General features: G+C 43.3%; 1 protein-coding gene across 4 annotated transcripts; it reads right to left on the reverse strand.

Annotated features, from left to right (window-relative positions):
* Positions 1 to 3252: 3252 nt before the first annotated feature.
* LOC148015500 (2-Cys peroxiredoxin BAS1, chloroplastic-like) lies at positions 3253 to 39872 on the reverse strand. 4 transcript variants are annotated; one of them, XM_087665534.1, is made up of 7 exons: positions 39526 to 39872; positions 38489 to 38563; positions 20598 to 20679; positions 20360 to 20439; positions 19990 to 20115; positions 3993 to 4106; positions 3253 to 3831 (listed from the first exon to the last, which is right to left on the reverse strand). In XM_087665534.1, the coding sequence occupies exons 1-7, from the start codon at positions 39856 to 39858 to the stop codon at positions 3679 to 3681; spliced, it is 963 nt and encodes a 320-aa protein (XP_087521660.1). In that variant the 5' UTR covers positions 39859 to 39872; the 3' UTR covers positions 3253 to 3678. The 4 variants fall into 4 exon arrangements, with proteins under 4 accessions (XP_087521660.1, XP_087521663.1, XP_087521664.1 ...); XM_087665535.1 differs by having other exon boundaries at positions 3259 to 3799; positions 39526 to 39866; XM_087665537.1 differs by lacking the exon at positions 38489 to 38563 and having other exon boundaries at positions 39526 to 39871.
* Between the last annotated feature and the right edge of the window lie 32217 nt (positions 39873 to 72089).

Genomic DNA, 72089 nt, shown 5'->3' on the forward strand with positions numbered 1-72089 from the left:
GACGGCGGCGACAAAGAGAGGCATTATGAATCCCATACTGCCGAGCCACCCGCTGCACATTAGAGAGCAGGCGTGCAAACGAAGCCAAGCCCTCAGAGGCAAAGTCCAATAAGAACCTCTCAATCAATTGCTGCATATAACCCTGAAAAATTGGATGCTTCAAATAAGAGGAGTTGAAGCATAAAGGGAGCTTATCCAGCAACTGCATAAAAGGTGCAATAGATTGTGCCCGCATCTCAAGCTGGAGGGGGAAATGATCCGACAACGCATATTGCTGCAAGACCTTCATCTCCAGCATCTCGGGAAGAAAATCATCCCCCTGCATGATATAGATTCTGTCCAACCGCGACCAAGTGGTTGCATATTGTGCGGAATGAAAAGTAAAACCTGAAACAGAAGGGTGAAGCCACGACCAAAGATCTTGCTTAAGGACGTGCAAAGCAAAGGAGTTCCACACCCGACTTTCCGGCGTATCCATTACCGAATGCCCTGAGGTGGACTGAGAAGAGTCAAGACACATATTGAAATCTCCCATCAAAAACCCCCTGCGGCCAAGTGACATGGAGCCCTGCAAAGTCGACCATAGATCCCGTCGGGATGCGGGATCATTCGGAGCATAGAGTCCCAACAACCATAAAATTTCTCCTTCAAATAAGACTTCGATTACCAGAAAGCGGCCCTGCACATCATTTTTAACAAGAACAGGCTGGTATTTCTCATGGACAATCATCAGCACACCCGAATAGTGCTTAGCATGTGTCCCTGCATAAAACAGACAGAATCCATGACAATCCACAACTTTTCCTGCCTCACCGTGACTTTTGTGCTCCACTGCACACAATACATCCCACTGGTTCTCATGCAAGACAGACCACATGGTATGTTGCTTATGGCGAGAGCAAATGCCTCGCACATTCCACGTGGCAATCTTCATATATTTTCAAAAAAGGAAGTCAGGAACGAGGCGCCTGTTGCCTCGATTGCACCTTTTCCGCGAGAGCATCCAGGACACCCTCATCCAAAAAATCGGCCAATACTGCAAACGAATTCGGGCGACCTGCTTTAGAGGTAGAAGGGAAATCCACTGCCTTGGGAGTAGGGCGGGGATAACGCCTATCCCAAGGTGTAATCACATTACCTTTTGCATCAAACGCTAGCTTAGCAGGTGGGCCCTTGGGGCCCTCTGAATAGAGTTTCCTTGAAGCCGGATTACGGGGGGCGGACGGGGCCATAGTACGCGCAGCCTGCTGTGAGGTGACCATGTCTTTCCTGCGCGTGTACGTGCGCACGGAATCCGGGGAAGCATTAGGCCCAGGATCTGCCAGGCCTGCGTCCAACTTTTTACCTTTTTTTTGTCGTGCCTCAATCCAGTCAGTGCTAGGGGAACCCAAACCCCGGACCTGTTGTTGGCCTTTATCTATGGCAGTAGGTGGCTGAAGGGTCTCCTGCGTCGGGGCATCAAGCACCATGTCATCCTTAGGCTGCACAACCTGCGCCTCCTCAGAAGACGGTCGCCGGTCCGGGCATTCGGCCATAAAATGCCCTAATTTACCACATGAAAAGCAGTGGCCGGCAAAATTGCCCCATTTCAGGCGAAAATGCAAAGGATGCATGCCAGAACAATTGAGGCGAAGCCACGCAGGCCTTTTCCTGGCCGTATCCCATAACATGCATAAACGGTTTCGGTTCATAGCCCTGAGGCTTGGGGGAACCAGCACTGTGCCCACAACCGCCATCGCGTCCTTCAACAATGGCCAATATACCGCTGGACAATTTTCCACTTCCACCCACACCGGGCATTCTCGTTGATGCAAACGCTGGAAGTCAGCCATAGGGCGCCATGGTACCACATGGACCAAGCGGCGATCAAAGAATAGTGGCAACCTGGACAGGAGCTCAGCTCGATGCGATTCCGATTTCAACAGCACCTCATAAAAGCCGCGAGGTCCAAGGAAGATCTCCTCAACACACTCCCCTTGCAATAAATGGTGCATCCACTGGCAAATATGTGAGAGCACTGGGATCCTGCCGGTGAAAAAAAGTATAACTGCACGGTCATAAAACACCGAGAAGGACCGCAAGACTGATTTTGGATCCACCGTGGCTTCCAGCACATCATCCGCAGCTGCAGCAGAGAAAGTTTCATTATTATGCTGGACATAATCGCCAAGCAGAGTATTGGCAAAGTCCAGCAAATGTTCCCAGTCAATTTCCTGCGAATCCACAGGTTCAGAGGCAACCTGCGCATAGGAACGGTCCTGAGGACCCATTGGCTCATCTGAAGTATGCTTGGAGCGTTTGCCTGCAGGCGGCAGTTCAGAACCCGGAGACGGCTCCTCCGTGCATGGCACCATGTCCTCCGGCTCCTCTGTATCGGAATCAGGGCCAAGGGCTGCCACCGTCTGGTCGAGAAAATCCATATCCAGGCCAGCCATACTGCTGGCTTCTCGCTTTCGCGCGCTCCCGTACTCTCTCTCTTTCTCTCTCTATGCAAGTCCCGCAGACCTGCAAAATCAGGGAACCACCCGGCTGCAGCAACAGGACAGTGAGACTTCAACGCGGCTGCAACAGGCTTCCACGCTGACGCAGAGCAGCCGACCACAAACAGAGGGCTCTGCACCGGGCAAACGTCGATAGGGCAGGCGAGGCGTGAAAGGGTCAGGCACAGGCCAGGCGTCGAGGAGACAGCGTGGAAGGGGGCAGAGGGACAGGCACAGGCCAGGCGTCGAGGGGCAGCTTGGAAGGGCGCTGCTCGCTGGCGCAGCACCAGCGACCAGCGGCGGATCTGACGCAGATCAGGGCGACGGCAGGGGTCTCTGCCGTTCGAAGCAATCGGGGAGAAGGAGCCTCGTGTCCAGCCCCTTTACGTCGTGGCGGGATAGGCGAGCTGCGACCTGGAATGCGACAGAAGGCTTCTTCTTGTATCGCGCGATGAGGCCTTGCTGCTCCGTCGGACGATGGCTGTGGCGACGAGTCCTCTCTCTCTCTCTCTCTCGCTCTCTCTCGCGCTCTGGAGGTCTCGACTCCTTGAGCTCCCAAGTCTGGCATTGGCAAGACCTCTCTCTCTCTCTCTCTCTCTCTCTCTCTCTCTCTCTCTCTCATACACACACACACTTGAGAAAAAAAAGTCATGAACCATATTACGATATAGATTTGTCCACCAATGAGAACATGACTACAAGGGATTTGAATGCAAGCACACATAATAGCATGCATATGAATAAGTCAACTTGCAAAAGAAAAGGACACAAGCACAATAGAATATGTGGGCACCTTAATATCACTTCCACACTCTCAATGGTTTACATTCCATGCACTCCTCAACGTATAGTAGAATCAAACATATCTATAAGTCTAGTTTGTAGTGTTGAAATGCATTTTACGATTATAATGGAAGTAACCATTTGCTGTCAATCAACTTGGATGCCCCCCACGCATTGTGTGTGTGTGTGTGTGTGAACTTCGTATTGCAAACTTAATGCATATCACTGTCGAGACTTGCGTTTTGTTCCAAATACAACAAACATTAGCATTTGTCATCCAACCACCTCAAATGGCTGGTTCTGTTTCAATGTTCGTCTGCATGCACTATCCTGCAGTCTACCTTAGAGGTGACATTACAAAAACTTGTAGTTGAATCTCTACACAGGACCAGAAAAAACAGATGGGGTCCAGACTCTAGTCATACTGCTGCAAAGTAGTCTTTGCTGAGCTTGGGGTTGGAGGTGACTGATTTCTCTCCCGGCTTCCATCCAGCTGGGCAGACTTGGTCAGGATGTGCCTGCACATGCTGTATAGCCTACACATCCAAAGGGGCTCATTTGGGTGATTCTGGTGCTTGCAAACACATTTCACTTGAAAACATTAGACAGTGGAACCTACTACTGGAGGCCTAATTTGTTTACAGACAATCATCTAAACATCTCCAGTGTTATGCATCTTTTTTCACTGTTTCAGTAACCTTAAGGAACTTAAGTTTCTGATGTGCATACCTGCAAGACCCTCAGCGTCTCATCCACACTCCTTCCAAATGCTAAGTTGTTAACTGTTGCATATTGTATTATTCCAGCCTTGTCAATGATGAACAAGCCCCTCAAAGCAATACCCTGATAATAACCAGTTACAAAATTCATACTCTTTTCAAAGTCACTGATGCCCTCACCCTACTTTGAGCATTCATCTGGCATTTGTTATCAGGAAAGGCTGGGTTCAGAAAAAAGATCCCTCTCCTGACCGTATAAACATAGAAGCTTCATTGGGTCTCTTCTGAGCTTACGCATATGCATTCTGTTTATTTACTTGGTCGATTTCCTAAACAAAGTTATAGACAGTCTCGGCATTATTGTAGGCAAGATATGCTCCTGTTTAGATTGCCAGATACATAGATGTTGATGGAGAAGAGTTAATTTTACTTCAAGAACGTATATAATTGAATATGATTCTGAATTGCAAGTCATCTTAATTTTTGGTCCAACGAGAAGAAAGACAATTTTTAACTAAAGCTGAATATAAAGATGTACTTTACACTTTATCGCCAAAGTCAATTTTTTACGATAATCAAAGTATTGTAGATTTAGCAAAAAATCTTGTAATTTACTCAAATAGTAAATATGTTCATAATTGGAATTGTAGTGGTCATCGCCTGCTGCTCTAGGCCTCTTTAGTCAGGTCACCAACCCTTGTAGGGTGCTCGGCTGGTTGGAAATGATCTGGAATGCCTGGTACAACAATGGTAGCTACTCCCTCCTCTCTCTCAACATCCACCGAGCTGGAATGAGCTCTCTCCAGCCTCCAACAGCCTTCTCCCCACTTGCATAGAAAAATTTTGCCTGGTGGCAGGCTTCCTAATCCATTTCAGCAATTTTCAACCACTTTTAATTTTCAGAGATAATTAATTCAGCCCTTTGTCCTTGCCTATAAAATTGATTGTGCCCATCCACAATTCAATTGGCTAGAAATTTGATTGTGCCCATCCAAAATTCAATTGGCTAGGCCATTTTGACCCTTACGTGTCTTGTACATTATTTGACCCTTGGACTAGCATTAATCAATTAATTAATGCCTTGTTCCTAGTTTCACCACTGACACATTTGGTCAAATAATTGTCCTAGGTCCAGGTTAACACTAGGTACCTATCAAGTACAACTTATTAGAACTTTCCCCTTTAGCAGCCACTAACTTCTCAGGGTTGTATACAACCTCTCTCTTCCCTTCATCTTTTTCAGCCTTGCCTTTTCGAAACGCAGCAATACATAATCGCCATTTGCAAACTACAAAGCACGTCTATGGCGATCAGCTGCCCGCTTTTGCTTGTCCTGTGATCTCTGAAGTGCATACTTTATCTTTGCATAGGCTGCATCCAAGCTTTCCACAAAGCGATCAACCTCAAAGATCTTATCCTTAGTATGCAAAATAGGTGGAACCTTCTTGCCACCCTCAACCACCTCAAATGGAGCCTTGCCAGTGGAACTGTGCACCGTATTATTATATGCAAACTCAACCAATGGCAAATACTGCTCCCAATGTGTCTTGTGGTCTGAAACATAGCACCTCAAAAGATCCAACACTGTGGAATTTGCTTCCTCAAACTGACAATCTGTCTGCGGATGGAAGGATGATGAGAATTTCAGTGTGGTACCCATATTTTCAAACAACCCCTTCCAGAATAGACTGGTTATCCGAGGGTCTCGATAACTAATGATCGACTCAAGCATACCATGATACTTGAAAATGTATTGCATAAATAATCGTGCCATATGATCAGCCTTTATCTTCTTCCTCACCGAAATGAAATGGGCTTGTTTGCTAAACCTGCAAATAATAGTCCATATTCCATCATTCCCTGTAGGTGTCCTAGGAAGCTCAAAGATAAAATCCATAGCAATGCTCTGCCAAGGCCTATCTGGAATAGGCAAGGGCTGCAACAAGCCCGACATCTTTTGCCTATCATGCTCTACCTTTTGACATATGATGTATGCCATAAAACTGCTCTACATCATGCCTCAAAGCTGGCCAATAAAAGAAATGCTCCACTGCCTTGACTGTGGCATCAATACCTCTGTGTCCTACATACGGAGAAACATGACTTTCAATGATCACTCTAGGCCTTAATTGCTTTGTGACACACAGTCGTCCATGCATCAACAAAAATCTATCTCTTAGCATAAAATGCTCATGCCTTTGGCCATTGCAAAGCTGATCATAAAACATTAGCAAAGTCTGAATCAGCAGCATATTGCTCTTCCATGGCATCCAACTCAGTGTGATAAACCATAATGATGGCTTAAATTTGTGGCTTACGTGACAGTGCATCAGCCACAACATTCTTTTTACCATCAATGTGTACAATCTGAAAATGAAACATAGAGAGAAAATTTGCCTATCTCATATGCTTTTCTGACAACTTTGTTTGCGTCAGAAAGTACCTCAAAGTCCGATGGTCTCTCTGCACTGTAAAATCATCCCCCAACAAATAATGTTTCCACGTAGACAGTGCATGAATTACAGCCAAGAGCTCTTTCTCATAAACCTGTAAATTCCTCTCTACACCGTGGAGAATTCGGCTCTCATAAGCCACTCCGCCATCTTGCATAAGAACAGCCCCAATGCTGTTACCACATGCATCACACTGAACCACAAATGACTTCCTTAGATCAGGCAACACAAGCACAGGATCTGAAGTCATCTTTTCCTTCAACTTTTCAAATGCTGAAATTTCCACTGCTGTCCATCTAAATGACACATCTTTCTTTTGCAAAGCATGCAATGGAGATGCAATTTCAGCAAACCTGCGTATATACTTCCTATAGTAAGAACATAAATCCAAGAAGCTGCGGATCTCATGAACATTCTTCAAAGTTGGCCATGAAAGTATTGCTTCAACCTTAGCAAGGTCCATACGAATACCATCAACCGATACAATATGTCCCAAGAAGTGGATTTCATGCAAAAAAAATTCACTCTTCTTGTCATTGATAACCAGTCTATGCTTACGTAACTCATTGAAAACAATGTCCAAGTGCTCTCTATGCTCCGTCTCATTCTTTGAATAGACAATCACGTCATCAAAGAAAGTACCCACAAATGCTCTATGTGGTCGAAAAATGCGATCCATCATCCGATTAAAAGTGGCAGGAGCATTTGTAAGTCCAAAAGGCATGACAAGAAATTCATATAACCCAAAAGATGTCCTGAAAGCTGTCTTAGGCACATCCTCCGGTCTAATGCGTATCTGATGATACCCACTTTTCAAATCTATATGGCTGAATATTGCTGCCCCCTGCAATCTATCCATAACATCATCGATCCGAGGGATTGGAAAGCGGTTCTTTATCGTGATCTTGTTCAGAGCACGACAATCAATACACACACGCTATGAACCATCCTTTTTCTGCACCAAAAGCACTGGAGAACACAAAGGAGATGAGATGGGCTGAATCAGCCCTTTTTCTAACAGCTCATTTACCTAACTCATAATCTTCTCCTGTTGGGCTGCACTGACTCTATAGGGTGGCTTATTAGGAGGGCTACTTCCAGGGATAAGGTCTATGCCATGATCTTCGGGTTTTTCAGGTGGTAGCTGCCCTGGAAGTGACTGAGAGATCAGAATATATTTTCAAAAATGACATGCGATCCTTCTCTAATTTAGACATATTCCCAACATTCTCACTATCATCCTTATCCTTAGCAAAAACTAAATACGCTGAAAGATGATTTTTTATTACTTTAGAAATAGCAGCTGCAAATACAACAAGGACAGATTCCTCTTTCAACTTTACATCAAGTGTGAGTGACTTTCCTTTATAATTAATAGTGATTTCTTTTGCATATGAATCAATCACTGCATGCATACAGTGGTACCATGGCATACCAAGAAACACATCACAACCCTCAAGTGGAGCAACGTAAAACTCTTCGCTGTCCACATATCCTTGTATGTGCAACCGAAGCTTTCCAATGAGTGGTGTGCCAGGTTCTGCATGACCCTTACATGCCAGTTTAACTTCCCCCATGGCTCCCATCTCATCGTCTTTGATGCCTAGACGGGCTGCAATGTCAGTAGAGATGAAGTTGGCTCGTGCACCATTATCAAAGAAAATCAATGCATGCTGATCCCTAATTTTGCCCCATGCTCTGCACAACTCAGTAGCATCATCATTGGGTTGATCACTAACGACATCGAGCACCAATCCCACTGATGTTTTGGGCCTTTTACCCTTAGGATCTCCCTAATTTTCTGATTTTGCAGCTTGCTGCCTATTGGGACAGTTCTTTGCAATATGACCCTCCTGTTCACAAATAAAGCATTTATTTGCACCTATCAATTTCCTACGTTGTGCCAATGTTTTCGAGCCCTTTCTTTGCTGTTTTGGCCTTGTTTCAGGCTGGTTTTCAGATATGCCCCTTTTCTCAGCCTTAAACAACTTTTTATTCGGCTTCTTCCCGCTCTCTTGGAAGCCCGAATCCTTTCCATGCAGCAAAGCATCGGCTATAGCAGCAGTCTCTATGAGCTGAGACATGCTAGACACAGTGGATTTTATGCAAAAATCCCTGATTCCTTTGGACAGCCCACATACATATTTTTCCACTTGCTCATGAAGGGGTACGGCACAATAAGAAGTGACGGGCAGCAATGCATTCCAAAACTTCTTATTGTATTGCTCTAAATTTTTGCATTCCTTAGCATCAAGCTTGTTCCAAGCTATCATGATGTCCACCTCAAAGGTACTAGTCAACCAATTCGATGCAAACATTTGCTTGAATTGTACCCATGTTGACGGTGCTCTACCTTGCATCAAGAGTGTGGACCAACACTGCAATGCATTCCCCTTTAAGAAAGTGACTGCCTTTCGAATCTTAGAGGATTCGATGAAGTTTCCCCCTGAATAGGCTGCATTAAACTGCTGAATGAAGGTCAAAGCTTTCAGCCTATCTTGTGCACCACTGAAGGACTCAAACTTCACTGCTTTTCCACCCTCATCATAGTCTTTTGCTTCCCCTTTGGGAGTCAAGTTGTCATACACTGGCTACTGCAAAAAGGGTGCATTTGCTGTATTTACATCATGACGAAGCCCAAATGTAGCATTTGGATGACCAGCAATCATTCCTTGAGCCCCATAAGCATTCGGGATTGCAGATGCATTGCCAAACATTCCACTTTGTGCCCCAAGCATCAAGCCAATGCTACCATACATAGGGTTTTGCACATTTCCAGCCATACCCGAAAACAATGGGCCTTGCACACCATGCATTGGTTGCTGCATACCATAGGGATTTGTGCCATGCATTCCCGTATGCGGCCCTTCGCCAACCATTGCATGAAAAATCGTGCTACCACTAAAGTATCCTGGCTGCCCCATCATGGCATGCATGCCCGGCTGTCCAAAATCCATTGGATTGGCACTTCCATAATGGCCTTGCATTTGCATTCCTTGCCCCATAGGTACCAACTGTTTAGCTTCATTGGCCTCTTTAGGAGCTTCAAGTGAAGGATTTGGCACTACCTTCGGTGCATCTTGCTGTCCCGAAGGTGTAGAAGTTGACTTCTTCTTCTTGCTCTTGCTGTCCTTCTTCGGAGCATTCAAAAATCGGGTGAACTGAGGATCCTTTGCCAATTCAGCAAAGAGATTTGCTGCTGTACTCATCCGATTCTTGAACTGGTCATCAAATTCCTCCTTACTTTGCTGGTCATCTACCTCATGACGGCTTGAAGCCCCTGTATCTTGCCCAGCAACAACATTTTCAGCTTGTTGTCCATCATGAGAGCCTTGTCAGGCATTGCATTTCCTTCATTCCCATGAGAATGTCCATACTGAGAGGCATCATCACTCCTTGATTCCATCTCACTGTATGAAGACATGTTGCTGTAATTTCTCAGCTGAGCACAAAAATCAACACTAGCACAAAGCTTTGGCTTACAATCAAGTGCCTTGGGCCCACCAAATCAAGAGATTTGATGTATCCCGGCAATGGAACCATGAAACCAGCCTTCCTTCTTGGAATGGGTGGTGATAACCTGATTTAAGAGTTAATTACAGCAATAAATAAATGCACATAAACTGAAATACACACTTTACCATAACATTCTTGGACAGTAGACACCCTGTTGGCCCCAAAATTGGCGCCCCTTGCAGTATTTCTTTAGCTTTCATTCAATTGGAAGGAGTACAACTTGAGATTCTTCAATCTCCTCCTACTAACCAATTGCTCTTGCTGTCATAAATGTCCAGCAAGCCTTTTGGGTCATTTGCCCGTTGTTTCACCCAGAACTTCTTCTCCAATTTGACCCTTGGCTGGCCAAATATTGCCCCAAAACAATTTGGGATGGGTTGGCTCCTGAAATCCCTTGATAATCTTCAATTATCAGATTTCAGTCCCTTGAACCTTCAATCTCTGGCACGGATCCCAAGGTGGCTGCTGAACCCTAATTTCTACTGTGAATTAGGGTTTACTGCAGAAATTACAGATCAGCCCACCAAAAATGGCTGAGATCTCCTCTGAATGGCTGAGAATTCCTCGGAATGGCTGAGCATAGGCTGAAGGATATGAGAGAATGCTGTAGAGAGAGAAAATTTTGAGATTTGTCACGAAGAACTGATCAAAATCAGTTGTTGCCCTGCTGTACCAGCCCTAAACGGATACACCAACAAAATAGGAGTATCAGAGACTGTGATCTTCAGGAGAAGTTCACCAGCAGCAATTGTCAGCTTCCCAAGGTCAAGAATATGCAATCTCCATCACCAAAATGGTCTCCAATGGCTGGGAATTGGCCCCAAAAGCTGGCAGCAACAGTCCAACACCTCTTTCCAACAGCTCCAAAATGAAAAAACGAGATTTCCCTCTCCCTTCAGCCTTATTTAGTCTTTCCCCCACTTGCATGGGAAAGTTTTGCCAAGTGGCAACTTTCTTAATCCATTTTCAGCAATTTCCAGCCATTTAATTAATTTTCAGAATTAATTAATTCTGAAAATTAATTCAACCCTTAGTCCATCCCCAGAAAATTGACCTTGCCCATCGAAAAATTAATTGGCTAGGCCATTTGCAACCCAAAGTGGTCCCATGCATTAATTGACCCTTGGACAAGCATTAATCCATTAATTAATGCCTAGTCCCTAGTGTCACCACTGACACTTAATGGCCAACTAATGGTCCTAGGGGCAACCTGACACCAAAATTCACCTAGAATCTAACAAGTGTAACTTGTTACAACTTTTGCCTCTGACACCCATCTTTTTCACAGGGTCCTTTGGTCTTCAACTGTGAGAAAGGAGCTTGCACCTCACATGTGCAACACGTATGCATCTTTTAATTGCACATTTGATTAATCCTTTAATCAAATGTCAATTAAACATAAGCAAAGCATCAAATTTTCACGTCCTCGTGACATCTGCCCTGCTCAAACAGCCATGGAAGTTATCACCTACAGCTTAAGATCACCAGAAAAACTGACGCCCCTTCTATATACTATCATCTACACGAGAAGGATCTTGGGCTGCTGTCACTTGCTCGTCAAGGGCTTCAAATTGTCATCACATGCTGTAGGACTGATCCCTGGTGGCTACAAATCACATCAATAGCATCTCCTTACTCTCTAACGCTCCTCTCTCACAATGGCCGGAATAGATTTCCACCACCGCCTAAAAACGTTTCTCCCACTTGCACGGGCAAGTTTTGCCATGTAGCAGCCTTCTAATCCCATTTTTCAACATTTTTAACTTTTTTAATTAATTTTTAACTTTTAAAAAGTAATTTAATAATTACTCAAGTGCTCAAAAATTTAATTTCACCAACCAATAATTACATTGGCTAGGCCAATTTGTCTTCCAAGTATCCTTGAGCAGTTAATGACCCTTACACTAGTATTAATTATTAATTAATGCCTAGTCTCTAATGTCACCACTGACATTCGTGACCAATAAATTGATCAAGACCCAAAACTAGCACCAAGTACCACCTAGTACTTGTTAGGCATAACTTATTACAACTTCTACCTTTGACACCCACTACATCCTCAGGGTCCTTGGCTTGTTACCATGAAATAACTGCCATGTGCATCACATATACTAAACAACCTTGCACATTTGGTTAATATCTTAATCAAATATTATTGGCAAGATTAGAGCATGTCAAAATTTCACGTCCCCGTGATATATGTCCTTCCAAGTGACTAGAATATGACTTTACGAGACAATGACCGGTCGCACGTCCTAGCCTTCAAAAATTTCACAAAGCTTCTCTACATGTGGCACAATAAACAAATTAGGAACTCTTGAAAAGCCACCAGATTGGACAAAAACTACCTTAATCATGTGATGTTCACATGGTGATGTTATCTTATGTCACATCCTCTAATCACACACCTCAGCTTTATATGTTGAAGCTAGGAATAGAAAGGCCAAAGCTTGTGGGTCCTGTACTCTTTAGGTTCAATAGAAAATGTATAATTTTATCATAGCCATATTTGGGCTTCCACTTAAATATGGATTAAGATGCATCACAAAACATATAAATCCTAGGTGTAAATGTGATTTTCCCTTTGATTCCATCATAAATGCATGTATAAATCAGCTCAAATTATGTGTGCATGAAGAGTATAACTGACGCTTACAATGAATTATTAGACTATAGCCTGCATTCCTTGCCTGAAAATGCCCCAAATTTGGCACATTTCAACCTGCATTCCATTGCCGAAAATACCCCAAATTTTCGGGCATTTTCAGCTTTCAACGCCCAAATTTGGGGCAATGACCGATTTCAAATGCCCCAAATTGGGGGGCTCTTTCAGATCCCGGGATTCAAATGCCCCAAATTTGGAGACATTGCAGCCAAATTTGGGCTCCAATCCTTGTTGAGAAAGCCCCAAATTTTAGGGCAACAACTGATCCAAAATCCCTGCTGAAATGTGGGGCATTAGGGATCTGAAATTGCCCTAAAATTTAGGGGTGATTCAACAGTTGTTGAGAAAGCACCGGCATTGAGTAGCACTTCCCCTTCAATTTACTTCAGCCCAAGAAAAGCTTCAATGTGAAGGTTCCATGGCAGTTCAGCCCTCTTCTTCCCGATGTATGAATCTTGCTCCCGCTTCTTTCCTGATTGCTCCCTCCACTTAAGGCTTGTTCCGGAGCTTCAAGACCATTGTCCGAGCCTCACAAAGTGCTCAGTGGCAATAATTACCACCAGTGCGACCAGCAGGACCAGCAGTAACATCAGCATGATTTGTGCCTCTTCCTGGACTAGTCTTCCTTGCTTCTCCTCTAGGCATTGGCAGCTCTATCTTGGCTCTTGTGACACTTGGCATTAAGTAAACGTTGTTTGCCTTCCTCCCTGACATTGGTACTCAATTTGGAGTATTGGTTTGAGCTTGAATGCTTCATCCATCACTGTCTCAAGAGGGCAGCATGCTGTCATACGACAGAGACAGCCATTACTTCACTATTTGAGCTTCACTGATGCTCATACTGTCAAAGTGAAGCAATGCGGAAGCGAATGACCAAGACAAAGAGTGAACAAAGAGAGAAGAGAGAAAGAGAAAGAGACAGTGAAACGCAGAAAATCTGCAATGAAGAATGCTGTATAAGGATGCAGAATTATACACCGCGTGCAGAGAGAATATCTCCGTATGTCTCCACCTCAAAGATCTCCATCTCCATCAGCCCCGAGGGCAATCTCCATGGTCTGCAGCCTGAAATCTGTGAGAGACAACTGACAAAGGCGGCTGGAAATAAAGCCTATAAATAGGCTGAAAATAATGCACCAAATAATGCAGGTCGGCTGCAATTAATTCAGCCGACTAGACAGTCCGACTGCCCAACTTCCACGTGGCACACATCCTGCCCCTGTCGCCTACTGCACAAGCTACTCTTGCTCCCCCTGCCAGTCCAAGAAATGTCCAGCTCTTACACATACACCTATGCATTGATGTTGGGATGCTTTGTACATGTCTTGAGATGCTTCTTGGATAGATTTGAGCTTTCTTTGCTCAGTTTGAAGCAAGGTTCTTTGCTGAATATACAGTGGACAGCAAGTATTTTACTTGAAAGCTTTATACATTGAAGACTTATATGCTTCTTGGGTCAGACAAATGCTAAAATTCATACTTGGCACTGATGTATGGGGTTGGACATGTCTATGGTGACCTTTGAGGCTCCGTTTTGAGCCACATCAGATGCTTTTAGCATCCTTGACTTTTTATGCTTCCATTACTATTACAAGCTTGAAGAGTACCTATTGGGCTTTATGTCCCCCGATATATGCTACTTGGATCTTGGATGTATGGATGCCTTCCACATGATGTTTTGAGATTTGTTTTTTGTTCCAGTGGGAGCTACACTTAACACTTCGATGTTACATTGAGCATTTGATTACGCAGCTAAGCTTAAGCATCTTACAGTGAGGCCGTGGGACTTGGTGACATGTACATGCTCTTGTCATGCTTTATGTACACAATTGATGCTTAATGGGCTGATCTAACATTACTTTTGGGCCGGCACCTATCTCCGCCACAATGTGGTCAGTGATATATACATCTTGGTTAGTTATGTATTGAGCTTCGGTTACATTGCTCAATCCGTTGTGCCTTTAGTTGATCTTTTCTATTACCCATGAGACCCACTCTATGCATGATGGTTATGCCTATGGGATGTATCTCAATCTGACACACTGATTCCTTGACAGTTCTCAATGCTAGTTGCATATTCACTCACTGCTAGTTGGACCTATTCCCTGGCAATTGCAATTTGTCTTATATCAGTGATTGCCCATCTTTGCCATTGATTTCTTATTATTATACTTCATTTTCAGCTTGCTGTAATTGCAATTTATTGCACTGTTTATGCGAGCAGTCACCTTCATTTGACAATTCTTTGCATTGAGTTTGTGAGTAGTTCATTACTTGGTCAATACCCCTTGTTTTCAGCTTGATCTGGCAATGGTTTTAGGGCTGTTTGCAGTAATTACAGCAGCTGCTTTGACAGTTTGTGCACTTGTTTGCCTTCATTATGGCTGGTGGCTCGAGTGATAGTGCTATCTTTAATATTGATAAGTTGGATAGCACCAACTACAGCTATTGAAAGGCCCAAATCTGGCAAGTTTTAGTGCAGAAAATGCAAGTTAGGCCCTTGAAACATAAGGGTATCAAGCCTGAACTTATTGATGCAAAGGATTGGGCTGAATTAGATGAGCTATGTAAGTCCACAATCATATTATCCCTCTCTAAGCAGATGTTCTATAATGTTGTCTCTCATGGGCACGCCAAATGGGAATTATGGGAAGATTCGCAATGTCTATGACAAGCAAAGCCCCACTTCTTAAATGTATTGGCTAAAGCAACTCATGGAACTTCGCACGAAGGAGGGCACTTCTATGTCAACTCACTTAAATGAGTTTCATTCTATTATCAATCATCTGTCTTCGCAGGGGATTGAATTCAACGGCACTCTTCTCCCATTGTTCTTCTTAGTTACAATGCCTGAATCATGGGATACCTTTCGTATTGCTATGTGTGTCAACATACCTACTGATGGGTTACAGTTGCAGAGGCAATAATGGTAGGAGCGGTAATGACCGACGTGGGAGAGAGACTCAACAAGCTCGCTCTCGGTCACGTGAACAACCTCACAATAAGTCCAGTTGCCGTAAGTTCTCATTGACTTGTCATTATTGTGGAAAAACAGGGCATGTTAGGCTACACTACCATAAGATACGCGAGGACAAGCACAAAGAAAAGAGCAAGAGTAAAGCACATGACAACAATGGTAATTGCAGCATTGTCCCTAACAAGTCATGAGTTAAGATTGAAGAGATTAATGTTGTGCAAACAAATTCTCATAATGATTTCATAATTGCAACTTTTTCTCTTGATACTTCATAGTTGACTGATGCTTTATCAAGGTATACTAAATGTTGGTTGATAGATTCAAGGGCTTCCTTTCATATGACCCCTCATAGATAGTAGTTTCACTTCTATCGCAGTATAATTGGATTTGTCTGTTTGGGTAATGACCTGGCATTGCAAATAGTTGGTATTGGTGATGCTCAACTGCAGTTTGGTTCAGGTTGCATGTTTACTATTCATGATGTACGTCATGTATTAGCTCTCATGAAGAGCCTTATCTCTGCTGACACTTTGGATGATGCAGGTCATGTAGTTTCTTTTGGTGATTCCTCATGGAAGATTACCTATGGGAATCTTATCATTGCACGTGGTGCTAAGTCCAATACTCTCTATCCCTTACTTGTATTTGGGTCAGTTGACCATATTTTGGCAGTGAATGCAGTTCCACATGTATCTCTGTGGCATAATCGCCTTGGGCATATGTCCTTAAAAGAAATGAAAATGCTTACCCGTTTGTAGTATATTCCGCTCCTTGACTATAAATGCTTTGAGTCTTGTGATCATTGTTTATATGGCAGACAAACACGCAATATGCATAAAAAGTCTAGTATAACACACACGGGTGAGCCTTTGGCTCTTGTTCATTCAAATGTATGTGGTCCCATGCCCTGCAAATCGTTAGGTGGTGCGAAGTATTTCATTACCTTCATTAATGACTATAGGCATGAGGTATTGGCATATCCTATTAAGCAAAAATCAGAAGTCTTGGCTACATTTCAGCGTTGGCTTGCTTTGTTGAGAACCAGTATGGGTATAGACTGAAATATCGAAGGTCAAATAATGGGGGTGAGTATGTCTCTAAAGCCTTTGAGCAATTTTGTGATAAGAGGGATATTAAGCATCACTTGAATGCCCCGTACACCCCACTCCAAAATGGTATGGCTAAGCGCATAAATAGGACAATTCAAGAGCGAGTTCATAGTATACTTAGCCAGGCACGTTTACCATGGCATTTTTGGATTGAGGCAATTACTACTGCCGTCACTTAATAAATCTGTCCCCATATACTGCTCTTGACTGCTGTCAGATTGTTGAGGTGGTCTGGAAAACCTCTCTCATATGCTCATTTGCGTATCTTGGATTGTGCGGCTTTCTACCATGTACCCAAGGAAAAGTGCAATAAGTTGGATCCTAAGTCTAAGAAATACATCTTTCTTGGTTATGGGGATACAAGTGAGATGGGCTATCACCTATGGGATCCATAGGCTCAGAAGGTTATCCACAACCACCATGTTGTTTTCCATGAGAAGAAAATGCATAAGAAACCTGAGCATGTCACTGAGGTACGCAAGGTGATATTTCAAAAGGAACCTCCTGCTACTGTACAGCCAGCTAGACAAACCACAATAGTAGTTGATGCCCTAGTGGCCCAGGTCCCTAATGCTCCACAGGATGTACAAGCCCCACAACCAGTTTTGAGGTAGTCTACTAGAGATAGACGCCAGCCTAAGCCCTCTATGGATTATGTTATGGTGACAGATACTGGTGAGCCTCTTGCTTATGATGAGGCCATGCGCAAAGGTGATACTCACTTTTGGGAGAGAGCCATGCAGTCAGAGTATAACTCATTGCAAAAAAATCATACGTGGAATTTGGTTCCTTTGCCTAGTGGCAAGCGTGCTTTGCTATACAAGTGGGTGTACAAGTTGAAAAGTACCCCTGGATATCCTAAGCCAAGATACAAGGCCAGATTGGTTGCTGAGGGATTCGAGCAAGAACATGATGTGGACTTTAATTAAGTATTTTCTCTTGTTGTAAAGATGACTACCCTACGCTTGGTACTAGCTTTGGTTGCTCAACTTAACTTGGATCTTTATTAGATGGATGTCAATACAACTTTTCTTCATGGGGACTGCATTATGAGATTTACATAGAGCAGCCTAAGGGCTTTGCAAACCCTGGCAAGGAACACCTAGTGTGCAGATTGCAAAAGAGTCTCTATGGCCTTAAGCAGACACCTAGGAAATGGTATCGCAAGTTTGATGCATTTATGCATTCAAAGGGATATTTCCACATTGATATAGATTCGTGTTTATACACGAAGAAGGCTCATGATGGCAACCTTATGATTTTGATCCTCTATGTGGATGATATGTTGATTGTTGAGAGTGCTCATGATGAGTTGGATGCCTTGAAAAGTCAGCTCAAGAAGAGCTTTAAAATAAAGAACATGGGACAAGCCTCACATATTTTTGGAATGTGTATTACGCGTAATCGCTTTAAGGAACTCCTCTACTAGTCATAAAAGAAGTACATCCAGAAGGTTCTTCAACGGTTTCATCTGCAGGATGTAAAGCCTATTGGTTGTCCTTTACCTTCTCACCTGAAGATTAGTCAAGCCGATTGTCCACAATGTGATGAGCAGAAGGCCGAAATGGCCAAGATCCCTTATGCATCCATAGTGGGCAATTTGATGTATGCCATGATAACCACTCGTCCTGACATAGCATTTGCAGTGGAGGTTGTAACATGCTATATGGCTATCCCTGGCCGATAGGATTGAGATGCCGTCAAGGGTATCATAAGGTATATGAAGGGCACAACAGCTATATGTATCTGTTATGATGGCTAGGATATAGGGGTCGTGGGATACACTGGCTCTAATTATGCAAGACATGCAAACAATAAGAAGTCCACCTTTGGCTATGTCTTCACCTTTGTTGGAGGTGCTATTTCTTGGATGTCCACGATCCTATCTTCTACAGAGGCAAAGTATATGGCAGCCACTAAAGCTTGCAAAGAGACTCTCTAGTTAAGTCGTCTGGTGGCAAACCTTGGCATTATTGATGTGATCCATACACTACATTTGGATTCTATGAGTGCTATTCAATTGCCAAGAACCCAGTCTTCCATGTAAAGACGAATCACATTGAGGTGCGTTACCACTTTATTCAAGAGGTCGTTGAGGACAAGTCCATTGAGCTTGTCAAGATCTCAATTGACCAAAATACTGCACATCAGCTCACTAAAAGTCTCTCAACAGAGCATTTTGCTTTCCTTAGGAAGTTGATGGGCATTGGATGAGATAACATCTTTTCTCATCTTGTTGTACTTATGTACATTTGTACTTTGTCACTTTCTTCTTGTTATCTCCTCACTAGGGGCACATTCGCCTTTAAGCGAGAGGTTGTTGAAAGTAAAGGCGCATGTCCCTAGTCGCCCATGTATTAGTTACCCTAATAGTACTCGCATACCCGCACACATGTACACTGCAGGTGGTGGACACCCATCACTGTCACTTCATTATTTATTCTTTTAGTGGCATTTGAATAAAGGGAAGGCTAGTCATACATTGTGACTATTAGAGTTTCCACATCTTGTGTGTCTCTCTCTCTTGCTCTTGCTCCTTCTACCATAGCTCTTGCTTCCGCTCTATGCTTCCACTTCAAGGCTCACTCCCTTCACCTTGGGGAAGGTTCTCAATACAAATACCTTCTACAACAAATGAGTGATTTGCCTTTCTTGCGCTCCACCTTAATTATAGGGATAGAGGCTTCATAATATCAAAGGGACTAGAGATAGGATGGAGTTGCTAACCCAAACACATATACGAGCTAGCATCATTGCTTGGTATATTTGGACCGCCAAATGTAGTCATGCCATAAATTTATTAGACATATCTACTACACAATCTCTAGGATTTCGATAGGGATTGTTCATTTTATTCGTAAGAGACCAGAGAGGCTAGATGACGATTTAGAGACTATCAGGAGAAGAAGATGTACTTCTGATTGGTTATTCATTTGAGGCCTCGTAATAGACTTCTCTTTGTTTTTTTCCTTTTTTTTTTAAAGTCCCTTGCATGGCTATTTTTGTACTTTGCCTTCGAACACACTGTTCTAAGGGGATTTATTAATAGAATCGTTATTTCTCTAAAAAGTGGAGTAATAATAATACATGTTTCATTAGCTAAGCTGCTTGTGAACCCAAGTCCTCTATCTAGGTGTTTCCTAGTAGTCATTTACTAAGGGAAGAATAACTTTGGATGGATTTGATCATTCTTATAGATTTGTATTTATTCTAAATATAGTTATTCTGATTGCACACAATCAAGAACCATGCTTTGATGAACAAGGTGGACTCAATCGCAGACTTACTTGATCACGAAGCAACACATTGTATGTCTTTGATATACTTTTGGTCAAGTCCGACGCTAGAGGGTAGCGAAGATCACCAAGACCTCCAGACTTTCTATCTATTTGCAGCCATGCAAGGTGTGAAAACTGCAAGAATCAACAATGTAAGAAGCCATCCTTTTGCTTGAGCTCCCGCCCAAAAAAAAGAATAAAAGATGCTTTGTTCTTTAATGCTTCAATTAACTCTTTTCTTTAATTGAGAATCATAATATACAGACACACAGACGTGTACTTATACATATCAGTTACTTTATTTATTTATTATCAAACGTGCAAATCATTCGGCCTCATTAGGTTCTTATGCGGAGTAATTGTTCTCAGTCTATCTTACTATACTATCAGTTGATATGCCGATGATTTTTGTATCCAACTTTTCGAACTCAGAATAACGATCGCTAAAGGCTGTTATTTCTGAATACATATACTTGCAAAGTAAGTTTAGAGGTCCTGCTAGCCATATTGTGTTCATACAAAAAGTGGCAACAATTCAATTTAATGAACTTAACAAACTTCAAGTAACATAAATGTAACAAAACATTTGATAGCCAACAGAGGAAGTATTGACAAACCTGTTGGACAAACAAATGTGAAGTCCAAGGGGTAGAAAAAGAGAATGACATAACTTTTTCCTTTGTGATCTGATAGCTTGACCTGTAATTCATAGGTCTCAGTAATCAATATTTCTACTTTGGAAGTATTTCATGAAATGAAATGACTTGAGAACATGGCCTTTCTTATACAACCAAGAATAACCTCATATAGGATTGATTAGAAAGAACTAAAATGGTCAAAATAGTCTGTCTTCCACCTGCATACATCAATTTCAAGAAGTTGCTACATGTGATGAGTGCAATAAGACCTTCAACTTCAAACAATCAAGGGACACATAAAACCATGTGATGAAAGACCCCAAACATGTCCAAAAACTATTAGATAGATAATAAGTCCAATCAAATATTTCCAAACAGGATATTCAATTAGTCATATTCTCAAGTTACATACATAGATGCAATTTTCTTGGGCTGGCAATAATGGTAGTAATACTCATGCATCACAATGGTTTGGCTTGTTGTTGACCCATATCCAAAAAGTTGGTTGCTATGCCAATATTATTGTTGTCACCTTGCACTATTGATGAGTGACCTACAAATAATGCATGTCCTTTGCTACTTATCAATTTGGGATCAATACACATTAAGGTTGTGACCAAGCATCCCTAAGGAAAACTTGATTCAAAGGATTTCTACTTTCAAAAATATTGTGAAAACTAATAATTTGAAAGGCAAAATGTCTAGGCACTTCTCTCTAAGGCACTGTGATAGGATGTGGGATTGGAAACCACCTAGCTAGGCTTGGAGATTAGTATCTATAGGACTTTAGCCATTGTTAAAGAGAAGTTGAAGCAGCCACTTCTCTTCAACCAACTACTTAGGAGAGCGAGACCACACCATTGGTGAGAGGATCCAGTCATCTTCGGGCAAGTTCTCTTCACAAATAGCTTCTATAGTGGGGAGTGATTTGCCTTTCTTAAGCGACCGACTCATGCACAGAGAGAAAGACTTTGTGGCATCAGAGTTGCTAGAGATATGATGCAAGGGCATCAAGGAGGTGGTAGCCCTAAGTGGACAATTGACATGGATACATCTTAGACATGGATTGGGCTTTTCACCAAAGAAGACATCCTTCTTGCAGTGTAGCTACCGGTGTTTACTTTCTCAATACAAGAGGATGACAAACTCAAGAGGGAGGATGTGGATCAATTGGAGTTCACAAGATGCTCACGGAGGACATCGCAGTCCCAGCTGTCCCTTGCTGTCATCTACAGTCTGGTACCTGTTTCCAGCCTTCCACCCGCAATTTGTAGCTGTTTACAACAGAGCGACTGTTGTTGATTTGAAACCAGCCTTCCTTCTCGGATAGGGTGGTTTAACCTGATTAAGCACTTAATTACAGCAATTAGCAAATGAACATAAACTGAAATGCTCACTTTACCTTCATAAACTTGGATAGTGGACCCTATTGGCCCCAAAACTGGCGCCCCTTTCGGTATTTCTTTAATTTCAATTGCTGATGGATAAATTACAAGCCGAGATTTCACAATCTCCTTGGCTGATTCAAAAGCCCCTTGTTGTTCCAATAATCAGCAAAGCATTCGGGCAAATTGCCCCTTGATTTTCACCCAGGACTTGCTCTAATGGAACCCCAACTGGTCAAATGCTGCCCCAAATTCACAATAGATGGACTGGCATCTGAAATCCTCACAATTCCACGAATTTCCGGTGCTGATTTCAATGTACAATGACTTTGGCTGATGGCACGGGTCCCAAGGTGGCTGCTAAACCCTAATTACTGCTGTAATTTAGGGTTTACAGCAGTAAACTCTCTGCTGTCCACCAAATTTGGCTGTACTCTGCTACCCATGGCTGAGAATTGCTAAGAATACTTGAGCATGGACTGGAGGAGATGAGAGAATGCTGTAGAAAGAGAGAAAATCAGCTGAAATGTATCTTCTGATTCGTAGCTCTGATGACAAATCTGATGGCACCAACAGCTCCAAAAGGGGGGTAAAACACCACCTCAGCTGCCGAGCCCTCCTCTCCTACCACCGCCTCTCTTGAGGCAGAAGAGAAAACCTGCTGCCCCCTGTCCTGTCGCGGCGTGCATTCAGTCGTCATCGCCTCTCAGAGCCAAATCTGATCACCTCCTCTCCCTCCACCAAGCTTCGAATGGCTGCCATTCAGCTTCCACCACCCTCCAACAGCCTTCTCCCTAGTTGCATGGGAAAGTTTTGCCAAGTGGCAGCCTTCCTAATGCATTTTCAGCCATTAAATTAATTTTTCAGAATTAATTAATTCAAAAAATTAATTTCAACCCTTTTGACCCTGCCCAAAATTAAACATGCCCATCTGGAATGAAATTGGCTAGGCCATTTGCAACTTGGAGTGGTTCCCAACCTCTGTTGACCCTTAGACTAGCATTAATTAATTAATTAATGCTAGTCCCTAGTGTCACCACTGACACTTATGGCCAAACAATTGTCCTAGGGTCCAACCTGGCACCAACTGACCACCAAAACCCAGTTGGCATAACTTAACACAACTTTTGCCTTTAACACCCACTGTATCCTCGGGGTCCTTGGCCCATTCCCATGAAATAACTGCCATGTGCATCACATGTGCTAAACAACCTTGCACATTTGATTAGTAACTTAATCAAATGTTACTAGCAAGATTAAAGCATCTCAAAATTTCACGTCCCGTGACAAACCTCCCCACTACATTGGGCCAAAGCAAAAGTATATTGCACTGGAATTTCAATTTGGCATGACAGTCACCACAACATTGGCCACTGTTGTCAAACCGTTGCATATGCGCAAAACTTATTGAAAATTTCCAGCCAGCAAAACATAATAGAAAACTGAAAAACAATCCAAAATTGTTGCTAGAAACCATTGGATGCATCCATAACTCATGTTTCTCAACCGTTCTGACTTCAAAACCACAGTAAAGCATATTCTCAGCATAAAACATGGCTGAAACTTTCAATGACATTCGTTTACATGCGGCTGTCCATGGAATCAGCTGTAAACCATTAAAAACTAAGCATGACCTGATCATAAACTGATCATGGACTGATATGAGAACTGATCACAAATGGCTGCAAATGTGACTCCAAAATGATCACAAGCTGATGGTAAAAAAAAACTGATCAGAAACTGATGCAAAAGCTGATGCAAAACCGATCCCAAAGTGATCATAAATGGTTCTCAAACTGATCAAAAACTGAGCTGAAACTAATCAGAAATTGATCTCAAAATTGAGGCAAAAACTCATGCCAAACTGGTCCAAAAGCTCATGCATAAGTATAGTCTCAGAGCCGCAATGACAACCATACTCATATACATGTATCTCACAGTGACCAGTACAATGAGTAGTGACCTCATGGCAGACATATTGTCAGCACAGTACCTTGGATGCATGCTGAATACATCCGAGATCCACTACATACGAGAGCTGTCCAAAACCGGTGGAGTGGAAGTGCTACCTCCCCCTTGAGCATCAAGCAATGCTCTGGACGCCCGCTCTGCTGAACCTGAGTAAGTCCGATCCAAAGTCGGCTCTAACTGAAAGACATTGAGATAAAGTTGCAACAACTGAGAATGGTCTGCCAAGTCATCCTCTTCCATCCATTTTGCATCCATTGGTGAATAATTTTGAAACTTCACCAAATATCTTCTAGAAACTTTACCTCTGACCTTCCTTTCCTTATGTGCCAAAATCTGCTCGGGTACCAAAATCTCATCTAGTTCCTCAACCTCTGACTGAATTTCAGCAGATACATCTTTTGGCCCATCACCACGAAAAGGCCTCAACAAACTGACATGAAAGGCATTGTGTATCCGCCAATGTGGAGGTAATTTCAGTCCATACGCAACATCGCTGACCTTTTCCAACACTTGAAAGGGTCCATAGTATCTCATGCTTAACTTCGAATACAACCTCTCTCTTCCCTTCATCTTTTTCAGCCTTGCCTTTTCGAAACACAGCAATACATAATCGCCCTCTGCAAACTGCAAAGCACGTCTATGGCGATCAGCTGCCTGCTTTTGCTTGTCCTGTGACCTCTGAAGTACATACTTTATCTTTGCATAGACTGCATCCAAGCTTTCCACAAAGAGATCAACCTCAAAGATCTTATCCTTAGTATGCAAAATAGGTGGAACCTTCTTGCCACCCTCAACCACCTCAAATGGAGCCTTGCCAGTGGAACTATGCATCGTATTATTGTATGCAAACTCAACCAATGGCAAATATTGCTCCCGCTATGTCTTGTGGTCTGAAACATAGCACCTCAAAAGATCCAACACTGTGGAATTTGCTTCCTCAGACTGACCATCTGTCTGCGGATGGAAGGATGATGAGAATTTCAGTGTGGTACCCATATTTTCAAACAACCCCTTCCAGAATAGACTGGTCATCCGAGGGTCTCGATCACTGATGATCGACTCAGGCATACCATGATACTTGAAAATGTACTGCATAAATAATCGTGCCATATGATCAGCCTTTATCTTCTTCCTCACCGGAATGAAATGGGCTTGTTCGCTAAACCTGCAAATAATAGTCAATATTCCATCATTCCCTGTAGGTGTCCTAGGAACCTCAAAGATAAAGTCCATAGCAATGCTTTGCCAAGGCCTATCTAGAATAGGCAAGGGCTGCAACAAGCCCGACATCTTTTGCCTATCACGCTTTACCTTCTGACATATGATGCATGTCCTAACAAACTGCTCTACATCATGCCTCAAAGCTGACCAATAAAAGAAATGCTCCATTGCCTTGACTGTGGCATCAATACTTCTGTGTCCTGCATACAGAGGAGTATGACTTTCAATGATTACTCTAGACCTCAACTGCTTTGTGACACACAGTCGTCCATACATCAACAAAAATCCATCTCTTAGCATAAAATGCTCATGCCTTTGGCCATTGCAAAGCTGATCATAAACATTAGCAAAGTCCGAATCAGCAGCATATTGCTCTTCCATGGCATCCAACTCAGTGTGATAAACAATAGTGACGGCTTAAATTTGTGGCTTACGTGACAGTGCATCAGCCACAACATTCTTTTTACCATCAATGTGTACAATCTGAAAATGAAACATAGAGAGAAAATTTGCCCATCTCATATGCTTCTCTGACAACTTTGTTTGCATCAGAAAGTACCTCAAAGTCTGATGGTCTATCTGCACTGTAAAATCAGCCCCCAACAAATAATGTTTCCACGTAGACAGTACATGAATTACAACCAAGAGCTCTTTCTCATAAACCTGTAAATTCCTCTCTGCACCGTGGAGAATTCGGCTCTCATAAGCCACAACTCGGCTATCTTGCATAAGGACAGACCCAATGCTATTACCACATGCATCACACTAAACCACAAATGACTTCCTTAGATCGGGCAACACAAGCACAAGATCTGAAGTCATCTTTTCCTTCAACTTTTCAAATGCTGAAATTTCCACTGCTGTCCATCTAAATGGCACATCTTTCTTTTGCAAAGCATGCAATGGAGATGCAATTTCAGTAAACCCGCGCACATACTTCCTATAGTAAGAACATAAACCCAAGAAGCTGCGGATCTCATGAACATTCTTCAAAGCTGGCCATGAAAGTATTGCTTCAACCTTAGCAGGGTCCATACGAATACCATCAACCGATACAATATGTCCCAAGAAGTGGATTTCATGCAAAAAGAATTCACTCTTCTTGTCATTGATAACCAGCCTATACTTACGTAGCTCATTGAAAACAATGTCCAAGTGCTTTCTATGCTCCGTCTCATTCTTTGAATACACAATCATGTCATCAAAGAAAGTACCCATAAATGCTCTATGTGACCGAAAGATGCGATCCATCATCCGATTAAAAGTGACAGAAGCATTCGTAAGTACAAAAGGCATGACAAGAAATTCATATAACCCAAAAGATGTCCTAAAAGCTGTCTTAGGTACATCCTCCGGTCTAATGCGTATCTGATGATACACACTTTTCAAATCTATACGGCTGAATATTGCTCCCCCCTGCAATCTATCCATAACATCATCGATCCAAGGGATCGGAAAGCGGTTCTTTATCGTGATCTTGTTCAAAGCACGACAGTCAATGCACATACGCCATGAACCATCCTTTTTCTGCACCAAAAGCACTAGAGAACAGAAAGGAGATGAGCTGGGCTAAATCAGCCCTTTTTCTAACAGCTCATTTACCTGACTCATAATCTCCTCCTATTGGGCTGCACTGACTCTATAGGGTGGTTTATTAGGAGGGCTACTTTCAGGGATAAGGTCTATACCATGATCTTCGGGTCTTTCAGGTGGTAGCTGCCCTGGAAGTGACTGAGAGAAGCAATCAGAATACATTTTCAGAAATGAAATGCAATCCTTCTCTAATTTAGACATATTTCCAACATTCTCACTATCATCCTTATCCTTAGCAAAAACTAAATACGCTGAAAGATGATTTTTCATTACTTTAGAAATAGCAGCTGCATATACAACAGGGATAGATTCCCCTTTCAACTTTACATCAAGTGTGAGTGTCTTTCCCTTATGTTGAATAGTGATCTCTTTTGCATATGAATCAATCACTGCATGCATATAGTGACACCATGGCATACCAAGCAACACATCACAACCCTCAAGTGGAGCAATGTAAAACTCTTCATTGTCCACATATCCCTGTATGTGCAACCGAAGCTTTCCAATGAGTGGTGTGCCAGGTTCTGCATAACCCTTAAATGCCAGTTCAACTTCCCCCATGGCTCCCATCTCATCCTCTTTGATGCCTAGACGAGCTGCCATGTCAGTAGAGATGAAGTTGGCTCATGCACCATTATCAAAGAATATCAATGCATGCCGATCCCTAATTTTGCCCCATGCTCTACACAACTCAGTAGCATCATCATTGGGCTGATCATTAACAACATCGGGCACCAATCCCACTGATGTTTTGGGCCTTTTACCCTTAGGATCTCCCTGATTTTCTGATTTTGCAGCTTGCTGCCTATTGGGACAGTTCTTTGCAATATGACCCTCCTGTTCACAAATAAAGCATTTATTTGCACCCATCAATTCCCTACGTTGTGCCAATGTTTTCGAGCCCTTTCTTTGCTGTTTTGGCCTCTTTTCAGGCTGGTTTTCAAATATGCCCCTTTTCTCAGCCTTAAACAACTTTTTATTCGGACATGATTCCTTTGGGCAGCCCACATACATATTTTTCCACTTGCTCATGAAGGGGTACGGCACGATAAGAAGTGACGGGCAGCAATGCATCCCAAAACTCTTATTGTATTGCTCTAAATTTTTTGCATTCCTTAGCATCAAGCTTGTTCCAAGCTGTCATGATGTCCACCTGAAAGGTACTAGTCAACCAATTCGATGCAAACATTTGCTTGAATTGTACCCATGTTGACGGTGCTCTACCTTGCATCAAGAGCGTGGACCACCACTGCAATGCATTCCCCTTTAAGAAAGTGGCTGCCTTTCGAATCTTAGAGGATTCGGTGAAGTTTCCCCCTGAATAGGCTGCATCAAACTGTTGAATGAAGGTCAAAGCTTTCAGCCTATCTTGTAAACCACTGAAGGACTCAAACTTCACTGCTTTTCCACCCTCATCATAGTCTTTTGCTTCCCCTTTGGGAGTCAAGTTGTCATACACTGACTGCTGCAAAAAGGGTGCATTTGCTGTATTTACATCATGACGAAGCCCAAATGTAGCATTTGGATGACCAGCAGTCATTCCTTGAGCCCCATAAGCATTCGGGGGTGCAGATGCATTGCCAAACATTCCACTTTCTGCCCCAGGCATCAAGCCAATGCTACCATACATAGGGTTTTGCACATTTCCAACCATACCCGAAAACAATGGGCCTTGCACACCATGCATTGACTGCTGCATACCATAGGGATTTGTGCCATGCATTTCCGTATGCGGCCCTTGGCCAACCATTGCATGAAAAATCGTGCTACCACCAAAGTATCCTGCCTGCCCCATCATAGCATCCATGCCCGGCTGTCCAAAATCCATTGGATTGGCACTTCCATAATGGCCTTGCATTTGCATTCCTTGCCCCATAGGTACCAACTGTTTAGCTTCATTGGCCTCTTTAGGAGCTTCAAGTGAAGGATTTGGCACTACCTTCGGCGCATCTTGTTGTCCCAAAGGTGTAGAAGTTGACTTGTTCTTCTTGCCCTTGCTGTCCTTCTTCGGAGCATTCAAAAATCGGGTGAACTGAGGATCCTTTGCCAATTCAGCAAAGAGATTTGCTGCTGTCCTCATCCGATTCTTGAACTGGTCATCAAATTCCTCTTCACTTTGCTGGTCATCTACCTCATGATGGCTTGAAGGCCCTGCATCTTGCCCAATAGCAACATTTTCAGCTTGTTGTCCATCATGAGAGCCTTGTCCAAGATTAGGCATTGCATTTCCTTCATTCCCATGAGAATGTCCATACTGAGAGGCATCATCACTGCTTGATTCCATCTCACTATATGAAGACATGTTGCTGTAATTTCTCAGCTGAGCACAAAAATCAACACTAGCACAAAGCTTTGGCTTGCAATCAGGTGCCTTGGGCTCACCAAATCAAGAGATTGAGTGATTGTCCCGGCAATGGAACCATGAATCCAGCCTTCCTTCTCAGATAGGGTGGTTTAACCTGATTAAGCACTTAATTACAGCAATTAGCAAATGAACATAAACTGAAATGCTCACTTTACCTTCATAAACTTGGATAGTGGACCCTATTGGCCCCAAAACTGGCGCCCCTTTCGGTATTTCTTTAATTTCAATTGCTGATGGATAAATTACAAGCCGAGATTTCACAATCTCCTTGGCTGATTCAAAAGCTCCTTGTTGTTCCAATAATCAGCAAAGCATTCGGGCAAATTGCCCCTTGATTTTCACCCAGGACTTGCTCTAATGGAACCCCAACTGGTCAAATGCTGCCCCAAATTCACAATAGATGGACTGGCATCTGAAATCCTCACAATTCCACGAATTTCCAGTGCTGATTTCAGTGTACAATGCCTTTGACTGATGGCGCGGGTCCCAAGGTGGCTGCTAAACCCTAATTACTGCTATAATTTAGGGTTTACAGCAGTAAACTCTATGCTGTCCACCAAATTTGGCTATACTCTGCTACCCATGGCTAAGAATTGCTAAGAATACTTGAGCATGGACTGGAGGAGATGAGAGAATGCTGTAGAAAGAGAGAAAATCAGCTGAAATGTATCTTTTGATTCATAGCTCTGATGACAAATCTAATGGCACCAATAGCTCCAAAAGGGGGGTAAAACACCAGCTCAGTCGTCAAGCTCTCCTCTCCTACCGCCGCCTCTCTTGAGGCGGAAGAGAAAACCTGCTGCCCCTTGTCCTGTCGCGGCGCGCGATCAGTCGTCGTCACCTCTCAGAGCCAAATCTGATCACCTCCTCTCCCTCCACCAAGCTTCGAATGGCTGCCATTCAACTTCCACCACCCTCCAACAGCCTTCTCCCTAGTTGCATGGGAAAGTTTTGCCAAGTGGCAGCCTTCCTAATGCATTTTCAGCCATTAAATTAATTTTTCATAATTAATTAATTCTGAAAATTAATTTCAGCCCTTTTGATCCTGCCCAAAATTAAACATGCCCATCTAGAATGAAATTGGCTAGGCCATTTGCAACTTGGAGTGGTTCCCAACCTCTGTTGATCCTTAGACTAGGATTAATTAATTAATGAATGCTAGTCCCTAGTGGCACCACTGATACTTAATAGCCAAACAATTGTCCTAGGGTCCAACTTGGCACCAACTGACCACCAAAACCCAATTGGCATAACTTAACACAACTTTTGCCTTTAACACCCACTGCATCCTCGGGGTCCTTGGCCCGTTCCCATGAAATAACTGCCATGTGCATCACATGTGCTAAACAACCTTGCACATTTGATTAGTAACTTAATCAAATGTTACTAGCAAGATTAAAGCGTCTCAACATTTCACATCCCAATGACATGATCACTCTCCATTCAAAAAACAATTTCGTTTTTGCAGATTTCAGGTATTTCAACTTACTGCCCACACCCCGGACGCGGAGGACATTACGGTCCAAGTTGGCCATTGCTGTCTACAAGAGTCTAGTGCTTGTTTCCAGCCTACCACACAGTGTTCGGAGCTGATTTCAGCATATTGAGAGTGAAGAACTTCATGGCACATAGGGTCCCTCTCTGAATCTGAAGGAATAGAAGTAGGAGCCCCCTTTGAAGCCGAAGAAGAACTGGAAACCTCTCTGAGGAAGAAGTAAGAAAATCCCCCTCTGAATCCCAATTTGAGAGAGAAAGAGAATCCAACCACTCATGGCTCACGGACTGTGAAGCATCTGATGACGAAGGAAGTGCCGCCGGCGGTGCCGAAGAAGGTATTTGGGGCTCGGAAGAAGAAGCCGGAAAGCACCCAAAAGTGGCCTCTCGAACCTGAGTGGAAGAGGGTGGGGAAGAAGGAGGCTCAGGATGAGCCAAGGGTGGGGAACAATCGCAAGCTCTCAGGAGAGTGGACTGTGGAGGAGATGTGGGCCGTGGAAGCCACTATACCCAGAAGTGGGTGAGGAAAACCTCCACACAGGGGAGTGGTCTCCAGGAGGGCTTATTGCCTCATAAGGTCTTAGAGCCTCCGTGTGCTCGAAAGGACTTAGTGCGCGTTGAGTGCGGCTTATTGCCTTGAGCATAATACTCTAATAGTCGATGCAGAACGATCTCCGTGGCCCAGAAAGGAGAGGTGGCACAAGGAGTGCGTGGTGGAAGACGCATATACTCCGAAGGGGTGGGGAGCAAAGGTCAATGTCGACAATCTACAATGGGATGACCGTTTGTGTCGCAGTAGGAACACCCAATAGAAGAGCAATCTGCCAGGGGAGGCGCCATGCTACCGGTGTGGTAAAAATTGGTCAAGGAAGGGTGGAAGGGAGAAAAAGAATATCTTCCAATGCGCAGTGGAAATAATCAAATGTTGATGCCGAACCCGCCACAGGTCTTTGTCTTCTCTGATGAGGAGAAGAGAGAGACTAAAAACGTAGGTGAGGAGAGAGAAAGACTAAAAACGCATGAAAAACCAGCACCTCCAAAATGCTATCACCTAATCAACAATGCTGCTGCCAGCCCCTAGAAGTTGACTTCCTATTGTCCCCATCTGTTGAGGCCCCCATATGGTTATCTTCTACAGCAAATTGCTATTCTCCAATCAAAAAATGGATCAACACGCTGCAACTCTCTCTCCCTCTCCCAAGCTGTAAACTGAATGAATGGCTTAGACCTAGCCTCCCAAAAATGCTTTCTCAATTTGCATGGGCATTTTTGCTGAGTGGCAACCTTCTAAACCCATTTTTCAGCATTATCCAACCATTTAATTGATTTACATAATTAAATAATCCTAAAAATTAATTTCAACCCTTCTGACCCTGCCCAAAATTAAATGTGCCCATCCATAATTAAATTGGCTAGGCCATTTGCAACCTGGAGTGGTCCCCAACCTTAGTTGACCCTTATGCTAGCATTAATTAATTAATTAATTAATGCTAGTCCCTACTGTCACCACCAACACCTATTGGCCAAATACCTATCCAAGAGTCAAAATTGATACCAATTGATCCTCAAAGCCTAACTGGCATAACTTATCACAACTTTTGCCTTTAACATCCACTCCATCCTCCAGGGGACCTTGCCATGTGCATCACATGTGCTAAACAACCTTGCACATTTAATTAATAACTTAATCAAATGTTATCGACAAGATTGAAGCACCTCAAAATTCCACATCCTCATGACAATACTAGATCAGGTTGATGACAATGGCAACACCAAGCACGGAGAGTCCGAGTGTCGGAGTGTGCACTTGCAAAGGAAAAACTAAAGACTAAAGAGAGTATGTGTCCGCCAAGTGAGGAGGCTAGCTATAAATAGCCATAAATGCCCACATTTGGCCGACCTACACCAGTAGGTACCAAAAAAGATAGCCAATCATCATTTAATGTTGGTCACTGAAGAAAAATGCCAAAAAAAATAAGGGTGACCCCAAAATAATCCCAAAAATAAAGAAAATGCACCTAAACTGCCACAACTCCTATGTCTCCGTCACTCAAGAGATAACAGACTAAGATAACTAACATAGGTAGGCTAACACTCCCTCTCAGATCTTGGGAGAGTCTAAAGACCCAACAACCTCATGTGATGAAGCATAGAATCTTGGGGCAAAGGCTTCATAAAGAGATCAACAGTGTTGTCCTCCGTGGGACAGAAGGCTGCCGCTACCTCGGAATCCACAATTTGCTCTCAAACATAGTGATATTGAACCTCAATGTGCTTCATGAGAGCATGAAACACGGGGTTCTTCGCCAAAGCTAGAGTACATTGATTGTCAACACACAACTCCGTAAGTCCAGGCAGAGAAAAATTAATCTATGCCAACATGTGGCGCAACCAAACTGCCTCCATAGCTATAGAACATAATGCACGATACTCTGACTCTATAGAAGAAAGGGCCACAATAGGCTCCCCAATGCTCCTAAGTGGGAGTCTTCATAAAAGAACGCACAAGGCTGCTCTCCAATGCTCCTAAGTGGGAGTCTTCATAAAAGAAGACAATAACGCCACGCCGAGCATGAATAAGCCAAATGAGGTAGCCAACAATACACCTATAATGGCTGGTGAAACCAGTCTTCCTCCTCGGATAGGGTGGTAAATAACCCGAATAAGCACTATTTACAACAATTAACAAATTCACAAAACTAAAATGCACACTTTACCATATAATCTTAGACATTGGACACCCCGTTGGCCCCAAAACTAGTGCCCCTTTCGGTACTTATTTAACTTAATTGAAGAAGAAGAAGATGCACAATGCGATTCTCCCGACCCCTTTCAGTATTCCAACCTCCCTTGCTATCCAAAGTGACCAGCAAGTCTTCAATTTGATTTGTCCCTTGATTCGGGCAATCAATTGGCCTTCACCCACTTTGATGGAGATAGAAAATGCCCCAAATTCATTGATTTACCGGTTCCTCCACCTGAATTTGACTAAAAATAGCTTCAGCCCTATTGAATCCAAGTCTTGGAGCTTCCAATTTTTGGCATGCTTCCCGAGGTTGCTACTTAACCCTAATTTCTACTGCAGATTAGGGTTCACAACAAAGAAATCTGATATTTCTCAGCCTCTGGCGATCTCAATGCTGTAATCTTCGAAGCAAGGCTGTAGAAAGGCTAGGAAATAAGAGAGAATGCTGAGGAGAGGGAAAATTCAGACTTTCTTGGCGAAGAACTGAAGAAAATCTGCCATTTATTGTTGTTGCACTGTCTCAACAACTTGTAGATCCAAAGAACTGAAGAAAACCAGTCATTTACTACTGCAGCCCTGTCAGTCTCAACAACCTATAGATGCTATCACCTGCTGTTGATTGGTCTTCTCCTACCCCTCTCTTGCAAATTGATAGCCATTGGAGGAGATGCTATCAATTGGCCTAGCTGCCTCAAAAGGTCCTCCAATGGCTGCAAATCACAACAACAGCATCTCCTCCCCCTCTCTTGCAAGCTAAATACACTAAAATGCCTCTCTCTAGCCTCTAAAGACGTTTTTCAGTCTTACATGGGCATTTTTAACAAGTGGTAACCTTCCCAAATGGTTTTTCCAGTATTATCCATAATTAAATAATAATTTTCAATCTTTAAATACTAAAAATTAATCTAATAATTATTTCGGTGCCTTGAAAAATAATCTGACTAGCCAATAATTAAATTGGCTAGGTGCCATCTTTGACCATCAAATTGGTGTTAAGTACCATTAAATGCCACTTCTCTAGTGTCACCAATTGATACTTATGGACAAATGAATGACCTAGGCCAACAACTAGCACCAAATACCACCCAGTACCTGTGCGATATAACTTATAGCAACTTTTTCCTTTGACATCCTGTGATTTCCTCAGGTCCTGAGTTCGTAAAGTTTACTCTAACCCCAGTTACACCTCACATGTGCAATATTTACTTAACCATGTGATTAAAAATTAATCCACGTGTTAAGTGAGGTTTCAAAAATGCATGTCCTCATGACAGCTGGCATATATTAGGGGTATCTCTCTCATGAGACCGAGCTCTCTAGGGTGCATCACGACATGGGGATGTAGTGTGTCACGCCTGGGTATGGTTAGATGGCTTGGGGCCTCCACATGAAATCTAGAGCATGGATGGTGAGTGTCAAGTGACTAGAGAGGGGGATGGGCTTCAATTTTGTGGGGTGAGAGGTGAGTGGGATAGAGTGCCACGGTGAAGAGTTTTATCTATACGACCTTACGTAAGAACCAAAAGAGTCATAGTGACGTGGTGAACTCCTTGCCCATTGGGGGGAGGTATTAAGGTGGACTATGATGCCATATTGAGGTGACTCCAAGAGAAGCTTGAAAATGTACTTGTATTGCAAAATAAGGATGCCTTGTGCCATCTAATAGATCTCCAAGCCAAGGAAGAAATGTAGGACCCAAGATTCGTCATATCAAACTCTTGTCACTAAGTCACCGAAGGACAATCAACCTCTTAAGTAGAGCTCCTTGTAATGATAAGATCATCCACGTACAAGATGAGTAAAATACACTTGCCACCCTCAACCTTGAAATATAGATTGGGGTCAAGAGCCAATCGATGGAAGCCACTCTGTAGAAAGAATCGATCAATCTTGTGGTACCAAGTGCAAGGAGCCTACTTCAGGCTATAGAGAGCCTTCCACAACCTGTAGACGTGGTCTTCCTTCCCATGCACAAGAAAACCTAGAGACTGTGAAACATAAATCTCCTCCTCAAGGACATCATTCAAGAAGGCAGACTTTACATCCATCTCATAAACAGGCTAGCGGTGGTAGGCTGCAAGAGTCAAAATAAGTTGAATATTAGACATCCGAGCTGTAGATGCAAAAGTCTCAAAATAGTCCAAACCTACCCTCTGAGCAAAACCCTTGGCTACAAGTCTAGCTTTGTGCTTATCCAAGGAACCATCTACAAGCTTCTTGGTCTTATAGACCCACTTCATATCTATCACCTTTCACTTCGAGAGACGCGGAACCGATTCCCAAGTCTGATTACACTTAACAGAATTGAGCTCCTCTTGCATGGCCTGACGCCAAATATGCTATGCAAGAGTCTCCTCAACTATAGTAGGCTCACTGGCATGAAAAATCTATGACATAAGAGCATAGTTCACACAAAGTAAACTAGTCCACTGGGCCTATAAGCGAGTCGATCTATGTGGACTTATAGGAGAAGTAGGAAAGTGAGAAACACCTAAATCCTGCATGAACTGTGGATACAAACAAGGAATCCGAATAGGCTCATCCTGTTGCGAGAGAGACTAGGTAGTCTCCAATACCTGCAATGCACTTGCCTATGAAAGCGACTCCCCCTCACCAAGGGAAGGTAAATCCTCCTCTGAAGAAGAAGGCTCCCTTGCTGACACGATCAACCCTAGAAGACCTCGGAGGGGAGGCTAAAGGGGTGAAAGTATGCAACGACAAAAAAGGAGTAGTTGCATCCGTCAAAGGTGGTAGGAAAGCCGGAGTGGAGGGTGGAGAAAGAGGAGGGATAGGAGCCAAAGACAAAGAAGGGGTGCTAAGAGGCAATTTGGAAGAAAGTAGAGGAACTGAGGGTGGGGAAGGATCGGTGTTGATGATGAAGAATCACTAGCAATAGAACCATAAAAAGGATCCTCAAAGGCCGAAGCCTTGTCGAAATTCACATCGCTCCTCACCTCAAGCTTCCGTGTCGTTGGGTTGTAGAGTCGATAGCCCTTCATGGTAGTGTTGTAGTCCACAAGAGTGAGCTTCCTAAACTTCGAGGCAAGTTTCATCTTCCTCTTCTTCTTGTCCACATGGACAAATGCATCACATCCAAAGATGCAAAAGTGAGACACAGGGGGCTTGCAACCAAAGAAAGCCTCATAGCGAGTCATGTCCTGTAACACAGAAGTCGTGGAGAACCGTTGCGAATGTGAACCGCACTAGCCACTACCTCACCTCAAAGGATATGAAGAAGACCCCGATGCTTCAACAATGAGCCATCTCTAGTATGGTCTAATTCACACACTCCATACCATTCTCCAAAGGTGTGTTCGGATGGGTATACTCCACCCGAATGCCAAGATCCTTGCAAAACTGAGAAAAGAGATTAGAAGTAAACTCTCCACCATGATTTGCTTGTATGCCACGAACTTTGGAAGTAGTCTATGTCTCCACAAACACCTTCCACTCGCAGAAACAAGAGTACACCTTGCTCTTGTACTCCAGAAAATAAGGCCACACATAACGACTGAAGTCATCTATAATCAACATCAGATACTTGGCCTTCCGAAGGGAGGTCGTGCCCATATGTCTGCAAAGGTCGGTATGAACTAACTCAAGCACAGTAGAAGCTCTTGAAGTGGCAACCTAGGGATGAGGCTACCTATGCTGCTTGCCCCTCAAACAACTAGGGCACAAAGTGCGAATAGAAGAAAAATCAGGAAGCCTCTCAAGCATCTTCTTCCGAGAAGCTTGTCGTATAGCATCAAAATTTAGATTACTATAACGAGCATGCCAAAGCAGCCCAAGCTCGCGGGAAGATCTCATGGCTAAGGCCGTAAGTGTGTAGATCCCACCCTCCTGGGATCCGGTCCAAAGAATGGCACCTATAGAAGCATTCTCCATTGTCACTGCATCCGGTAGTATAAATCCACGCAAGTACCAAGCCGTGTAAGACCATGAAGAGACAATAGGTTAAAACCTAAATCCGCAATATATAGAACTTTGGTTGAAGAAAACTGCCGGTCTAGCAATAAAGAAATAGTCTCCACTCCTTAAACGTGAACAGTAGAGTTGTCATTAACGGTGATTGTGCCCCCTCTAGCACTCAAATCTTGAAGCAATCCTGTCTATAGGTCATGTGAGAAGAGGCCCCACTATCAACGAGCCAAGTCTTCTCTTGACTAGAAGAAGCAAGAGCTATGTCCTCCTTAGCAAATACATGCACAAAGACAGACTCTATCGTCACCGAGGCAACCTTTGTATCCTTTGAATCCTTCACCTTTGGCTTCAAATGGGGGCATGCTCAGAGATTGTGCCTTGGAGCCTCTGCATTGTTTGACAAACTCCATCCTGCTACGCTTGCACATGTATTCAATCTATGGATCTTATGAACCATCATCAAAACACTCAAGTAACAATGCCCGAAGCATTGAGAGTCATGATCATACAGGTGAGCATTTGTTTGTATCCCCATTAGAGGCTTACCTATGATCCATGTATATGGTGCTCTTATCAAGGTCAAAATTCACAACTTAGTTTTCTACAAATTTAATCCCCATTCTCCTATTCTTGCCTTCTGACCTTCTCCTAGAACTCCTTGCCTTGTCGACATCGTGCATGCCTACTTTGTGCTTACTAGCTTAACTACTTATTGGCTAGAAGCATGCCTACCTACCTTTTTGTCTATTACTAATAATCATTTCCTCAAACCCCTTGGGTTTCCTCAAATAAAGCATCCATATAAGCCAGAAGAAGACGTTTTGATGAATAGATGTCACATCGAGTGTTTGCAAAGAGTCAATCACTTTACCCTCAAATATTATTGGATTGAGTCACTAATAAAAAGGCTGCAGTATGCTCACAGATCTACTGGTTGTTAACTAGCACTTGTATAGGTAATTAAGAATGTCTTGAATGTGAACAACAATATGGACAATTCAGTGTAGACATATAAAATTTATATTCAAAATTTTATCATTTTTTCTTTGACTACAATGCTTCTACGGTGCATTAACTTCTTACTAGTGCACTTCTACTATGATGTGCTTCACATAAAGTCCTGTCTTAAGCTTTCTGAAAAGAAGACTAAGTTAATGTTTCAAGTGATCACCTTCACAAACTCCTGGTCCATCACAGCTTCAGTTTCAAAATCAGGAGCCACGTTACCAACTAAGGGACCTTCTCCCTGACATGAAGACTGATAATTATACATTTCCCAGCCCAAAATACCATGTATATTCTCTGCTAGTTTATACACAATAAAGCAAATGGCAAGAGCAAGTGATAGATCAGTATAATGGTTTAGAACTTCTCCCCCTCCCAACTCGCTCTCTCTCAGCCCCTGGTGACCACTGATGAATTAAAACATATTGAAATATACGAAAAGCCTTCTCACCATCTCTTTTTGTTTCATGGATACTGTTATGGCAGTAGCATCCTGTTGGAATACGTTTTTCTCATAGCTACAAAGGATGTATAGGCCATTTTATAAAGTACATGAGATACATACCATTCCAACTTCCCATCATGAAGATCATGCACGATGCCCAATAATGGTTGATTCCCAAACCCATCGTTTGGACAATCTCTTGTATTCAAATCGTTTCCTCTTTCTTTCATGTGTTTTTTGTCTTGACTACTTTCTTGCCCCATCATTTGAACAATCTTGTCTTCAAATACTTGCTTATCTAATTCCTTCGTTCTTTGAATTCTCGAGTGATGCTCAATCTACATGAAAGTACCCTGGCTCTTTAGTATACAATCAAAATCCAAAGGATTGTGTCAAGCATCCATGAATTGGTGCCAAGTGGAGCGGTTGTTACTCTGTTTAGTAACAACTTATACACTTGACATTGAGATCTCATCAAAGAAATAAGCACCAATAAAGATCGAGTCCCGATAGTTTCAGAGCAGGCTGTTCCTTTAAGAGTGAGGCAACTGTGCCTCTACTTCAGATTCACAGTGCCTCTTCAGATGCATCAGCAAAATCAACGTGTCCCCACCCCTCCCCCCCAAAAGAAACCCCTTAACGTGTCTATTTGCACCCTTTAAGCTTGCTTTTCCGAGGCTGTATTGAGATCTCTCAAGGCGGCTAAAAGCCATAACAAATGTAAGAAATGATAGGAATTGATATGATGAGAATCTCACTGGTGCATTTCTTGCAATAACGCTGGTGAGCCTCTCCGAATGTTGAGACCAAGGACGGCGGTGAGAAGAGGATTTGAGGCCTTTGGAGCAGCGGCGGCATCCTTCTTTCATGCGGAGGCTCTTCTGCTGAGAGGAAATCGATGCAGATGGTTGAACAACAGGAAAGGCTTCAGGCGACCCTCTCGATAGTAGTGCCGTCGCTGGCAGGGCGGCCGCCATAGCCAGACATTCGACGCCTGTTCTGTGGTACATGAAAATGGACAATAACCGCTGTTGAAACCTTTCGGATGAGGCCGGACATTCTTCTCCATGTCCATCGCATAATCTACACATCCATAGATCTTCATATTTTAGCTTCTACACACACACACACACACACACACACACACACACACACACACACATATATATATATATATAATCAAAATGTTGAGTTTATGTTGATGAATACGGATTTGGAGAAATCTTATGGTGGATTCGGCTAGGACTTTATAATAGAAACTTTGCAACCCTTGGGATTTGGGCCTCTTTGTCAAGATGGTGAGAGAATTATTTAATAATACCTCTACTCTCCCTCTACTTGCATCTTTATGAATGGGATCATCTCCACTCCCTTTATATATATATATATATATATGGTAGTCCTCAAGATGTTGACCAGATATGAACAACCCTTCTCACAATTGATGGCGTCCTTCACGACCCTCTAACTATATATATATATATATATATATATATATATATATATATATATATATGTATGTATGTATGTATGTATGTATGTATGTATGTATGTATGTATATATATGTATATCTATATGTATATATGTATATATATGTATATGTATATCTATATGTATATGTATATATATATTTATATATGTATATATATGTATATGTATATCTATATGTATATGTATATATATATATATATGTATATATATGTATATGTATATGTATATGTATGTATATGTTATGTCTATCCATAAATCTTCATATGTCTATGTTCAATATGTTCTCTATGGTTGTTTGCACATCTATCCATATATGTTTGTATACTGTCCATGGCACCTAGCCATCCCAACTAAGAAGAGTGAGGTCCCAAAGAATAAGAAAATTGTACATAATTATGCAAAAGAAAGCACAAGCAATGAAAAGGTTGGACCTAAGGATAGCAAGGAGAATAAAACAAATTGAAAAAGTTAAGGCTACCTAAGGGTAGTAAGGAGAACAAAACAAATTGGGAAAATGTAAGCACGATGTATCCCTTAAGAAGCGTAAGACATTTTTGCAATCCTTGACAAAGAGAGGGAAGAATTTTGGGAGACATATTGACATGGGAGCACTGTCTAGGAGAATAAAATTAACTACTTGGAATGAGAGAGGGTTGTGTCCAAAGAAGTGAAGGTCACTCTATTATGACTTGTTGAAGCTTGAGAAGGTGTAAGACCGAAGTAGTGGATCTATAAGAGATGAAACTAGGTTGGGAAGACTAGTCTTTGCACAAGTTTAGGGAGTAGCGGCAATTGGTGACTTTCCTCTCATTGGAAGGAGGCATGATATTGCTGGTCAAATCTAATTTCCAACCATCACTACTCTAATAATGAGGGACTGAAACACATTAGCTATCCGAATCAAGATTACTAGTACAATAATTAATGTCATATCAGTGTGTGCCCCCAATGTCTCAATGGAAAGGGCAAAGTGCTAGCATATGTTATAGGAGAAGCTTACATATAAGAAAATCATCATGCTAGGAGACTAGAACATGGCAATCCTTGCCCTTGAAAGGTCACATGGTGGCGCCTACATGATCAATCAGGAAAAGGAGTGTTGGCAATCCTTCACCTTGATAGATTGCATGGTGGCAATCCTTCCCCTTGACAAATCACATGGTGGCACCTACATTATCAATCAAGAAAATGAGTGTTGGGCAGATTTGGTAAATCCTTCCCCCTTGACAAATCACATGGTGGCGATCCTTCCCCTTGACAAATTGCATGGTGGCACCTACATTATCAATCAAGAAAATGAATGTTGGGCAGATTTGGTAAGGGAGACAATCTTAGCAAGAGGATTCCAACATTTACATGGCATAACAAGAATGCCTTAGAGACATGGTGTGGAGCTCATCTTCACAAAATCTATTTAAACAATAGTGGTTGGTGGTTTGCACTAGTAGCTTATATTAGGTGCTTGAACCACATTTGGCTCTATGATCACAAACATATCACATTATTGCATACAAGGTGGTCTTGACCAAAAGGATAAAGCAAGGCTTGTTGCATTTCAAACTTACTTGCTCTTTGCTTTGTAGACAAAAGATTTGATAGGAGCATTAGGAGAGTTTGGAAAGCCATATTTGTGACAAGTGCATTGCTAAAGTCACTAAACCTACTAGAAGTTTGGTTGAAATGTAGCTATAGACATGAGAAATAGTGTCAATAAGGCTACTCGATGCAGAGAAAGCATTACATTTGCTCTTTCTATCCATCATATTATGATCTACATGGCTATGTATGCAATGATGGGGTGGCCCTTGAAAATAGACAAGAGGAGAGAGCGGTCCAATGGAGACTTGAGAATGCAGAGAGATAGGATTGAAATCTTCTTCTTCTGATTTCTTATTCTTCCACTTAAAAACTAAGTCTACAACATGATAAAAGACTAATACGAAAGTACCACAACATATGTATATGGGGTCACTAAGTGTAAACTTGCTAAGGAAAGAAGAGGTGGCACAATAAATGTGCCATAACCAAGGGTGGACTTCGTGGGTATACTCTATCTATAGAATCACTAGCATATTCTCATGTCAGTCACCTAACATGCAAGTGAGTAATATCCTACCATATCATCAAGGCGGGTAGTGGATGCCAACTCATGTAGAGCTCAACATCTCAACACTCCCCCTCAAGCTCAACATGAGCTTGTGAACTCCAAGCATAATCCTAAAGCATTGAAGCTTCTCAGCTCCCAAGGCCTTAGTGAAAATGTCAACAGGTTGATCCTCTATGCTGACATAAACCAAGTCAATATCACCTGCCAAAACCCACTCACAAATGATATGGTAATGGACCTCTATGTATTTGGTCAGTACACAATACACTAGGTTTCTAGCCAGTTGAATGCTAATAAGGTTATCACAATAAATAATAACCTTTTTATCTACCTGCATCCCTAAATCACCAAGTAGCTTGCATAGCCAAGCTACCTCACATGCTACAATTGCAACACCTTCATACTCTATCTCTGTACTAGATAAGGCAACTATTAACTGTTTCTTGCTACTCCAAGTAACAACGGCACTACCAAAGGAAAACATAAAACCTCCGGTAGATCTCTTATCTAAAATACTACCAACCCAGTCTGCATCTATGTAACCATGCAAGTCCAATGGTGTACCCCGCACCATATAATAAGGCATTGTCCAATGTGGACTATGCCTTATTCTATGTAACTATGCAAGTCCAATGGTACACCTACACCATAGAATAAGGCATAGTCTAATGTGGACTTGACATAAAGCAATGTGTGTTGCATTGCATCTAAATGTGGCTTCCATGGAAGTTGCATAAATTGACTCTCCAAACCAACTATGCCTATTTTAAACCCTAATAAGAATTAGGACAAAGAGATTGGATTCAATGCTAAAATATAGATTGACCCAAACTTTAAGGCTTTCCCTTACTTCATTTTCGGAGTACAAAAGCTAAAGAGCGCACTATTTGACTATTTATTAGGCATTTCCTTTGACTAGAAAAGAAGCCATTGGTTCACAATACGAATACTACTCATTAGGATGTCGCTAATAGTTTCTATAGTCTAGGTCTAGCCTAGTGATTGTCAAATAGATAAGGCTTTCCACAATCTTCTAATACATAGTGACATCCTCGATCAAGTCACCCTCATGTGCACTAAGCTTAGCATTAACATCTAAATATGCAAAAATAGGCTCGCAATCAACCATACCATACTTCTTCAACATATCCAATGCATATTGTCTCTATGACAACCATATACCCCTAAAGTCTTGATTATCTCTATCTCGAGAAAATAACATAGCTCTCCTAAGGAAACCCTTCACATGGTTAATATCTGTCTCACTATGACCCACAACGATGAAATCATCCACATAATAGCAATAACCACAACACCTACATCACTCTCATAAATATAGAGTGAGCGATCAGCCTATGCTCTGCAAAATCCAATGCTGACAAGTTATTCTACAATCCTATCATGACATGCCCTGGGTGCTTGCTTTAACCCATACAAGGCCTTATAAAGCATGGATACATAATCTGGATAATTCTTATCCACATAATCAAGTGGTTGCTTAACATAAACTTCCACTTGCAACTCCCCCTGCAAGAAGGCATTCTTAATATCCATTTGATGCATGATCCATCCTTTTGATACAACCATTGCTATGAGAGCCATTGGAGCAAAAGCCTTCTCATAATCAATACCATGAGTTTGCGCATACCATTTGGCAACCAGTCGTACCTTATATCACTCAGTAGATCCATTTGACTTAGCTTTCTTTCCTTTAGGTAAAGATGCTAGCTCCCATGTGTCATTATCCATAAGTGCATCCATTTCTTCATCCATAGCATGACCCTAATAGTCATTACCCAATGCATTCTCAAAACAAGTGGGTTACACATCATGCACAACCTTAGCTATGTATGCATAGTGATGACGTACATAACTATCATATGTCAATCTTTGTGTTGGCTTTCTTACTCTACTTGACCTACATGGACTTGAATTACTACCACATGCTTTAGTATCCTCTTGAGCCTTTCATACATCAGGTGTTTTAATAGATGGAATCCCAAACTTCTCATCCAAGCTCTAAGAGCCATCTGAATCAACATCAACATGAGAGAAACCTGATGATACATGTGTCATAATAGGTGAGCCCCCAACTTTCTCTTTACCTTTTCTTGAAATCTATGATATACTCAGTGGAGTAACCTATTATCTCAATTTGCCACTCCAAGGTCTATCAACATAACCATGAGTAAGAGACTTTGTGGTTCACTTAATGTCTGTGTAACTACCAACTTGTTTTCTGCATAGCCACACTCTCATGTTCATCAATCCCAACTACATTTTGCAACTTGTTTTTTGCATAGCCACACTCTCATGTTCATCAATCCCAACTACATTCTGCATATTGTTGTACCAACTACTCATTTCATAAAAAACAACATCCTTGATAAGTCTCAGCTTACTTATAATAGGGCTATAACATCTATATGCTTTCTACTTAAGAGAATATCCAACAAATACACATTTTCTAGTTTAGGTTCCGCATAAGAAATACATCCAAATACTTTTAGATGGGACAGATCAGGCTTTCTACTCGTAGACTTCTCTTTGGGTGTCGTACAATGTACAACAACAGTGGGTGTCATGTCCATGATATATACAATAGTAGCTTTAGCCCAATAGTAATTAGGCAAGTTTTTTTCTAACATCAATGCACAAGCCACCTCTGCAAAATGCATATTTTTTCACTCATCAACTCCATTTTATTGTGGAGTATATCTACATGTGAAAGGTGAGAAGGATCGAAGCTTGCACGTGAGAGCTATGGTGGTAGAGCAAGAGCAAGAAAGAGAGAGACAAGAAATGGGAACTCCAACAATCACAATGTGTGACCGGGCCTTCCTTTATTCAAAATGTCACTAAAAGAATAAAGAATAAAGTGATGGTGACGGGCGCCCGCCACCTGCAGTGTGCAGTGGCGGTGACTGTCAGTGTAGTAATACACGGGTGGCTAGGTGGAGGCGCCTTTACCCCCAACAACCTCCCACTTAAAGGCGAATCTGCCCTAGTGAGGAGTGAAAAGAAAAAGAAAAAGACAGTACAACATGTACACATGTACAACAGGATGAGGAAAGACATCATCTCATCCCATGCCCATCAACCTCCTGAGGAAGGCAAAGCACTCTGTAGAGAGGCTTTTCATGAGCAGATCTGCAGGATTCTGGTCAGTCGAGATCTTGACAAGATCAACAGACTTGTCCTCAACGACTCCACGTATGAAGTGATACCTCAACTCAATGTGTTTAGTCTTCGCATGGAAGACCGGATTCTTGGCTAACTGAATAGCACTCATAGAATGCGAATGCAGTGTAGGGATAGTATCAATACTAAGGTCAGCAACCAAACGACCCAACCAAATGGCCTCCTTGCAAGCTTCAGTGGCTGCAACATACTCGGCCTTTGTAGTAGAAAGGGCCGTGCATTTCTGCACATTGGACATCCAAGAAACAGCGCCTCCAGCATATGTGAATACATAGCCGGAAGTGGACTTCCTACTATCTGCATGTCCTGCATAATCAGAGTCAGTGTACCCCACGACTCATATATCCTGGCTGCCATAGCATATGCACATATCTACAGTGCCCTTCACGTACCTCATGATGCCCTTCACGGCATCCCAATGCTTCTTGCTAGGTGTAGCCATATAGCGTGCCACAACACCAACTGCAAAGGCAATATCTTGACGAGTGGCTATCATGGCATACATAAGACTGCCCACTGCGGATGCATAGGGAATCTTGGCCATCTCGGCCCTCTGCTCATCTGTCTGCGGACAATCAGCCTATGATACCTCACATAAGAAGGTAATGGACAGCCAATAGGCTTTACGTCCTGCATGCAGAAGCGCTCAAGGATTTTATGAATGCACTCCCTCTGTGACAAGTAGAGGAGTCCTGATGCCTGTTGCGTCTAATGCGCATACCAAGTATGTGAGCAGCCTGTCCAAGATCTTTCGTCTCAAAGCTCTTCTTGAGCTGAGCCTTAAGAGCATCTAGCTCATCATGAGCTTTCCCTGCTATTAGCATATCATCCACATAGAGGACCAAAATCAATAAAGAACCATCACGGGCTTTCTTCGTGTAAAGACATGGATCCATAGCACTCCTATTGTAGCCCTGTGACTACATAAAGGCATCAAACTTATGATACCACTCCCTAGGTGCCTGTTTCAAGCCATAAAGACTTTTCTTCAATTTGCACACTAGGTGCTCCCTGCCAGGTTTTGCAAAGCCCTTAGGTTGCTCCATATAAATCTCATCATGCAAGTCCCCATGTAAGAAAGCCGTCTTGACATCCATCTGGTATAAATCCAAGTCAAGCTGAGCAACCAAAGCCAAGACTAAGCGTAGGGTGGTCATCTTAACCACATGAGAAAAGACCTCATCAAAGTCCACACCATGCTCTTGCTTAAAACCCTTTGCTACCAATCTAGCCTTGTATGCCAGCTTGGGGTGTCCAGGGGTACTTTTCAGCTTGTACACCCACTTGCATGGCAAAGCCTTCTTGCCCTTAGACAAGGAAACCAAATCCCAAGTCTCATTCTTATGCAAGGAGTCTATCTCAGATTGCATAGCCCTCTTCCAGGAGTGACAGTCACCCTTGCGCATAGCCTCATCATAAGTGAAAGGCTCTCTTGCATCTGTAACCGAGACATAATGCATCAAGGGCTGAAATCTATCAGGTGGATGTTTGTCTCTAGTAGACCGTCCCACTGCAGGCTCTACTACCTGCCCAGCTGCTTGTCCAACACCCTGGCCATGAGCATCTGTTGCAGTTGTAGGCTGTCCAACTGGTTATGCGGGAGCTCTCGGCTCCTCCTGAAATATGACCCTGCGGATCTCAACAACTCTCTCAGGCTGCCTATGCATCTTCATGGAAGACTACATCATGACTGGGATGACTTTTCGCACCTGCAGATCCCAGAGACGGTAACCCATCTCGCATGCATCCCCATAACCAAGGAAAATGCATTTGACACTCTTAGGATCCAGCTTACTTCTCTTGTCCTTGGGCACATGGCAAAATGCCGCACATCCAAAGACACGGAGATGCGCATAAGAGGGAGGTTTTCCAGTCCATACCTCCTTGGCAACCTGGAAATCCAAACCACTAGAAGGTGATCTGTTTATGATATGCACAGCTGTACTAACTGCCTCAGCCCAAAAGCTCTGTGGTAGGCCTGCGTGGCTAAGCATACTATGTACATGCTCCTGGATGGTTCTATTCATCTGCTCAGCCAAACCATTCTGGGGGGGTGTAGGGGGCGGTCAACTGACACTTAATACCCCTCTCATCACATAACTGCTCAAAAGCACGTGAGACATACTCAACCCCATTATCTGTCCTTAGGCATTTTAGCCTATACCCAGACTGGTTCTCAACCAATGCAAGCCATCTCTGAAACATAGCCAAGACATCAGATTTCAGCTTAATGGGATAAGCCCAAACTTTTCGTGAAAAATTATCTATGAAAGTAACAAAATACTTGGCACCACCCATAGACTGACAAGGCATGGGCCCACAAACATCCGAATGTACCAATGCCAAGGGCTCACTCATGCGTGGCCTACCAGACTTCTTATGCATAGACCTAGTCTGCCTGCCATAAAGACAATGCTCACATGAATCAAAACATGCATAATCAAGGGGCGGTAAGTACTGCAAACCAGAAAGCATTTTCATTCCCTTCAAAGACATATGGCCCAAACAGGCATGCCAAAGAGATAAATGTGGGATAGAACCCACAGACAAAACATGATCAAGGGAAGAAGCGGATACAATCAAGGGATAGAGGCTGCCAACCTTGGTACCTCTCGCAATCACAAGTCTACCACGAGTGATCTTCCATGCAGAGTCTCCAAAAGATACATGATAACTTGCATCATCAAGCTGTCCAGATGATATAAGATTGCATGTCAAAGCAAGTACATGATGTACATCCTGCATAACAAAACTGTTGCCAAAAGAAAACTGCAGCCTAACATCACCAATGCCCACAATATCAAGAGAGCTGTCATCACCCAAGCGCACAGAACCCGAAACAGTATGGTATGAATGAAACCACTCTCGGCAAGGTGTCATATGAAAGGACGCACCTGAGTCCAAGAGCCAACACTGTGCATACATAGAGTGTATCACTGCCATTTGCGAAGCACTAGAAGAAGCTACAAGGATATAATCATCATCAACATCCTCAAGCTGCATAACATTGATCTCTTCAATATTAACACTGGACTTTGTAGGCACTACTCTGCGATCAGAAGACTTATCCTGCACTTTGTCTTTCCCCTTATCTTTGCGCCTTTCATTGCATAGTTCATGGCATTGTGGCCTAATATGGCCCTTTTTCCCACAATGGTGACAAGTAACATCTGCATTTCTGCCACGAGATTTGCTATGTGACTTCCCACGAGACTTGGATCGAGATTTCTGAGAATCTCATCCACGGCCACTGCCATGCTTTCCATATCCATCATTCCTGCCTCTAACTGTCATAGCATACGACACATGAGAGACATCCAAATTCTTACGGTTAACCTCTTCCTGCAGAAGAGCACTCTCAACATCAGATAATTTCAAGGTAGCAGTAGAGGCACATAATGCAGTGCGGAATACATCCCATGGCTCATTAAGAGTACCAAGCAAGAAAAGAGGAGTGACATCCTCTGCAAAAGTGATGTCCTGCGAAGTCAAGTTCTTGAGTATATCATGGAACTGGCTCAAGTGAGCAGGCATAGTCACATTCTCCTTCATGCGGGCGCAGATCCATAAGCTGCTTCAGCCAATACATGTGACTTGCTGGACTTTTCTTGTCATAGAGATTCTTGATTTTATCCCACAACTTCCATGCACTCTGTTCTTCCTTAAAGACATTGTAATGAACCTGTCTGTGAGAGATAATACAATAGTGGACTTGCATAACTCATCAAACTCAAGCCATTCCTCATCTGGCATAGTTGCAGGCGGATGCCCGCTCAACCTCAAAGGTTTGATCTGTGATTTCTGCATCAACACATGCCAAATCTGGCTCTTCCAATAAGAGTAATTCGTACCATCAAGCTTAGTGATGCTGAAAATAGCATGTTCAATGGATGAACTTGCCATAATGCAGGCTAGAAGACTGTAGATAGTTCAAAATTGCTTGCTGTTTACTGCAGAAAATGATTAAAAAATCACCAAAATCGAGAGAAAATGGCGAGAAAAGTGTAACCAAAGCTGCTGCCCACCAAGTACTAGTGAAAGTACATCATTTCAAAATATTTCAGCATGAAAAATCCATGTCAGTCCATACATATATGCTTGCTGTAATAAATTACAGATTTCAGTAAATGAGAGCTAACAGTGCCAAAATCGGACCCCAGGTCAATCAGATGCTGCCAAGACCAAAGCCGGCATCATGTGGGCATAACATAGGCATATGACAGTCGATAAGCATGAATCCAACACCCAAACATGTCATACAAACATCTGCCAGTGAGTAGGCACACCTCCCAGTCAACGGGGCAAAGTGTTCCTGCCACTACCAAGACTTGACACAAGTAGGTGTCAGCTCACAAAGAGAGGGACCCAAAGCAAAGAGTCAGCTCATAAGCATCAGAGGAACCAAGACATATGAACCATGCATCATCCTGAAGGGTAAAAGATCCCAAATAGTCTCAAAAGCTCAAAGAGCATAGACCGCCTACTCTATGGCTGTCAAGCATCCAAAGATGCTCCCACTAGCACAAAAGCCATAAATATCAAGCAACAAAGCTCGAACAAAGCATGTACAAGCACCGGTGACAAGTGTCCAAGATCAAGCATCAATGGTACATCCCAGACATGTAGGCGGTAGAGCATTCATATGTAGCATCCATAAGCATGTAAGACATCAAGTACATCCCAAATACAACTCTGGCAAGCCAAACAATGTAACTAGTATGTAGTAATGGCATAGGCTAAGCATGTCAAGACCGGTCAGACATAAGCAACATACATGCCATAAGTACATCCAAGACGGAGCATCCAAATGCTTTGCAAAGCGAGCTCAAGCTCAACCAATGATCCCGAATTAAAACCAAGCTCTATGTCGAGCCCCAAGTGTCAATACATCACCATATATGCCCGAAACGTAGCCCGAAAAGCATAGGCATAAGCATACATGAGTAAAATGACTTCAGCCCAACTGTGTACAGTAGTGATTTACTATTCAAAACTGAGAATTTCAGCACCAAAATCAGCTCCAAATGGTTGCCAAACAATAGGCATACATTCCCCTAACATCCGGGCATCAAACGGGACCAACCGGGCATCAAATGACAATGCCAAACAAGATGTAGCATCAAATGTTAGTGTAACATTGTCATAAACTGCTTGTGGACTGTTATGACAGTCACAAAATAGTGTTAAATCAGTCCAAATGCTATGTCAACACATCAACCATCAAAACCAAGCATGAAAGCATGTTCATATGCCCGAAATGGAGCCTTTCTAAGTGCCAATGGAGGGGGAGAGCTGTTGTTGCTGAAGACACATATGGGAGGGCTGCATGATTGTGCCAACTGTAAATGCTGGTCCTGGGGCTGCAAAAAAGAGTAGCCAAGCTTCGAAGGGGTCCGGTTAAAGCTAAGGAAGGCCTTAAACAAGCTCCAGCAAAGGGGAGAGCAGTCCACATATGAAATGAGAGCTAGGAGTGTAATGGCTACCCTATTTCAAGAGGGCATTGAGGTAAACCCTATAAAGAGTGAAGCAATACCTCTGTGTGAATGCCTTGAGGGTGCCCAAAGGGGCCAGTAAGGTGCTTGGGAAGCCGGGGAGTGATGGGAGCTCGAAGGAGTCAGATATGGCTGTTGGGAAGGAGACCCAATGTGAGTGGGGAGTCAATGGGAAGCTGAGAATGCCACGAACCAAGCTCAAGAGTCGGGAAGCCGAGCTTTGATACCAGTTGAAAGGTGAGAAGGATCGAAGCTTGCACGCGAGAGCTATGGCGGGAGAGTAAGAGCAAGAAAGAGAGAGACAAGAAATGGGAACTCCAATAGTCACAATGTGTGACTGGGCCTTCCTTGATTCAAACTGTCACTAAAAGAATAAAGAATAAAGTGACGGTGATGGGCGCCCACCACTTGCAGTGTGCAGTGGCAGTGACTGCCAGTGTAGTAATACACGGGCGGCTAGGCGGAGGCGCCTTTATCCCCAACAACATGTGTATTGTCTCTATATACCCTTTTTTCCAAAAACTCATTGGAGATGATATTCTCCCCCTCCATTTGACCTTAGGTATTTAATATGCAATCATGTCTCCTTCTTAACCAAAGTCTTAAAGCTTTTAAAGTGAGTGAACACCTCACTTTTCTCATACATAAAGTAATCCCATAATTTACGAGTATGATCATCAATGGAGGAAACATAATACTTGTAACCACTTAAAGTTGCAATCTTTGTAGGACCCCACACATTAAAATGTATCAATTCAAGTGGCTTTTTGCATGCATGCTTATCATATAGAAGCACATGCCTTGCTTGCTTTCCAAATTGGCATCCTTCACATACTTCATGTATCCTATCAACCCTAAACTTGGGCAAGCCATTCACAATATATTTTAATTGCATGTTTTTCAATTGTTGCACATTCACATGACCAATTCTTATGCCAAATTTCAATATTAGTCAACAATACCTAAACCTTGTGCAAACATGACAACATCCATTTCAAGCAACTTACATCAAAAGTAAGCAATACTTATTAGGATCTTATACATAACAACAATAAGATGTGAATTGAACCTACAATCCATGTTCTACCATTTGAACAATAGAAACCCAAATTTTTGTAATATTTGGTACATGCAGCACATTAGTCAAGTTCTTAGTTTTACCATCCTACATACTCAAAGGAACATTTTCAACAAGAGTAATGGGGTGAGCCATATCATTCCCTATTTCAACATAGCTCAGAGAGTTTAGACTATGTATCTCTCTAAACCACTCTTTGTGAGAAGTCATGCAGTCAGAGACACCTGAATCTACATACCATACATCATTCTTTCAATGAACCAATAACAATCATAGTATTCATAAAGTGTTGCATAACAAACAAGTGTTCACTTTTATCATCATTGTTTCTGCTATACTAGATGCATAATTACCTTACTACTTTTTTCTATTTCTAATTTTAGCATTCTTTTTGAAGTTAGTCTCTTTGACTCTCCCTTTCTCATGACTTTCCTTCCCTATTTTATTATGCATCATAGCTTCAACCATGCAGCTTTCTAGCCTTTATATTTACTTTGCATAGCCTTGTCAGATTCTTCCATGCAATAATGGCGTATCAAATTCCTGCAAATAGCTCATCATGCTATTTATGGCACTAATGGATAGCTAATACATGACCTTACTCCTAATCTTTCTTAGCCTTTATCTATTCTGCAATAGCGTTTTACCAAGAACTTTAAGTGCTACTACCATGTCTCTTTCAATGTAATGGCAAACACCTTTGCTCTTCAAGAAATTTGTCATCCTAAACTTCCATGCAGTATAATTATTCTTATCAAGCTTCTCGCTAATAATTTATTTGAAGTTATCAAACATTTTGACAAAACAATAACTTGCATAAAACTCCAATTTGCAAGGAAGGTGATGCCAAGTGTACCATAACTAAACACATAATCTTTTTTATTGACTACACAACAATAATTGCAATTTGTAATATGTATGCAGATGCCTTCTGTGTCTACAACCTAGCAAATACCTAAAACCTTATAGATTCAAAAGCTGTTACTTGTGTACCTATAAACAATTGACACAACCGAAACTACAATATATTCAAAAATTATTGTTGGGACCAGTTCAAGTCCAAAACAAAGGTTGAAATAACCTTAAATACTAAAAAACCACTTGTAGTATATACATTGTTCTTCTTGCTCACCAAGTTTCACTACAATAGGAGATTGTAGGCCTACTAGCCTCAAGAACCTCATGTAGCTATAACCCACGACAAATTGAGCAAGGTGGAAGAGCTTCTTACCTATTGCTTGATTGCTTGGTTTTGTGCTCTAGCACCTTCATCTTAGCCTTCAATTGAGCTCCCCATAGCTGTGGGATAGCTCTGATACCATGAAAACTTATAAGAGGGGAGAAAGATGAAGAACCCAAGAGCATACACATAAAAGTAATGGGGACTTGATAACACAAAGAGATAGGGTTGAAATCTTCTTCTTTTTCTACTAAAAAACACTAAGTTTACAACATGATAAAAGACTAATATAAAAATACCACAACATATGTACACACAATCATTAAGTGTGAATGTGCTAAGGAAAGGAGAGGTGGCACAATAAATGTGTCGTAACCAAAGGTGGACTTCATGGGTATAATATAGATGTAGAATCATTGGCATATCCTCATATCTATCACCTAACATGCAAGTTAGTAATAATATCCTACCATATCACCAAGGCACATAGTGGATGCCAACTCATGTAGAGCTTGACATCTCAATAGCCCTAGTAGCAAAATATCCATTGTTTTCTAACATGGTGGTGGTTGTGGTATCCTATGAGCTAGACATTGGGACCATTGGATACATCCTTATTCTTTCTATGATTTTGATATATGAAGTGCATGGCTATCTCTCACCTAGCCTACTCACATACTTGATAAATCGAACGACTAGATATAATTAAGGAATACACTTATTGATACTACTCACCATATTATAGTCATTGCATTGGTAAGCCACATCCACCATCCATGTGTGTACTCCTTCACTTTCAACCTTGGTTCCATCATTGAGCATGAAAGAGAGGAGATGCCAATGATGAGCTTGAGAAGATAAAGAGAATAATAGATCTTTCTCTCTATTGATACAACTTGCTTGCATTCACAACTCACCAAAGTGATGGGATGGAGAAAAAGGGGAACGGATACAAGGAGCTTCTCATTGCCATGTCCCTTACTCCACACACATACTCACAGGGGGATTTAAAAAAGCAAGCCCCCGATTTGGAGCTTTTTCACAAAATTTTCCAAAACTTGGAGTTTTTCAATGTATTTGCCAAAACTTGGAGTTTTTTCACAAAATTTGTAACTTTATGAGGCATAATCTTGTTACCCATATTGAAAATTTGTATTAAGCAAGCTATTCAAGGGACCATTTTTTTCAAACTCTCAAAAATACCGATGAGAGAAAAATGAACAAAATTGGGTTTCTACCACTAATCTCTAAAATAATGAGTCAATCTAAACAAAACAAAAAAAGAACTCAATAGAGGAAAAGTTAATTATTTCTCTTGCAACTATTTAGGCAAATTATGAAAACCACTTATATATAACTATTATATAGTATCGATATGTAGACTTGGCAGCAAAAAAGGTCAATATCTTCCTCATCTTCTTCACCAATCACTCCAAAGCTTCTCATATATGCAATGGTTGTAAGGAGCTTTAACTCTAACATATCTAGAATGGATATATCTAGAAGGGATATAGACAACCATCTGAGGGGAATTAAAACAAAGTGATCAACAAGCTTTATGGAACAAAATCAAGATTACCTTGAGAAAAAAATTGTTACAACTAGCAAAAATGAACTTGGAGCATCAAAACTAAGAAAAGTGAAATTTATTTGCACACAAAACAAGCATGATGCTAGACTCTAAGGTCACCCTCAAAATCGAAAGTGCTACAACACTTCCTGTTGGGAGGAAAGTCATTGATATAGAGGAAGAAACGTCAGCTCCATGGATGGCCGAAAATGGAAGTGCTAAGGTCGGGGAGTACCCCAACCTGAAGCACCAACTCAAAGCCATCAAGAATGTGAAAGAGTGGGTGAAGGAGGTCTAGGAGCACCTAAAAGAGGCTGAGCCCATACTAGAAGACATGATCAATGATCTCTCAAGCATAAGCATGCCAGTCTCTCTCCCATAACCAAAATCAAGGGAGGTGATGGCACCACAAGCAAGGCCGCCTAGACAAAGTCTAAATGCTCCAAGCCAGCAAACCAGTCAGGGCCATTGGCCAAGAACCGCAAATTTGGGAGAAAGGCAAGTGGCTAGCAACCTCCTTAATACACTGCTGACCACCCTTGTGACTCTAAGCTTAGGCGACCTACTTAGGCATCATCTAATACTATGGCAGGAGCTGAAGCAATGGGTCGAGGAATCAAATGAGCCAGTTACCATAGACTTGCCCATGTGGTACTCCAAAATTGGGGTAACCCACCGGTCGAGACTGCTAGGTTCAACATCACACTAGCTAACAGAATGAAGGTGAGACCATTCGAAGTGTTGAAAAATTGGCCACTGAAGATCGCAAGAATCTAATTCTATAGTCATGAAGGGAGTAGACTACGACATCCTGCTAGGCCAACCCTGGATGCGCAACACGAGAGTCGTAGAAGATTGGGGCAATGGTCTCATCTTCTTAGGCAATCAAACAAAGGCTGTAAGAGTAGAGATGGACACTTGGAAGACTATGCTGGTTGACCTGGATGCCATCTCCACCATGTTGAAGGGTGATGGATAGATTAGAAGATCCTATGGGGCCCTTACCAAGTATATCCTGTGCTTGAAGGATGAGCGAGACTGGATGCATGTTCTTGCTACCATTGACCTACTGTTCTTGGACAATGAGGAGTACGAGTGAGCCATTAAGGAAACTGGAAAGCCCAAGGACACACCCTTAGTACCAGTCTGCATTATGGCTGGAAGCCTACTCGCAAGACCCAACCCTGCCACATTCCGAGTCTCGAACAATAGAGAGAGCTCCTGGAGATCTTGGATATCTGATGGATAGCAATCCAGCAATGAATCTCAAGCCTCTCCAAAATCTCTTAGATGAGCCTGAATGGTGATGGTCCACGGTGCACGATTTAAACTTGAGGTACAATTGGGCTCTAATCCTCGAATAGCAAGAGGAGATATATCAAAACTTGGAGAATGATGAGCAACTGGACAAAGACAGTTCTGACAATGAATATGAGGACTGCTATTCCTTCAGTGATGAGAGTGAAAGGAAAATTGATGCTATAGAATATGGCACCGGGGGGCGTATAATCGAACAAATATGAGTAGACTCCAGACCACGCAAGCAGAATGCCCTTAGAGTTGAGAAAGGAGTCACACACAAGGACTATGATTGAACTTGGTTTGGAGCACACATGCACAATCGACTACGAGCAGGCATGCCTAACCCAATCGAGTGTTGCACCACTATTACAAACGGACTCACCTTCTGGGCTATGACCACCAGGAGAGAGCCCCTCTTCTAGCAAAGACGGAGAGTTTGATTCTGAGTCAGAAGTTAGCTTAGATAGTGATCTTGAGATACCTTGACCTCCCAAGACTAGACGCACTAAGGGGCACCTACCCATCTACCTAAGATGCCGACGATTAAGGGAGGAACGATGGAAGCTGCCTAAAGAAACGCAGACATAAGAGTAGCAAAAACCGTAAGACATGCCAAAGCGATTCACAAAGTTCAAAAAGGAAGATAGGGTGGTGATCTTGTTGGGAGCCAAACGATAGGGGCAAGCAAGTGAACCAATTGAGGGACCCACCAAGGACAAAGAGGTTAATTTAGCCAGGAAAGGGGACACCCCATGACGTGTCTTTATAGCCGATGACTTGACTAAGCAAGATGAGGAAAGTATCATTACTCTCTTGCAAGAATATATAGACATATTTGCTTGGTCCCTAGAAGATCTCAAAGGGGTAGACTCGAGTGTGGTGACTCACAACATACCCATGACACATGATGCAATAGCGATCAAGCAGTGATCATATTCCATGAATCCAAAGCATGCCCACGCTGTCAAGGAAGAAATTGATAAGCTAATGAGAGCAGGATTCATCTACAAAATTGAACACACGGACTGGGTTTCACCCATAGTCATCATGTTAAAGAAGAATTGAAAGATTAGAGTGTGTGTCAATTACAAGAAGGTAAACGCGACAACAAAGAGGGATAACTATCCATTGCCGTACACCAAGCACATGCTCAAGAGAGTAGTTGGCAAAGAGTTCTACAATTTCTTAGATGGCTTCTCTAGATACAATCAGGTGCAAGTGCATCCTAACGATAGGCATAAGACCACGTTCACCACTGAATGGGGCATCTTCACCTACGTAGTCATGCCTTTTGGGTTGACTAATGTGCTAGCTACCTTTTGATGTGATTGATGTGCACTATATTCAAGGACATGCTTAGGAAGGAGCTAGAGGTTTTCGTGGATGACCTGTGTGTTCACTCTACTTGGAGGGAACACTTAGACATGCTTGGTATTTGCATGATGCCGATTGTATCACCTCTCATTGAATCCCTTGAAGTGTCAGTTTTGGGTGAAGCATGGATGCATCCTAGGACACATGGTATCGAAGAACGGCATTGCCACGGATTTCTCAAATATCAAGGTCATTGTCGACCTTCCATCCCCTACTAATTACAAGGGTGTTCAGTGCTTCTTGGGACATACAAGGTATTATCGATGGTTTGTGTTGAACTATGCATTGATTGCTAGACCTCTATACAAGCTATTGATCATATTCGAATGGACTGAGGAATGCCAACACACATATCAAGAATTGAAAAAGTCTTTGACCATACCACCAATTCTATGAGCCCCAGATTGGACACTCACGTTCCATGTGCACATTGGCACTTCGAAATTCACCGTAGGAGCTGTATTGTGCCAACCTAGTGAACACAACCTAGACTACCTAGTGAGATTTGCTAGCAGACAACTCACTGAGACCAAAATGAATTACTCAACAATGGAGAGAGAGGGGTTGGCTATGGTATTTGCTGTAAAGAAAATTTGGCATTATCTTTTGGCTATGCCATTTACCTTCTTTGTTGACCATCAAGCCCTATTATATCTTGTTAATAAACCCTATGCTATAGAATGCATCACTCGATGGCTACTTCTGCTTTTAGAACTTGACTTTTTCGTGGTAGTATGTAAAGGGAAGCAACATTACATGGTTGACCATCTGTCTCGTATCCCCATGGGAGAAGTTGCTGGACAAGGCATTGTGGATGAACTGCCAGACACACATCTATTCCAATTATGTAGCAAAAAGAATTTGTTTAGAGCTGACATGATGGCGTATTGGGCAGACGACATAGTTCAAGTGCTTGAGCACGGACTGCTGCTGGAATGATCGATAGAAAAGGCTCGACTTAGGTGGCTCATCCTGAAGATCCAACCCTATCAATTGATAACAAGTCAACTTTACAGGCTAGGGCAAGAAGGGTTACTGCGCAGATGCATGTGTGAGCATGAGATGCATGATGTGCTGACAAAGGCACACAAACGGAATCGCAGGAGGACATTTCAGCGGAGACCCGACAGCCCGCAAAGTGTTGCAATCCCAATTGTGGTGGCCTACTCTCTTCCGAGATGCAGCATGATTTGTGAAGCATTGTGATGAGTGCAAACAAACCGTGACACAGTATTCACAAGCCAAATACATCATTGTGGCCATCGACTATCTAACAAAATGGGCAGAAGCATGAGCTATGAGAAAAAATGATGTTAGGACCACTGCCAAGTTCCTATGGGAAGGTGATCTCACAGTTCTGGCTGCCCCATCAAACTAGTCAACGACCAACGCACTCACTTCATCAACGAAGTGATAGCTCACCTCTTGTCCTCCTTCCTAATCATCCATCAGAAATCTTCACCCTATTACCCTCAAGCAAATGGTCAAGCTGAATCCGCAAATAAAATCTTAGTAAACGTCTTGACCAATGTCATCTCTACTTCATGCAGTGATTGGGATAACAAGTTGATGGCGGCCTTATGGGCCTATCACACGGCTTACAAGACGAGGATTGACCTATGGTACGGAGGCAATTCTACCCTTGGAGTTCTTCATACTACCTAGCCTCAGGATAGCCCTTTAAGAGAGATGGGAAGGGAAAGACGCATGGAGGGAATGCTTAATTGAGTTCAAACACTTATCGAAATCCTAGCTTCTAGCCACTCATGTGCTAATATATGAGAAGGAAAGACACAGACACAGACACAGACACTTGACAAGCATGTCAAGCAGTGCAACTTTGAACAGGGTGACTTAGTGCTGCTATACTCAGTCAAAGGACATAAGCAGAAAGTGAAGTTTCGAGGGCTAGGCTCCTTTAGGGTTCTAACCATCAGCGAATCGGCAATGTAGAACTCGGAACCCTAGAAGGTGATGGCATAGGCTTCTTCAATGGCAGCCGCATAAAGAAGTACTTCCCTCCCATGCACCCATTGCATGAGCCTCCAATGTTGGCACCCCCTTGTCCATGTACGAGTAGCCACTATCATTGAGATGGACAATGAGGATGAGAAAGCTATAGATTTAGCTTACCTAAGCATAACGGTCGCTGCCAAGCACACATGCACCATCAATGCATTGATTGATGAAGGAGCTGATTTTAATGACTTAACCCATGATCATTGGACCCAAATTGGCAAACTGCAGTTGTAGCCCATTAATGCTAAGCTTAGCCCTTATGGAGGCCGACCCTACACTCTTTCGGAAAAGTGCCAAGTTGTAGTTTCTATCGAGTTTGAAAGCATGCCAATGATTGTCTATGTGTTGCCCACCACTAAAGATGCAGGCACAGAATTGCTATTAGGAAGAACCTTTAAGAAGTGAGCTCATTGTACCGTCAACTACGAGTTGCAACGCATCCACCTAGCCATGGGCAATGTCCGAATAGTTACATCTTTCAGCAAGGGCGGCATCTCTTTTCAAGTCCATAAAGCCACCAGTAGAGAACCTCGCCATCAAGTCTAAGGACGGGAGTTGTCACAACCCGCCAAACCTCAATGCCAGCAAACCCATGAACCCAACGTCGAAGCCCACAAGCCCCAGCTCAAATGGGTACCTAAATATCAAGGACTGCCACCTAGAACTGGAAACCCATGGCCACACAAGGCTAATGACCCACATTCGAAGCCTGGTAATCCAGGAAGAAACTATAAAAAATGATGCACAGTCAAGCCACGATGGGTCCCCAAGACCTTGTTGCAAGTACAAGGATACTTGAGGGTAACACCTGGATTTGGCTACCTAAAGCCAACACAACCAAAGGCCCTACTCAAATGCCACCCTCAAACTTGACCATAAGAAACATTAAGCCAGAGACACTCGGGCCGCAAGAGAAGGGGCCCGCTATGTCCATAGAACCTCCAGAACCTAGATCAATAGGGCCCAAACCAATCTATGGCCCAAAACAACAGCAGCAGCAGCTGCTGCTAACAAACCGCCCAAATCTAGCACCGATGCCCCTCAGATCTTAGAAACATCTAGTAGCGTGTCAACCACAGCTATACCCAAACCCATCGAACATGAGGCCAAGCTACACCCTCAGAAGAAATCCAAACAACACTCAGTAGCTATGCTGAACTCTCTATTACCATCAAACCTCAACCACCTACTGGCCTTAAACCCTCTTATAAGCGGTGTTCAATTCTAACCTTGGCCGTGGACCGAACTAAATTTATGGGGGATGACTTAGTTGCTTGCCTAAGATGCTTGGATGCTACCTTCATGACATTGGCTAAAAGCTACGATCGATTAGACCTAGGTCTCTTGGAAGAGCCTATAGCAATGGAAGTATGCACACTTCCATGCTCCTAGGAAGAGTCAGAATTTGTATTTATAAAGGCTTTCGAAGCAGTTGAGGAGTTAATTGCAATCAAGATATCCAAAGAATAGGCAATCACACAGCGTCTCATTACGTCATATAACAAAACTGAAGTCATGGCCACAAATGAAGAAATCTCAAGGTTGCAACAACTTGCCGACAATAAATCCTCCTTCTTGTGAAAATGGTACACTCTTCGATTGCAATGGGAACTAGAAGGATGCCAAATCATGACCAACACTAAGCAACGACGTGCAATTAAGTCATCGGAATATGACCCAACATATGTAGCTCCAACTTCCTATAGGGTGTTAAATACCATTTGTAATCGACCCCTAGAAGAACACATTAAGGGACATCCTTATTTAGATCGCATCCTCATGGAGGAAGAGCTACACATCGCTAGCCAAGCGGACTGTGGCGACTTCTTGCTTGATGTCCTCACTTATACTACGCATGTGGGCATATGCCCTTTGGACATGGACAGCTATGCTACTTTAGAATATAACCCCAATTTCTATGCTTGGCTCATGCGGTAGTAAAACGCTAAGATTATGTGCTACATGCCCTTCATTCTTTAAACATTTAATCCTAGGAAGGATTCTTCTCAATTCAAAAGGGGGGAAGGTAAAGTGAATCAAACCAAAAACCTAACACATAAGAAAACAATAATAGCCCAAATTACAAAATAGCAAGCTTTTAGCTTTTGAGTTTGCTTTAGCACAAAATAGGAATAAAGCTAATGGATGGTGCCCAAAGAGTCTGGCATGCCCAATACAATGTCCAAGTACAAATAACATAATCGTGCGTCCATGCGCATACAAAATAATAATAAATATCCAACGCCTCAATAAATAGGCGCGACAAAATATAGGCGCCATGCCTAAGGTATGCGCCCATCAAAATATAAGTGATAAATCGAATACTCGCTATTCTCCAATGCTTTCCTCCGCCACTACTGCTATCTCTACACATCAACTGAAGCATTCACAATCGTTAGTAAAATAATACAATTAAACCGACAAAAGTGAATACCTAGCAGTCTTCAGCTACATAAATAAATCAACTGGTTAGAAATCAATCCTAACCTTAATTTATTACGAGTGCGCACTCTAAACTCATAAACGTTTATTAATTTAATATGCATTTTGCGGAATCACCCGCTATGGAATCACCCATGTACACACTAAATTAATGAAACGCCCGAAAAGGATAGGCGTCCCCATCAACTTCTCGCACAAAGAATCCACTTTGTGTATGAGCCCCGGTCTCATCAAAGTCTACGGAATCCACCGTAAAACCTCACGGAATCCACCGTGAAATATGCCTCCTGGCATCATACCCCCGGGGTGGGATAGCAATTGACCTCAATTGCTAAAACACTAGTAGGATGATAGCCAGTGCCTAATTCTCATCGTCTGAATTAGGTGGAGAAGGGGGTCGGATGGATTTGCTAAAAAATTGCCAATTCTGCATGTATCCTTTAAGATTCATGCAAACATGGAGTGAAGTGGTGGAGAGGAAGGGATGATTACATCTGGTGAACTGGCTGTCATTCATGTCTTCTAGGAGAGCTAGGCAAAAAGAAGGGAGGAGGCTAGCCCTCATCATCAGGCGTGCCATGGCACAATTGTCGATGGTGTTAGGATCAAAGAAGAGGGGAGGCAGGCCACTTTCTTGTGGAGTTGGGTCCTGCTTAAGTAATAATTTAAGAAGCCTAAGATAATTACATGTAGTTATGAAAGTTGGATCAGGGCAAGAGGAGAAGTCGGCGAGGAAGAGAGTCATGGAGTCATCCAAGCTTTTCGAGTTGAAGATGAGGGCATGTTCAAAAGAGACAACATTAGAGTTGTAGATAAATCATATCGTCCGTGGAGGGTGGCATCAAAATCCACTCCTACCCTATGAGGGTACACCATAAACGTGGGGTTGTTCCTCTCATAGGGCAGGGTGTTGCAAAAAGCCATCCAGGCAAGCATGATGATGCCACACACCCGCGTTCTCCATAGGGGTTGGCAATTATAACCTTGCACGGAATGTGGCACTTCAAACACTTTATTTTGCTAGAATTTGGCTTCTTCAATTCCCCAAAGAGTGGGGTTCTTCTCTCTTTCTTCCAGCCACTTTTGTCCTAGTCGGCTACCAATCCCAATCAGCTCTTCCATCACTTTGAGTGGCAAGACCCTCTGCAGGCTGTTGGGCATGAGAAAGCTGAAAGTGAATGGCTCTTTTTCTCTTTCCTGTCGCTCCCAAACTACTAGTTCTGCATGGAATCCTTCATGAATGTCATTAGGGCATGGTGGGAGGGGCGTGGATGGTAGCACGACTGGCTTGGCCCTTAGCTGCTTTTTGGTTTCTTCTACTAATTTTTTCCTTATTTCCCTAAGCGCGGCTTGTCTTTTCACAAATGTGTCGATTGGTTATTGCTCTTGGAAATGGGGCGAGGGGGGCTGTGAGATCACCTCTTCTCTAAACCTTCCCATATTGAATTGAAGTTCAGCTTCATCCCCCTGCCGGTCTCCTTGTTGTGTTTCCTCTTCAAACCCTATCGCATCAATTTCCTGGGGGGTTAGGCTAGCCAGTAACAAGCACTTTCGTTGATCATCCAGGCTCAACTTAACCTTCGCAGGTTGGGGTGGCATCTGCAGTCCTGCATGCAGAGCTCTGCGTGCGATACTAAGTTTCTTCTTAACCACCTCTAATGACTCTCCTTCTTCTGGGCGGGTGGTGTCCATCAGTGTATCTAGGAAGGCCTTTTGCTGGGTATTAAAGGCTACCTGGGCAGCTTCTGCTTTGCTCTCTTCAAGGATCTTTTCGTTCTCTACCAGAGCCAGGTGCCGCGCCAGTGTCTTCACCCTTCTTTCATTTTGCCATGCCCATTCCTCGTCTCTCTTCTTCATCTCTTCCATGCTCTCACCCTGCCTCTAGACCAGGGACACGAGTTTCTACTCTTGGTCCTTTAGCTCTTTGCTCATGGTTTCATGTTCTTTCTTTCCTTGATCCAGCTTGTCGGTCATGGTTTCGATCTCTTTCTGCTGCTGCTCTAACTCTTGCTTTCTTTCCTCGTCCCTGGCAGTAAACTCAGCCATAAGCTTTTTGATTTGATCAGTTTTTGCAATCAACTCTTCATGTTGCATGATCAGGAGCTCGTATTCTCTTTGCATCTTCACGAGTTCCTATGTTTCATCCTCCAGCTGTGCTAGCTCCAGCCCTCTTCCCTGTCATCCTTAGCCTTCAGCTCCTATTTGAGATCAGAGATCTCCCTTTGCTGCATGGCTATTACTCGGGTCTTTTCAAGCTGAAATGCAGCTACCGACTCTTTTTCTGCCACCAACTCATCCACATCTATCTTCCTTTCCTCCTTAGACTTCTCCAATTGAGAGAGCAGCTCGGCGATATACTTGTCGTAATTAGTTGGTGGTGTCATTGTTGTGTGGATGGGAGTGGTCGAGGCCTCCACTTTCTGGCACTTCGGATCCTGCCTTGACTCGGTATCCGTGGCCGGCCTTTTCTACCCTGTAGTTGTGGTCTTGGTGCTCTTCCCTTGGGCCAGTTCTTTGTTAATAAAGTACTGCATCCACTCCACAAAGTTTGAGACATCTGCGCTAGTGGGGATGCTCGGGGTGAGGGTTGTTGCTTCGGTGGGAGGCACCAAGAGGGTCGGAATAGGGTGGATGGGAGCCTTGCCTTTGCCCTCAGTGACGGTCGGTGGTACGATTTCTGGCACCTGCGTGTTGGAACTGGGCCCCTCCTCTCTGGGCCGGCTCATAGCCCCTAGGTCATCTGCCCTGCTTTGCTGTTCGATTGACTGGCGTGTAGCTTCGGCCAAGTCTTCCTCCTCCTTCCTTCTTAGCTCCTCCTCTTCTTCAGCAGCTCTTCTCTCCCTCTCTTTCTCTGTTTTCCTAGACTCTTCTTCCAATCTATCTGCTTCCTATTTTTTCTTCTTCTCCCTCTCTTCGGCCTCCTTGAGGGATTCCCTCTTTGCTCTCTCTAAATCCTCTTTCTCTTTTTTTTGGCCTTCATTGTGCTTCTTCTTTTGTGTCGTCTTTTTAACAGGTCTCTTTGCTGTCTTCTTGCTCATCTATTCCTTTTGTTCTTTCCCTTTTTCTTCACACCCTCAGTTCTGTCACTGGATACCTCTTTGTCCTAGTGAGGGGGCGATCTCTTGGGTGTTTCTCCTTCTCCTTCCTCTGTATCTTGAGCCAGTTTTACCACCTCTTGAATGAGGGTAGTCAAAATGCTTCCATAGCCAATGAATGAGGCTTTGGATGAGGCCTTCTTTTTTTCTGTGGTCTTGGACGCTGGGGAATCCCCACCTGCTAGTTTACTGAGCAAGCTAGTGCTTTTACCGCCTGGTCAATGGTCTTATGTACATAGCCATTCCAGTCGACTTCGTCCAAGGTGTGAGCTGCCACATTCTCCAGCACATGCACGCTGATTGGATGCATCAAGGAGTTGTAGCACTGGCTGGAGAAGAGCACATGCACTAGCTTTGCTTGTAGACGGGCTTCCACATCAGGAATGTCTTGGATGCTGATGCCGTCATTGGTCAGCACTTCTTCCCTCTTCATCTTAAGCATGGCATAAACATATCTCTTATGCTTTTTCTCTACCTTCGACTCTAACCCCAAAGCCTTCTCTACCAAGGCTGGGTTTAAGTGTATCTGCACCTACTTGGCCTTTTCTCCCCTTCTCACCATCGTGGTGCCGCACTCCTGGTCTGGGTTGTATGTCCTGAGGAACTCCACACACTTCGTGTGGTCAGGCTCTTGTGCAAACTTCTCAAGGTACTTTGTGAGGTTGCACTACTCGACAACTCTCTTGGTTGTTTCCTCCTTGGCCACCACACCCTCTATGTTATGGAGGGTTCGAAATTTGAGCTGGTTGTAGGCGCGATTTTCTAGGGTGATGCGATATTGCGTCCTTTCCTCCTCCGTGAATGGGAGCCGGTGGCACGGTCTTGCTACGACATCTTTCGTTCCTGTCATGAAGCGAGTAGTGCCTCCAGCCATGCGGGCCTTAGGGATCCATATCCAAGCATTTCCCTCATAGTAGCCTTGCGCATGCAAGAGGGCTTTAGGAACCCATCTTGGCTTGATCATGCGTCGATTTCTGTAATTGCGCCTTGGTCTCCTCGGTTTAGAGTTTCTGGTGTTATGAGGATGTGAGCGTCGACTCCTAGGCTACGGTTGCGGTTGCTTGGGCCTCCATTGAAGCCTAGGCTATTGGAGCTTAGCCTTTGCTGTTGTGAGTGGCGATTCTAGAGATTCGGTGGGTGGTGGTTGAGCACTACCCCCCTCCTTAGACTTGGCTACTAACATTTCTACCGGTGGTCTTGTAGACTTTGACGAGGTCGCGCAGCCCTTGCTAAAGGCTGTAACAATGCAAACGTTGCTTATGGCGAGATGGATACGTTGCGATTCATAATCAATATTGCAGTGAGTTTGCTTCGTGAAGGTTCGCCCTAGCAGTGATTCCGTGCTTGCATCTTCAGAGTTTAGCAACACGTAGAAGATCATTGGTATAGTCTCAGACTCGATAGAAACGACAGCACTGCACTTGTCAAGAAGTGCATATGAGCGGCCCCCATATGGGCTTAATTTGGCATTGATGGGATGTAGTGGTGGTTTGCCCAGTTGGGTCCAATGATTGTGAGTCAAGACATTGAAGTCTGCTCCCTCGTCGATCAAGGCATTGGAAGCACATATTTGCTTGGCAGTGACCATGATGTGTAGGTATGCAGGTTCTACGGCTTCCTCATCCTCATCATCCATTTCAGTGATCGTGCTACTCGTACTTTGACAGGGGGTTCCAACATTGGTGGCTCATGTAGAGGATGCGTGGGAGGGTAGTACTTCTTGACACGACTAGCATTGAAGAAGCCTATGCCCTCACCGTCTAGAGTCTCGAGCTCAATGTTGCTAGTTCGGTTGATTGCATGAACTTTGAAAGATCCAAGACCTCTAAACTTCATTTTCTGCTTATGCCCCTTAACTGAGTACAGGAGTACTAATTCTCCTTGTTCAAAATCGCGCTGCTTGACGTGCTTGTCAAACCAGCTCTTGCGTCGTGCCTTCTCACATATGAGTGTGTGAGTGGCTAGAAGACGAGTTTCCAAGAGGCGTTCGAGCTTAACTAGGCATTGCGCCCATGCCTCATTTCCTTCCCATTGTTCTTGAAGTGCTATTCTCAGGCTAGGAACGAAGAACTCTATAGAGAGAATTGTTGCAGTTCCGTAGGTCAAACTAAAGGGAGTCTGGCCAACAGCCATTTTATAAGCTGTACGGTAAGCCCACAAGACTGCCATCAGCTTGTTATCCCAGTCGCTACGCGAAGCAGAGACTACTTTGGTAAGGACATTTACAAGAATCTTATTCGTGGATTTCGCTTGGCCATTTGCTTGAGGGTAGTATGGAGAGGATTTTTGATGGATAATTAGGAAGGTGAATAGAAGATGCAGTATCACTTCATTGATGAAGTGTGTGCCCTGGTCACTGACTAGTTCGATTGGGTAGCCGAATTGTGAAATCACTTGCTCCCATAAGAACTTAGTAGTGTGTCTTATCATTAGAGACGTGGCACTAATATCTATTTAGGCATGCTTATTTATTGAAGCGATTAACATATATCTACTATTTTGTATGCGCATGGGCTCACGGTTTAAATATTTATTATTGGACGTTGTATTTGGACACTGTCTGACTCTTGGGCTACCCAATCACTTTATTCTTTATTTGGACAAAAAAAACATAAAAGCTAAAGCATGCTAATTGTAAAATTGGGCTATTTTTGAGCTTTGAGATGAATAAATTTATAAATACATGCTTTGTGGAGCGCTCACACAAGGTATGGGGGGAGATTGTACCCAATTAGTCTTTTTGCCTCATGTCATGCAAGTCTATTCTCTTGATTTTTGAGCTTAAAGTAGAGTTCTTTGTTCTTGGGGACCTTCCAGTGCTCGCTACATACGCATACAACATCCTCAACGTCCTTTAGGTGCTCTTGGGCCTCTTTCACCCATTCTTTGACTTTCTCTATGGCCTCTAGTTGGCGCTTCGGATGTGGGTATTCCCCTACCTTAGCACTTCCCTTTTCTACCGTCTTAGGGGCTAAAGTTTCTACCTCTACATCAGTGACCTTCTTTCCAGTAGACAGAGTAGTAGCACTCTCAGTTTTCAGTGCAACCTTAGCTTTAGGCATCTTCTTTCTCTGCCTACGACTCTTCTTCCCTATCGATGCTGCATCAAGGTTGCTAGGCCCTGGCAGTGATATACCGGCTTGCTTTGTCTGGGCACGAGTCATGACCCGCAATGGGATAAGTCTGGCCTCCCCATCGAGGTTCTCGACACCAAACAGCCCCAATGGGATAGATGGCATGTTGGTTGAACTCGAAGATGGTTTTCACTTTGGGCAATCGACGAAGAGATGAGTGATCCTGCACTCAACGCATCTTAGGTCAGCTTTGTCTCTGTTTTGCTGCTCCCTCTCAGGGCAACATGATGAGACATACCTTGGGTGACCACAAGTCCAACAGATGATTGGATCCTGCATCTGCCCTCCTAGGCCTCTACCTCGTCCTCTTCCTAATGCCATCACCGGTACTAGTTGATAGTCCATAAGGACTGCGTTGCCCTCGTTATTATGCGAGTCGTAAGGGTATACATAAGTCTCTTCCTCGTTCGGCTCTTCCACATAGTGGACTGGAGTGTCACTCGGTGGATGGGTCACGTAGGGACCAGGCGGTCTAGGTATGCCTATAGGGTTTATGTCCATCCTAGGAATAGTCGGCTTAATGTCGCTAGGCGTAGGAAGGGCCAATGGGGCTCCCCTTCTGAAGAATGGCTGCGGCCTATTTGCTAGGTAGGGCTGGCCGTATGGTTGCGAGTACGGAAGTCTTCTTGGTAATCTACAATGTGCAACGTCATGATCGAACCTACTACAACTAGCGCAGGGTCTTGACCTAGGGTCTTGACACTCGGTTGGCAAGTGGTTTCCACCACAGTACATGCATTGGAGGTGTGGGCGTGTTGGTCATCTCAACATGTCTTCCAGCTTGGCTATCTCCATCTTTACATCAGCCAAGTCCTGGTTTGTCTCGGTGGCTAGAGGTTGATTTGAGCTCCGCGAGTTGGTTTCTTCTGAGTTTAAGCTCCTAGAGCTTCTCTCTTTTAGCTGGTCGTAAACTCTGATGGCTTCTTGAAAAACCCTAGCTAGCGTGTCTAGCTACAAGCTTGAGTTGCCTGCCAAAGCCTTATACAGTTTCTCATTTTGAATTCCACTGGTGAATACAGTTGACACTGCTCTTTCAGTTGGTTGTTTTTCCGTAGGGATTCTCTTGAAGAGACTCCTCACGTGGGTCATGTAATCGCGAATGTCCTCCTTCTCCTTTTGCTTGACATTTATCAGTCGCACTAGTAGATTGTCAGAGTATCTAGGCTCGGCAAATCTCTTGATGAAGAGATTCTTGAGGCCATTGAAGTTGATTCGCTCTGCAGCATCTAAACTCGTATACCAAGTCCTACCCTTGTCACCTAAGCAGAGCTCGAATGCTTGAGAGCACTGAGTCAGGTCAATGAGGCTGTTGGCTTCGCAGACTTGCTCGAATTACTTTAGGAAACTGTATGGATCGTCGTAGGGTTGGTACTTGTCAGCTGATTTGCAATGATTGGGATTTTGGATTGGCTCTTGGAGCCTTGGTTTGCTCCTAATCCTGCTAGTAGTGATGTCGCTAGTGCTATGGCACTTTGCTCTACTGCTATGTTGTCTAGCAGTCGCTTCATGAGAAGCTCGCTCAACGTTAAGTCTCCTTCAAGGGCTCTCTCGTGATCAGTTTAGTTTCTACCGGCTAGGTTCAACACCCACTGTACCTCGTGCAATTTTGTGTTTTGCCTTTGGCTCCTAGCCTGCTGGTCTTTGTTATACTCTACTATGCTTTGCAGTGCCTTGTGGGCTATCTTCCTCTCCTCTTCTAAGTCTGCGATGATGGCATCTGCTGTCTTGTTGCGGTGCTCATACCGGGCTTGCGCATCATAGCTACTAAGCTGAATCCCCTCTGGGAAGAGTCCTAAGTTGAGTTTCTCATTTGGCTTGCGGTCTAGGTTTTCTTTTGCCATCGTCGTGTTCTCGTGCTCCACCAAGCTATTGATCAGGTTGAGTAAGTTTGTCAAATCCACCTCTTTGGCACTGCTTACTTGGTTCTACTTCATGTGTCGATAGTCTAACTATGTCTTTGGGTCTTCTCTTATTGGTGGGTTCCTTGAGTTGTTTATCTGAGTGAGTTTCTTAACTTATTAAATACAATCCTCAATTTATCTGCTCTTAGTGTGTGTGTTCCTTCCCGTGCACTTGTGCTTAATCAGGCTTTCAGTTTTCCTTAAGTATACTTCAAGTGCGGAAATTCAAGGTGAGTGCGGCAAACAATATCTAAGCGTCTTACGCATTCTCGCTTTGTTTTGGGCCTAATAGGCTTGTCGATCAATTCTCTGGTTGTCTTGACAGGGTTTTGGGTTTTCCTGCTACGTTGCCTTGCTCGTTCTTGGTCCATCAGGGTTTATGGCTCAGTGGGTTGTCTCTAGGACTCTAGGTTTCGCGACAGCCTACACAAGCTGCTAGGCGACTGTGCCTTATGATTTTGCCTATTCCTTGTGTCAGAATTGAGTTCTGAGCATCAAGACGACTCGTGACAGGTTGTGTGACTGCTCTAGCTAGGTCTGGTCAAATTTTTGAGAAATTTGGAAAAGTCCACACTCGGCCCAACTTGTCCGAATTGCAGGGGCCGAGTGGGTGACTCAGGCGGGCCGAGGCGCACAAGCCGAGGGCCGAATGGACGACTGGGATAGGATGGACTCGGACGGGGTCACTCAGACGGGCCGAGGGAGTCTACTCGGACCGGCTGAGGCACACGGGTCGAGGGCTGAATCAGGTTTGTCTGAGGGCTGAGTTTTGCGTGGCGGGCAGAGGGCCGAATTGGGTCACTCGGATGGGTTGAGGGCCAGTTGAGGGCAGAGCGGGATGGTTGGTCGAGGGCTAAGTTTGTAAGTGGGGCCGAGTGATGTCACTCGAACAGGCCGAATAGGGTTTTGGGCCAAGTCGACCGAAAGACAAAGGGCCGAGGGCCGATTCTGGGTCTCGGCCTAGAAACTGGCATCGGACGGACCGAGTTGCGCACGATGAGGCAGCACTGAGGCGATTTTGATTGAAATTGACAATTTAGCTAATCATTTCACACACAACCTTCTAGATCACAACTATGGTGCAAGGGGAAGTGATTGATATACTTGAAGCAATCGGTAGGCTATCCCGCGACAAGATCGAATCAATTCTTCGTGGGCTCTCTCTCTCTGTGTGTGTGTGTGTGTGTGTGCAAGGGTTGCAAATGAGCTCTCCCTTAGCCTCTTGGCTCTTAAACTCCTTCCCGAGTAAAGTTTGGACGCTCCCATTCACTCACTTGCCAACGTTAAGTATCCCAGCAATCTTTTTACAATTTTTTGCATGATTTGTGCCCTATTTTGCCCTGTTTTGCAACGGTAAACCCTATCCTTTTCGGATTCGATTTCCTAATCCTAACCTACGCTAAATGCAACAAGAATCGAAAGCAAAAAACTGAAATGATTTCTCCATGTTTTCCAATAATCAAACAAACAAAATAACCCAAAATACTTACTTGCTTTGAAGATAAAAAAAACCCAACTTCCTATCTATCTCAAGCTTGGTTCGGGGATGAATCCCTTACTTCGATGCTCGATATGAGGCGCGCAAGTGCTCAAGCTTGAATCCATTGGTCCCGAAAATGGAACCAAAATGTAGAGGAAGCTCATGCTCAACCATCAAGACCCATGGACCGCTTATTGTTTCAAGCGTTGCAAGCGAGCTCTAATGGCTATCTCTCACCTAGCCGATGCGCCATCGATCCTACGAGTGTAGTGAGCTTACCTTGATGCCGAAATGAGTTGCCTCGTCTCTTGCACACGCCGGTAGCTCCACGATCCTAGATGCTAGCTCAAGCATCCTCAAGCCTCCTCCATCTCCAAGTTCCATCCACCATAGCCGCGCGCACGAGAAAAGAGAAGAGAAGAGAAGAGAAGAGAAGAGAATAGGAGATGGTGAAG

Source organism: Lygodium microphyllum, chromosome 24, assembly GCF_053477565.2.
Source record: "Lygodium microphyllum isolate KBCC chromosome 24, Lygodium_microphyllum_v1.1.10, whole genome shotgun sequence".
Taxonomy (NCBI): Eukaryota; Viridiplantae; Streptophyta; class Polypodiopsida; order Schizaeales; family Lygodiaceae; genus Lygodium; species Lygodium microphyllum.

Coding starts and splice junctions, on each gene's coding strand:
- LOC148015500 (XM_087665534.1), bottom strand. CDS start 39,858: ATGTGTAGATTATGCGATGGACATGGAGAAGAATGTCCGGCCTCATCC. Junction 20,680..38,488: donor TGGACCAGGAGTTTGTGAAG/GTGATCACTTGA, acceptor TATGAATTACAG/GTCAAGCTATCAGATCACAA. Junction 20,440..20,597: donor CACATTTGTTTGTCCAACAG/GTTTGTCAATAC, acceptor ATATGTATTCAG/AAATAACAGCCTTTAGCGAT.